The sequence below is a fragment of the Alexandromys fortis genome, unplaced genomic scaffold (assembly GCF_014885135.2).
Source record: "Alexandromys fortis isolate MF-2015 unplaced genomic scaffold, M_Fortis_MF-2015_v1.1 scaffold_51, whole genome shotgun sequence".
Lineage (NCBI taxonomy): Eukaryota > Metazoa > Chordata > Mammalia > Rodentia > Cricetidae > Alexandromys > Alexandromys fortis.
Genome location: NW_026067925.1, coordinates 8,025,632 through 8,097,198, shown reverse-complemented (window position 1 = coordinate 8,097,198; position 71,567 = coordinate 8,025,632). Strand labels below are relative to the sequence as shown.

The window sequence follows — 71,567 nt, the reverse complement described above, 5'->3', positions numbered from 1 at the left end:
AAGCGTCTTTTTTTTTTTTTTTTTTTTTTTTTTTTTTTTTTTTTTTTTTTTTTTTTTTTTTTGCCAGCTTTTCCTAAATTATCCTGACTACCTTTTGCCTCTGGCCTTTTTCCTTTTCTTCCTTCTATATATCTTACTTTTATCTTACTCCGTGGCTGGCTGGGTGGCCCTTAACATCTTCCTCCCCTTGTTCTCTCATTGCTCTTTGTTTATCATTTCTCCTCTTTATACTCTTTCTGCCAGCCCCGCCTATCCTTGCTCTTGCCCCACTATTGGTCATTCAGCTCTTAATTAAAACCATCGGGTGTTTTAGAAGAGTCACAGCTTCACAGATTTAAACAAATGCAGCATAAACAAAAGTCACACACCTTCAAAGAATATTCCCCAACAAAGGTGGTAAAAGAAAGAATAAAAAGACTCTGGGAGATGGACAGGCTGCTGTGGCTATACACTATGATGCAGGAGACTTCCTGAGGGAGAGAGTGCTAACTTGTTACCTAGGGACAATTACAAGACATGTATTTGGACTCCACAAAAGTTCTGCTCTGATCTCTACTTGTATGTCATGGCATGAGTATGCCAATAATATCAATAATAACAATAGTACTAATAATAAATGGTGATGATGATAATAATACTATATGTGTCTGAGTTTTTGCCTGCATGTATGTCTGTGCAACAAGTGTTTTCAGTGTCCACAGAGGACAGAAGGGGGCATCAGATCCTCTGGAATCGGAGTTCAGACAGATGTGAGCAGTCAAATGTGCTGGGAACCAAACTCAAGTCCTCTGGAAAAGTCGATTGTGATTTGACCACCAAAAAAGCTGTCTTCAGACAGGGTTTCTGTGTGTAGCCCTGATTGTCTTGGAATTCACTCTGTAGACCAGGCTGGCCTAGAACTCACAAAAATCTGCCTGCCTCTGCTCCTGAGTGCTGGGACTAAAAGTGTGCACCACTATGGCCAGCCATAATAGTAATTTTTAAAAAAGAGCCACAGCATTCACTAAGGCCAGCAGGAAGGTGATTTGAGAAGGCAGTGTCACATTGCAGCAGTACCTCCCCGAGGTTAAAGAGCGATGGTGGGAGAGGACTAGCAGGCCGGACTCTTTCAGAGAGAAGGGATGGCAGGGGTCCCTGAACGGACTAGAAGCCAAGTAGCATGACAAGACGGGGTATCTTTTTGTTATCTTTGTTTGTTTGTTTGTTTTTGAGACACAGTTTTCCAGTAGCTATGGAATCAGCCCTGGAATTCACTCTGTAGACCAGGCTGGCCTCGAACTCATAGAGATCCGCCTGCCTCTGCCTTCTGAGTGCTGGGATTAAGGGTATGTGCCACCATTATCCTGCTTGTTGTTGATTTTTAAGACAGGGTTTCACTCTGTAGCTCTGGTTGTCCTGAAACTTACTATATAGACCTGGCTGGCCTCAAACTCACAGAGATCTGGCCGTCACTGCCTCCCAAGTGCTGGAATTAAAGGTATGTGCCACTAAGACCAGCTATAGCTTTTGTTTTTTAGTTTTTTTTTTTTTTTAAATAAAAATCATCAGGCTTTTAGGAAAGCCAGTGGAAACTGATCCCCAGAAGCATTTGAAGACAGAAGTGGTTAACAGAATAAGGAAGTCTCTGGGGAGCAAAACAGGAGCAGCCACAAGGCTGTTGTCACATCTGTCATCAAGGGGAGGCAATAGTGGAGGAGCGGCAGGCCGAGAGCAGTCACCCCAATAAAAAGTCATGATCCCTGTCCAGTTCTGGGACCTGAGCCAACTTTTGGATCTGGAATTTACTGAAGAACTAGCCAGGACCCAAGAAGGAAAGACTGTGACATTGGGACAAGTGTACACTGGAATTGTTCCGTGTTATTCCCCAGAGGGACCCACTTGGAGCAAAGGGAAATGTAAGATGTATGAAGAGCTGTTAGACATGGGGCCGGAGTCGACGCTAATAGTCATAAACCTGGAGCCACCACAGGCTCCCATTAGCATTGGGGCAAGAGGGGTGGAGGAGGAAGACAATGAATGGGATCTTGACCAAAGTCTGGTTCACTGTGGGTCTGTTGACATACTTGAGAGTCACTTCCTGATTCCCTAAGGTGGACCTCGGCATTTGGAATAATTTCCTCCAAGGACCTGTGGGTCAGAGCTACCGCAAGAAGGTTAAAGAGCAAATGGAAGTCACTGGAACTTGTACTTTGTCCCCAGAGACATAAATAACAATCAAAAGCTGAGCACGGTGATGCATGCCTGCAATCCCAGGCAGGAGGCTGAGGCAGGAGACCAATGAGTTGGAATTCAACCTGGGATAGATACCAAGACCTTGAACAAGAAAAAAAAATCAAATCATATTCTGGACGGAAGATGAGAGCACTTGGGAGGAAGAATGCCAGACGGTAGTAGCACATACCTTTAATCCCAGCACTCAGGAGGCAGAGGCAGGCAGTTTTCTGTGAGTTGCAGGTCAGCCTGGTCTACAGAGTGAGTTCTATGACAGTCAGGGCTACACAGAGAAATCCTGTCTCGAAAAAAAAATAATAAAATCCGAGAGGACATCTTTTAGATTATTTATTATGTATAGTGTTCTGTCTGCATGTATGCTGGGAACTGAACTCAGGGCCTTTGGAAGAACAGACAGTGCTCTTAACCTCTGAACCATCTCTCTAGCCCCATCTTGTAAGTCTTTAATGGCAGCTCTCATCTTCCGTTGAGAATATGATTTGATTTACACAAGTTTCTTACCACTTGTGAAATTGCACAATCAGTCACACATATTTGCATTGGTTAGTTTTTTTAAAAATGTTTAAAATAGTTTTTATTTGCCGGGTGGTGGTGGCGCCCGCCTTTAATCCCAGCACTCAGGAGGCAGAGGCAGGCGGATCTCTGTGAATTCGAGGCCAGCCTGGTCTACAAAGGGAGTTCCAGGACAGGCTCCAAAGCTACAGAGAAACCCTGTCTCGAAAAACCAAAAAAAAAAAAAAATAATTTTTATTTGTATTTAATGTACATTAGTGCTCTGACATACATACAGTATGTTTGTGTGAGGATATCAGAGCCCCTGGAACAGGAATTAGAGATAGCTATGAGCTCCCTTGTGGGTACTGGGACTTGAACCTGGGCCCTTTAGAAGGACAACCAGTGTTCTTAACCACCGAGCCATCTCTCTAGCCCCATGTTGGTTAGTTTTAACCATCAACTTAATACAGCCTAGAATCTCCTTAAAGAGGTCTCTATAAAAGTGTTTTCTAGATCATGTTGGCCTGTGGACACATCAGGATATTTTATCACTGCAGCAGAGATAAAATTAGAACATTGTTCTGCGGCTCGTGCCTTTAATCCCAGCAGGAAGGTGGAGCTCTGAGTTTGAGGCCAGCCTTGGCTACAGAGCAAGTTCCAGAATAGCCAAGACTACACAGAGAAACATTGTCTTGAAAAAAAATAAAATAAATGTGTGGGGCTCCTTAGGGTCCAGATGGGAATGAGAGTTGGGAAACAGGAAAAGCGCACACGGCAGCCAGGCCCAGGGCATGACGGAGGGGCAGACCAGATTTTAGCCCATGGCTGGACATTATTTTTACAGTGCACAAATGCATTAACTGGACACAGAAGCTGGAAGAATTCAAAAATAGACAAAATTGTGCCTGTCAGGAAGTCATACTCTGAACAAAGGACAAACGAATGACAAAGAAATGCGCAGCTATTTTGGGCTGTTTAAGACCTGTTGTAAGGTTGACAACCACCGGCAAGTTATATCACTAGATTACTGTCCTGGTTGACACAACCTAGCATATCTGGGAAGAGGGAATATTAATAGAGAAAATACCTCTCTCAGATTGGTCTGTAGGCAAGCCTGTAGGGCATTTTCTTGGTTAGCGACTAATGTTAAGGGCCCAGGCAACCATAGGCAGTGCCACCCGTGGGCAGGTGGATCCTGAATGGTGTACAATAAAACAGGCTGGGGACGCCGTGGGGGCAAGGCAGCAAGCAGAGCTCATCCGTAGCCTCTGCCTCAGTTGCTGCCCTGCTTCCTTCAGAGGACTCTGATTCGGGGCATGGAAGGCACATGAACCCTTTCTTCCCCAAGTTGCTTTTGGTTATGGAGTTTTATCACAGAAATAAACCTAATTATGAAAATTACATTTTTACCACTTTTCAGAAAACAAAAAGCAAATAGTTTTATTTTGGTAGATATTTTCTAAGCAAATGAGCAGATTATACACATACACACATATATATAGGCATCCAGTATAGCTATGCTCTGTGAGATTGTTTCTAAACATATATTTTAAGAAGTCATACAGGTTTTGTTTTTTGGCCAGTAAGATGATGACTCATTGGGTAAAGGCTCCTATTGCCTGTCAAGCCCGATGACCTGATTGAGCCCAGAGACCTACTTAATAGAGAGCAATTTCTACATGCTGTGGCACATGAGTGTACACACGTATGCACATACACAAACATAATTCGAGAAAAATTTAAATATACAGTGTATACAGTTCTTTCCTTCCCCCCTTTCCTTCCTTCCCTCCCTCCCTCCCTCCCTCCCTCCCTCCCTCCCTCCCTCCCGTCTGTCCGTCTTTCTTTCTTTCTTGTTTTGTTTTTTGAGGCAGGATTTCTTAGTAGCTATAGAGCCAGTCATGGAACTCTCTCTGCAGACTAGGCTGATCTCAAGAGCCTCCTTCTCTGCCTCCCTAGTGCTGGGATTGAAGGTGTGCGCCACCACCGCCCCGGCATGAATACACAGCTCTTCCTAGGTATCTAAATATCTTTCTTTACCCTCGTCTCACCACAGTGTTAGCCCACACTGTCACAAGTGAGAGCAGAAACACACGGGTGTCTCCTGTGAGACAGACCTAACAGCCATTCCGTGTTTCACTCATGCTCCTCGGTGAAGTTCTGCCAAAGATGATGGCTCCATACTTTGTGGCCCTCCTTTTGCAGTTATTTTATGTCTGCCAAGTGGTTAAGACCCACAAAGGCTGGCTTTAGAGGAATACAGCTGGGCATGTTTCCAGAGGGAAGGAAAAGATGCTGGATTTCAGCAGGGCTGGAAGAGCTTTTCAAGGAAATGGTCCATGGGGATGGGTGAAATTCCTCTAACTCCATGAAGGATATCCCAAGCATTTCCTCAGCCCCAGTGTGTTAGCTTTCTGTCACTATAACAAAATACCTGACAAAAGCTATTTAGGAAGTAAAGAGGAGATTATTTGACTCATAGTTTGGAGGTTCAAATCCAAGATCAGAAGGTCCTATTAGTTTGCATTTCTACTGCCACAACAGGGAAGTATCAGAACACACTGTTTACAACTCAAACCAGAGCAGAAAGGCCAGAGTTCCTACATTCTCTTGGGGCAAGCCTCTCAGTTCGCTAAGAACCTTCCCTGAGGTCCCACTGCTAACTAGTCATCATCCTTTGTAAAAATGTAGTTTATTTTTATTTTATGCACACTGGTGTTTTGCCTACTCGTTTGTCTGTGTGAGGGTGTTGGATCCCCTGGACTTACAGACAGTTGTGAGCTGCCTTGTGAGTGCAGGTAATTGAACCCAGGTCCTCTGGAAGAGCAGTCAGTATGCTTAACTACTGAACCATCTCTTCAGCCCCAGAGTTCCCAATCATTTTTTTTTTTTAAATTTGTGTTTGAAACCAGCCATGGTTTAATCTCAGCACTAGGGAGACAGAAGCAGACATATCTGTGAGTCTGAGGCCAACCTGGTCTACGGAGTGAGTTATATAACAGCCAGGGCATCTACATAGAGAAACCCTGTTTCAGAAAAGCAAACAAACAAACAAAAAACATTGTCTGAGTTTCTTGCCTGCAGTGTGTCTGTGTAGGAGAAGGATCCCCTTAATGGGTCTAGCACTTCCCAATAGCACCACGAGGCAGAACTGTTCTCAAGCATGCTGTGGCCTCTGAGAACCTGGGGAGAGAGGCTGAGGGGGAGCCCTGGTGAACAAGCTGGAGCTTGACAGAGCTGATTGTCAAACGCTTTGAAAGTGTGAGCCAGCAAGCAACAGTTGGCGTTCTGTTTAGTGCTTAGAAGTAGAAACACAGGGGTGGGGGCAAAGAAATGTTCATCTGGGGGCCAAGGATATAACTCAATTCTCTGGGGGGAGGGAGAGTAATTGTCGCACAGACAGGAGCTCAGGCAGAAGATTTTGGATTACGACACCCCAGTTTTCTTTCTGACAGCAGAGTTGGTGTCGTGTGTGGTGAAGATATTCAAGCTGTGTCTATTTAGTCAGTGCTCAGGTTCTGAGCGAAGGACTCCTTAGATTGGCAGAATTTTGTTCGTGTGTGTGTGTGGGGGGGGGCTGCACTTGCAGATGTGTGTGTGTGTGTGCATGTGTGTGTGCGCGCGCGCGCGCGTGTGCCACAGCTCCTGGGTGGCAGTGAGAGGACACCTTTTTTGCTCTCTCCTTCCACTGTGGGTCCAGGGATTGAACTCAGGTCATCAAGCACCTTTACCGTGGAGCCATCTCCCCAGACTGGAAAGGTAGAAAGGCTGTTCCAGATAGGTTGTTGTTGTTGGTGGTGGTGGGTTTGTTTTTGTTTTTTTTTTTTTTTGAGGCTGGGTCTCTATATAGCCCTGTCTGTCTGGGAACTCATGATGTTGACCAGGCTGGCTTCAAACTCTCAGAGAGTCACCTGCCTCTGTCTACCAAGTGCTGGGATTAAGGGCGTGTGCCACCACCTCTCAGCTTGATGGCCTCTTCTGACTTTCACTTGACACGGGGCACATACATGGTGCATACGCACATACACACTACATACACGCAGGCAAAACATATATTCATACACATAAATAAATCTAAATAAAGTAAGGCAAAAGAGAGTGTCCAGGCAGGGTATGACAATGATACACGCCTTTAATCCCAGCAGGGGCAGGTGGAGCTCTGTGAGTGTGAGGCTAGCCTGGTCTACATAGCGGGTTCCAGGACAGCCACAACTACATAGTGAGATCCTGTCTCAAAACAAAACAAAAACACAAATGAGGCTGGAGAGATGGCTCAATGGTTAAGAGCACTAGCTACACTTCCAAAGGACCTAGGTTCAATTCCCATCATCCACATGGCAACTCACAGCTGTATGTAACTCTAGTTCCAGGAGAACAGACACCATGGCAAAACACCAATGCACATTAAAACTAAATAAATAAAATAAATAAAAATAAAAACAAAAACTAGGGACTAGAGACATGGCTCAACACGTAAGAGTACTTACTGCTCTTGCAGAGGTTCTGGATTCAGTTCCCAGCACCTACATGGAGGCTCACAACCACCTGTCACTCCAGTTCTAGCGGCTATGATGCCCTCTTTCTGGTCTCCTTGTGCTCCTGCATGCATGTGAGGCACATGCAGGTTCATACTAAACAAAACAGGCAGGTGGATCGAGTTCAAGGCCAGCCTGGTCTGCACGGTGAGTTCCCCGACAGCCAGGGCTGCTACACAGAGAAAATCCATCTCAAAAAAAAAAAAAAAAAAAAAAAAAANAAAAAAAAAAAAAAAAAAAAAAAAAAAAAAAAAAAAAAAAAAAAAAAACCCAAAACTTAAAAATAAAATAGAGTAAAATAAAAGAGGGGTAAGGGATTTAGTTCAGTGGTAGAAAGCTTGCTTAGTGAGAGCAGGCACTGGGTTTGGCTCGCAGCTCCAGGAAACACACAGCGAGAGGTCAGGTGTGGTGGTGAATGACTTTAATCGAGCATTCAGGAGGTAGGATCAGAAGAGCTGTGTGTGACTGGCGGCCAGCCCAAGCTACACAGAGACAGGGAAATGCATGGAAGGCTTTTGCAGGTGAAATGGTTCCCAATCCAGGGCTCTGCTGGCTCAAAGGAGAGAGGAAAAGAATGTCTTTGCTGGGGCTGGAGAGATGGCTTAGAGGTTAAGAGCTCTGGCTGCTCTTTCAGAACTCTAGAGTTCAATTCTACCAACCACATGGTGGCTCACAACCATCTGTAATGAGATCTGGTGCCCTCTTCTGGCCTGCAGGCACATGGAGGCAGAAGGTTGCATATTTTATATATATAAAAGAACGTCTTTGCTTATCTGACTTCCGAGTGTTCCAAGGACTTGAGGTGAAATACCATGGGGCAAAGGTCTTCTAACCTGGCTTTTTCTATCCCAGAAAGGCTGCCTTCTTGGGCTCTTTGATCCCCTTAGGAAACAGCTGGGGTTGGCAAGCAGCTTCTAGGCTGGGCCAGTGCTGTTCTCCAAGGCATGAGTTTATTGGGTGGTCTGCCAGTTGATCAGTCCTAGGGGTCTCCCTCCTGACACCATCTCGGAACGTGGTGACAGAGCGTGTGGCAGGAAGTCCCCACCTCCACCCCAATCCTGAAATGCAGTGTAGCTATTTTAAGTGTTACAGCTCTGCGGGGAGAGGTTTTCCCTGTGTAAATGTTACAGCTCTGAAGGGAAAGGCTCCTGGCATTCGAGAGCCACGGAATACCACATACCACAAAGTCACACCGCACAACAAACCTCACACAAGAGATTTATTTGGGAAGACACAAGATGGTGGCTTCTCACCCAAGCAAGGTGAGAAGCCACAGGAATTAAGCCAGTGACAGGCCTATATAGAGTTTCTTGAGGGAGGAGTTTTCCAGGGTGGGGATTGATGAGATTTCAAAAAAACCCAGGGATTGGTATTTTGAGCTCAGGGATTGGTTGGTTTGGTAAATTTTCAAACCCAGCAGGGGGTTAGGAACCTTCACCCTACGTGCATCCTGCAGTATCCCGAGAAAGGCCGGAGCTAGACTGACAGGGCCATGCACCAGGCCAAGTAAACAGCATTTAACAACAGATCTGTGCTGTAAGCGAACCATCTTGGGGCGCATGTAAGATGAAAGATTTGGGGCACCACTCTGGATGCTCCCCTGCTCAAGCTGAGCCCTCAGTGTACTGGAGAGGCCTCTGAGTGTGGCCTCTCTTGGTACTACTGCCTCTGGAGGACTGGGCACACACCCTTTTCTCTTTCTTTCTGCTATGAAAAGCAAATAAATAGGTTTTCCTGCTAATTGTCACAGAGAGCAGGCAGCAAAGTCATCGAGTCCGGGCATTCCCGAACCTACAGCAGCCTCTTCAGCCCTCGCACGGTTCCTCCACCTTGATCTTTAATCGGCCGCACCATTCCCTCCGAGGAGTCCAGCTCTGACCACCTCCGACTTCACCCTAGAAAACACAACTTCCCAGTCGGGAATGATACTGTCTTCTGCAAGGGATTCAGGCAGAAAAGTGAGTATCCCTTTGTCTCGACAAAAGACAGAGGGGAACAGAGGGGTCCAGTGAGGGCCCAGCACAGGCTCTGAGCTCTGCCTGCAGGTCCAACTTGTTCTCGCTCAGGGACTGACTGTGTTCTGTCCTCTGGGCCCCTGGCTTCTGACACCTGCTCTCTCCATACTTATTCCAGGAAGAACTCCCTTCAGCTGGCCTCCCAGGGCATCCTGGGCCTAGAACCTAACACTCTCCAGTAACCTTCCAGCTGGTGTCCCAGAGGCTCGGACCTTTTGCTCTTCCTGTTTGTGCCTGCCATTCCCCTGTGGCGCCCCCTAGCCTGTCCAAGTTGTTCCCACATCCAGTCCTCTGTGGTTGCTCAGCCTCTGCTGTCTGGACACTTCATTCTTCTCTTTTCCTTAATTTTTAAAGAATATTTAGCAGTTATGGATGAGCATTTGCCTGCATGTATGTCTGGATCACATGCATTTCTGGTGCCCTGAAGTCAGAAGGGAAATTAGATCCCCTGGAACTGGAGTTACAGACGATTGTTGTGCTGGTGGTTTTCTGTGTCAACTTGACACAAGTTAGTCATCAGGGGAAGGAGCCTCACCCTAGGAAAGGCCTCCTGGGATGCAGCTGTAAGGCATTTTCTCAATTAGCAATCAATGGAGGAGGCCCCAGGCCATGGTGGGTGGTGCTATCCCTGGGCTGCTCCTGGGTTCTGTAAGAAGGTAGGTTGAGTAAGCCAAAGGAAGCAACCCAGTAAGTAGCTCTTCTTCATGGCCTCTGTCTCAGCTCCTGCTTCCGGGATCCTGCCTTGTTTGAGTTTCTGTCCTGACTTCCTTCAGTGAGGAACAGCAATACTGAAGTGTAAGCTTAATAAACCCCTTCCTCCCCAGCTTGCTCTTTGGTCATGGTGTCTCGTCGAAGCCGTAGAGACCCTAAGACAGTTGTGAAATGCCAAGTCAGTGCTGGGAATCAAACCCAGGTCTTCTGGAGAGCAGGCAGTGCTCCTAACCATTAGGCCAGAACTCCTAAAACTGTGAGGCAAAATATTTTCATTTTATGTCACAGGAATTTGTCAGTGATGGAAAGTTTGACAATACTGATGGGAAAAGAGGCTGAGAGATGAAGAAGGAAACTCTCTCTTCAAACAGTGGGAAAGGGTGTGGTCCCCAGTGAGCCAACGGTGGTCCCATCAACTTGAATCTAGCCCGTGAACGGAGAAATGGCAATGCCAAACTAAAGTTAAGAGTACTGAAGACATATCTGTTGGTAGAGTGGTTGCCAAACATGCACAAGGCCCGGGGTTTGGTTCCCAGCACAGCATAAATGGGCCTGTAACCCCATCATTTGGGAGGTAGAGGCAGGAGGATTGGGAGCCTTGGGTAGTTGCATGAGTTTGAGGTCATCCTGGGATACATTAGATCAGCCATTCTCAGCCTGTGGTCCATGACCCCCTCTGGGGTTGCATATCAGATATTTACATTACAGTTCATAACAATATCAAAATTACAGTTATGAAGTGGCAATAATTTTATGGTTGGAGGCGCTACAACATGAACTGTATTAAACTGTAGCAGCATTAGGAAGGTTGAAAATACTGTATTAGACCCTTTCTCAAACCAATCAACCAACCAACCAACCAGCCAAATAAATCCTGCTCATCCCCAACCCAACAGCCATTAAACAGACATGCTCTCTCGAATGAACAATTAAATCATTGAGGAGGTGATACTGGGCTTGAGTTGCATCTTAGAAGGGTTACCATGGGGAACTAAGGGGATGAATTAAGGCCTGTAGTTTCCTTCTAGTGGCAGGACAAAGGTTTATCTACTAATTGTAAAGACTGGTGTGAGACAAAGAAATGGTTTTGATCACTAGATGTATGATTGTTTGATGTGGGAGTCCCCTCTGTATGCTGTGAATACGATTGGTTAATTAATAAAGAACCTGCTTTGGGCCCATAGCAGAGCTATAGGGGAACAAAGCTAGGTGGAAAAAACTAAGCTGATGCTGGGAGAGAGGAGGCGGAGTCAGAGAGAAGCCATGTAGCCGCCAGAGATGGATGCCGGAACTTTACCCGGTAAGCCACAGCCATGTGGCAATACACAGATTAATAGAAATGGGTTAAACTGATATGTAAGAGTTAACCAATAAGAAGCTAGAGCTAATGGACCAAGCAGTATTTTAAAGAATATAGTTTCTGTCTGATTATTTTGGGGCTAAGCGGCCGGGAACTAACTAGTGGCCTCCCTCCTACAAATGTTCAATACAATGCAGACAGGACATGTCAGGTCTCTGTCTCTTTGGTTGAGATATTTTATGTATTTCCATAGTACCATGAATCAGAACTGCCTGGAGATGAAGTGGCACTGGGACAGTGGGAGTTGTCCAAGGACAGTAGTAGGACATAAGAGTCGAAGCTCCAAGGCTGTTGCCTTTGGGGCAATGGCGTCATAGATAATCACTACCAGTTGTGGTGGGTCCTCGGGTCCTGAGTGCCACTGTGGCTGCCCGCCTCAAGAAGCAATGGGCTCACTGCCAGTATCGATGAAGTTCTGTAACTGCTCAGACAGATACTTCATCCCCAGGGAAGCAAAGTTAGAACTGACCTTTGGGCAAAGACACAAATTCACAGCGGAAACACAAGAGGAAGAGGAAGGCAGAAGCTTGGCTGTCCTGCATGCCCACCATGACCTCTGCAGTCACCGAGGCTTGGCCGAGCCTGTGAGATTAGCACTAGGAGCTGCCATTTAAACTATTCTGGGCAACAGCTTCTATTTCTGTGCTGGTTCACATCTTTCTTCACAAAGTCAACTAAGAGTGGAGGAGTGAAGGGAGGCTTAGCAACCATCTGCAGCTGTGGTCATCATGGACACCGAGGGGTGGGATGAGAGCTAAGGATCCCGCAGGAAGAGCTTGCATTCCTCAGCTTCTGCCTTCTCCCAGGGCACAGCACAGACTTTCCACCTCTGGGTTTTTGCTGAGAGAACCACTTCCCCTAATCAGGCTGAAAATGTTAGGCATTCTCTGTAGATGGAGCGCAGCATGTGGTCCCAACCGTAGTCGGGAAGATGAGGGGCGTGTGGGTTAGTGAATAACACGAAGAAGATGCTACCTACCTTGGGATGGTGATGCTGGGAGTCTTGCAACCATGACGGAAAACACAGGGAAGCATCATTAACAAGTCCTGTAATTGATTGACAGGGGGATGCTATGTGTCCTGTTAAAAAAGCAGGTGTTAGCTGGGCTGAGAGCAGCCAGAAAGTAGCTCAGTTAACAGGTTGGTTCTCTGAAGGCCATATAGGCACCTTCTAAGGTTCACATACTCTATTTAGTAAGCCTAAGCTGTCTGGTCTTAGCTTACTGTGCCTTGTCTGGTCCTGAGCTTCTCTTCATTACCAATGTGAAGAAATGCTAGATTCACAAGCTTCCCCTCCACCTGCAGGGTTGTGACAACCTATTGCTGAGGGCCACCAGTCTGCAAGCTGAGTGGGGGCTCCTGGGATGCAGCTTTCATGGGTTGCTACACCCCTCATCTTCCCGACTACGGTTGGGACCACATGCTACACTCCATCTACAGAGAGTGCCTAACATTTTCAGCCCGATTAGGGGAAGTGGCGTCTCAGCAAAAACCCAGAGGTGGAAAGTCTGCCATGCCCTGGGAGAAGGCAGAAGTTGAAGAATGCAAGCTCTTCCCGCAGGATCCTTAGCTATCATCCCGCCCCTCGGTGTCCATGATGACCACAGCTGCAGATGGTTGCTAAATAAGCCTCCCTTAACTGCTCCACTCTTAGGTGACTGTGCATATGGGAGCAGGTTCTTCGGTGATGCAGCCGCCTTTTCTCCTTAGAAATGCCTTACACCACTGTGCCCAACTGGAACTCACTGGACCACTAAGCTAGGCATGGGTGGTACTCTTATCTGGGACAAATAGCTGTTTGTTTATACCCTCCCCAGGAAAACCTACAATCAGAGGTGTGATGGTTAATCTCAATTGTCAACTTGAGATCTAGGCCAGTGGTTTTCAACCTCCCTAATGCAGTGACCCTTTACACAGTTGAAGTGTTGTGGTGACTGCACAGGAAAATTATTTTCATTGCTACTTCATCTAATTTTGTTAGTTATGAGTCATAATGTAAATATCCGTGTTTACCAGGGATCTTAGGTACCCCAATGAAATAGTCATTCAAACCCCAAAGGGGTCGTAAACCACAGGTTGAGAACCACTGATCTAGAATAATCTAGAGGCAGACCTCTGGTTATGTCTGTTGGGGATCATCCCACGTTAACTGAGGTGGGAAGACTACCCTGGGTGGCACCATTCCCCGGGCTAGGATCCTTAGCTGCATAAAAACTGAGCCGAGTACAGACATTCATTGATCTCTACCTGACTGCAGACGTGATCAGCTGCTTCAGGCTCCTGCTGCCTTGACAGACCGGATCTTCAAACCAAGCCCTTCCCTCAACCTGTTGGCATCAGGGTATTTTTGCCACAGTCGAGAGAAAAGTAACAAAGAGGGCTGTGGTGGTTGGAAAGAAAAAGGCCCCCACAGGGAGTGGCACTGTTAGGAGGTGTGGCTTTGCTGGAGGAAGTGTGTCACTGTGAGGGTGGGTTGGGGTCTCCTTTGCTCAGTGTTGCTCACGCCACTTACTGTTGTCTTTGGTCAAGATGTTAAGTCTTGGGATCCTTCTCCAGCACCCTGCCTAGTTTCCCACCATGATAATGAACTAAAACATCGTGGCATGTCTTTAATCCCAGCACCCAAGAAGCAGAGGCAGGTGGATCTCTGTGAGTTCGAGAGAGTTCCAGGTCAGCCAGGACAACAGTTACACAGAACTCACCGTGTCTTGAAAACCAAAAAAAAAAAAAAAAAAAAAAAAAAAAAAAATTCTTCAGCTCTAACCCATTAATGAGTCTAAACTTCTGCATCTGGCAAATCCATGTTAGGAGGCCACAAAATACCACTATGTGAGCTCCAATGTCTTATGGGAATGCAGTCTTTCTGATGCTTCAAGATATGGCTTGTCTAGGAGCTGCCCAGTTCAGGAAGCCAAGAGGGCTGGCTCCTTTTTCATTTTAATCAGGAGAGCAATGACCAGTAGCTGTTACAGCAAAAATAAGAACCCAGAGACAGGGGCTGGAGAGATGGCTCAGTGGTTAAGAGCATTGCCTGCTCTTCCAAAGGTCCTGAGTTCAATTCCCGGCAACCACATGGTGGCTCACAACCATCTGTAAAGAGGTCTAGTGCCCTCTTCTGGCCTGCAGGCATACACAGACAGAATATTGTATACATAATAAATAAAATAAATATAAAAAAGAACCCAGAGACAGATAATGTGGTTTAACTTGAAGATCAGAAAAGCAAAGCAGCCAAGTCACTAGAGCGCTCTTACCTCTAAGAAATCCCAGACTGAGCCGGGCGGTGGGGGCGCATGCCTTTAATCCCAGCACTTGGGAGGCAGAGGCAGGTTGATCCCTGGATGTTTGAGGCCAGCCTGGTCTACAAGAGCTAGTTCCAGAATAGACTCCAAAGCTACAAAGAAACCCTGTCTCGAAAGACCACAACACCCCCCACAAACCCTCAGACTGAAAGATTCTTCACAAATCCTCAAGATGAGACTGCGCTGGAGACCTGTCTCCTCCGTTCTTATATTCCTCTAGAGCTGAGATTAAAGGTGTGTACAACTATGGCCCAGTTTCTTGGCAAACTAGTGTGGCTACTGAGATTAAAGGTGTGTGCCACCACTGCCTGGTCTGTAGGGCTGACCAGTATGGCTGTTCTTCAGACAAGCTTTACTTATTAAAATACAAATATCACTACAAGGTATCCCTGGGATGTTGATGCCACCAGGAAGGCAGCACTGGGTGGTCACCCTTCTCACCATCCAGTAGCACCCTGCTGACTTGACCATCTGTTGGCTTCACAGCTTGAACCCTTGGTTCAGAAGAAACAAAGTCCTTTAAAATGATGTCATTCTTATCAAATGCTAGGCAGGGGGATCACAGCTCAAAGCCACAGTTGCAGGCTGGCTTATTCAAATCTAGCCAGCCCAGCCCAGCCCCTGGGTGAGTAGCAGCACACAGCTAAAATTAGCCTGGCCATCTGCTGAAACGGCAGCTGGGGCTATTCTAAGCCCCAGAGAACCTGCCTGAAGTGGGGCTGAGCCTCTCAGGGAAAGAGCCAGAGGCCTGCTGCTTCGTAGTCAAGGCGGAAGACACTGGACAATGAGCAAAGACTGGAAAGAAAGCCAGGGTCATGGGGTGGGTGTTTCACGGAGACTGGAAATGCACAGAGCTAGATCCAGGTCCTATTTTCTAGTTTCTTTCTTACCTGGAGCTTGCTGTTTGCATTCAGATACTGGTAATATCATGCTCCAAACCTCAGTGCTAACAGTCTAAACTGTTTAGTATTTGTCACAGATGTGAAGCTGAGTATTTCACAGGGACCAGTGTTAAATTCTCAAGATAACTCAGATGATGCCAGATTTGGCTTCACTTAGAAGAGGGCCACATTATGTTGGGGAATCTGGCTTAGATGACCTGTGCCATTGACGGCCTTCTGTGGACTCCCATCTTCTGCCACCAGAATAGTGGTATCCCTCAGAGTTAAGACTGTTCAATTAACAGTCTCCAGTCACTAGAAAGTCTCCTTGGGTACTTTGCTCTTTGACTTGAAACTGCAGTCAAGTCAGGCAGTGCTAGCATTTGCCTTTAATCTAGACACTCAGAAGACAAAGCCATGTGAATTCAAGACCAGCCTGGTCTACAGAGTGAGTTCCAGGACAGCTAGGGGCTGTTACAGAGAAACCTCGTCTCTAAAAACCAAAACCAACCAACCAAAAACAACAAACTGCAGTCAATGCCCCCAAGTCTTTGCCCCAGCCTTACCTCTGTAATTGGCTATAAAGCCAGGGCTGGTGCTTTTGCCTTCTCCTTTCACAGTCCAGCTCAGACTTGGTTTTTATTTTAAAAACAGATTTATTTATTATGTATAACAGTGCTCTGCCTGCATGTGTACCTGCATCCCAGAAGAGGGCACCAGATCTCATTATAGGTAGTTGTGAGCTACCATGTGGTTGCTGGGAATTAAACCCAGGACCCCTGAAGAATAGTCAATGCTCTTAACCGCTGAGCCATCTCTCCAGCCTCCTCAGATGTGATTTTTAAACTTGTTTTCTTTTATTCTAAATGGTTGTAAGAACCAAACCTGGATCCTCTCCAAGAGCAAGTGTGCTTAACCACTGAACGTAGCTTGGGTTCTGCCCCCTAACCATATCCGTCAGAGACGAGCCACACAACACAGGAGTAGAGAGCCATTTGTATTTTAATTGAGAACTATTAGCTCTTTGGGTGGCTATACTGATTACAGATGGTTGAATCTGGAAGACAAAAACTGCTCATGGACTAATCAAGAATCCCAGAGATTAGGTTTCCCCAGTTAAGTGCTCCTGGAAGCCCCTTCTTTTTTGGTTACCCCCTATCACTGAAAACCAAAGCAAAACAAAAGTCCAGAAGGCTAAGAAAGGAACAGTAAGTCCAAGATAAAAGAAAATCTATATAGTATGAAATTAGTTTTTATTTTTACCTTAAAATAAATGCTTAACATTTTGCCAAAATCAACCCCAAAGACAAAGCTTTGGAAAAGGGAGGAAGCACACTTTCCTTCATGTGGAAACCAGTAAGGCAGACATTGTGACTGTGGCGTGGCTTGGGTTTTCCTCAGAACTAGTCTAGGCAAACAAAACAAAAACCTCCCCAACTCTTCCTCTACTGTCAGCTGTGTCTAACAGGGATGCGCCTGGGAGGATGAAACCCCAAACAACCCTCCCACCGAGTGCAACATGGACAAGGGACTTGAATCCAGAGCCCTTTAACCTGTCTCTATAAAACCCTAAGGAGAGTTGGTGAGGGTGCCACCCTTAGGCAGCGGCATGGCTGAGGTTTCTCGGTGTCTGTGGTGTGGAGGCACCTGGGGGGTTGGGTGCTGGGCACAGCACACCCCTCACACTTTACCACAGGGACGTCTTAAAATTGAACTTCAGTTTCAGCAGGTATTTCAGATTCACCTGAGCAATGTCGTAGACAATGTACCTGGAAAGGCAGTGGTCAAGGAGCCAACCATGGAGTCCCGTGGCTTTCCTCACATGAAATCCCCTCAAGGTGGGGGAAGGCGGGTGCCCAGAGAACAGGCTTACCCGTACAATGGGAGTCAAATCTCAAATGCACACAGGAGACCACCCAAGGGAAAAGTTGTTACCATCCCCAATACACACACACAGTTCTGGAACACACGGCACAGGCCATGAAAGGATACTCATTATATAGTAGGCAGGTGTCATTAACACCTGATGGGACCCCTGTCCCCAGTGGAACCTCTACACCCTCCAGGGTGATGCTGGCCGAAGGGTCAGGGGTGGTTTTGCCCAAACCTGTAAGGAAGAAGGATCAAGTGCTAGGCAGGATGGGGGTGAGCAAGGAACTGTGAAAATGTCCTGGGCACGTGACGCGTACTTTATGCAGGATGTGAGTTCACTTAAACACCCTTCAGATGCAAACATGGAAGTCACAAAGGTTCCAAGGCACCAATATAAGCCAATAAAGCCATGAAGGCCCAGATGGAGTAGTATCTGGGGAATGAACACACACAGGCCTTGATCATCACGTGCTACCCACTCGTTCCGGGCACACCAGAGGGTCCTCCTGTCCCACAGAACTCCTACGGCATTATGACACTAGCTGCAGTCACAAGGAATGAGACGGCTTTGTTCTATGAACGCAGCAGCTCCACGAGTCCAGCCTTAGGAGGAAAGTCCCGGCCTCCCCATCTGCCACGCCAGGCTGGAGACAGTACCTTTGACACTGTGCTTGCCCTTGGGTAACTTGCTGATATGTGATGCATGTTTGAGTTCGTACCTATTCAAAAGAGGACAGTCTCAGACTAGCCCCTGGGCACTGGGCTCTCCAGTCACTATTCGTCAGCGTCTTTACTGTCAGGTAAACTCAATGTCCACGGAACTCTGTCCTCCCTTACAGTGGAATCTACCCCTCCAGCTCCTGGACTCTTCAGAACCAAGAGTATTCTCAAATACAGAGCCCGCAACAACCACCACTGCTATGGGGTTATCTCCAGAGGAAGGGCCTGTTTGGAGCTGTGGCCAGCTGCTTGAAGTCTCCTGTCTAGTCTACCCTATGGCCTAGTTCACTGTCATCAGGAAGGAGATTGCGTGAATGAAGCTGGAGGAATTGGATCTTTGAAGTATGGCCTCCTTGCTTCCCTGCAATGCAAAAGGACTCCTGCTGCCAGTTCCTGGCCTCCTGCCTTCCTTCCCCCGGGGGTTTTCATACCATCTCTCAATCTCCCTCCCTTGGTCCCCTGAACCACCCACTACTACTGTATTTACAAACAAGCCTACGAGGATTTCCATGGTTGTCGCCTGGCCAAGGAGACTCTCCTGGTTCACACTATCTACCTGGCCATGAAGCCAGGATACTCACATGTTTCCAAGGGCAACTTCTCCCAACAGCAGTAAACCAATTGGGTCTCCCTGAGATGTGTGGCAGTAGTTCGCACTTTTGGATACCATATCGGCAAAATAGATCCCTTTTCCAAACATGTAGCCTGTCTGGAGAGTTGAAAGAGGGACAGCTGAAAACCTTTCAAGAGTAAGTCAGCAAGGCGGTCTACTGAATACCCACATGAGCCACTGCTCAAAGGTCAGTGCTCACAGAGGAGCTGTGGGAAGGCACTTCACAGCTTAGGATGCCACTTTCTCCTAACAGGAGTCTCATGTGGGTAACGTGAAGATTTAATGAGATTTGATCAATACTTAGAATAGGTCAGACACATGTATACATCCACCAAGCACTGGCTAGCCTTAGTCCCTCTGTTAAGTGAGAGGCTTTGGAACAGTAAATGAGAGGCTGGGATGGCCACATCAGAACTCCTGTCCAGTTGGTCCCTTCTATAACCCGGCAGGTGACATCTATTCCTTGTTTTGTTTATTGGTGGAAATCAGGGAGCTCATGGAGCTGCATGCCTGGGCTCCAAAGCCTGTTCTTTGCATGTCAACAAGTCCAATCAGTCTTCAGAGCATCCTGTCTAGACACTTCCAGAAACTGTCACTACTGACAGGGCTGGCACAGGCTTAGAGGCTCTCCCGAAGCACCCAGAGCTTTCAGGAGATTACTGCAGGAACACATACTTCCACACTTCCCCATACACGAGGTCAGCAACTTACCACAGGGGCTTCAGGTGGGGCTATCCGCAGACCCTGCGACAAGATGCCAGCAAAGTTGGTGGTCCTGGACCCGTGCCACAGCAACCTCCGATTGTGAAGCTGCTTGAAGGGCTTGTAGCGCTGGCTCTCTCCCTCACGCTCTATCTTAAAGATCTGTGCGTTAGCAAAAGCGAGGCAGAAACTGTGACTCAGGGTAAGAGGTGGACACAGCCAACTCTACAATACCACTAATTCTCCAGTTCAACAAACAAGTCACTTCTGCTTACTTAAAAATAAGTAGGGCTGGGCGTGGTGGTGCACATCTTTAATCCCAGCACCCCAGCAGGCAGATCTCTCTAAATTCAAGGCCAGTATGGTTTAAAAGCAAGGTTCAGAAAAGCCAGGCTACAGCCTGTTTCAAAACAGAGCAAAGCAACACAGCCCACTCTTTCTGAGCCAGACCCAGGAAAGTAGGGGACGGGGAGACCTGGCAGGATGGAAAGGGGTAGAAAGATTCTTACATCTATCACTTCCAGGTCATAGGCATTGTGTGTGGTTGCATGAGTGTTCTTCACGTACTTCCTGATGACCTCAGCTTCCTCAGAATCTTTGTCAACCACCTGGAAAAGAGGCATCTGGGATCAGGACAGGGAGACCCCCAGAGAGCCCTGTGAAGAACCATGATATACAAGCCTAGAGGATGCCAGGAGCTGTTCATACTGCCCAACAAATGACACCTGCAGGCCTAGGCCAGGTCCCATGTGCCCAAACACCACTTCCTCATCCACTTGGACTGCTAGGAGGAGCCCAAGAGTTCTTTCGAGGCACTAAGTATGAGTCAAGCTAGAAACACGAGATTCACCATTAGCGAGGTGGAACCAGAAGCCCAGCTCACCGATGGAACACAAAGTGACGCCATACATTTTCAATGTCTCTAACCCAGTCCTAAGGATGGAACCAAAGAGCCCTGCACAGCCCAGCAAGCGCTCTATACCCCAGCCCTGCAATCCACACTAAATATACTGAGCTTATGCAGAAGGCATGGATGTTCTTTTTGTAGTCTTATTCTAAGTTTGGAAAAACCTAGAAATTCTGGTTTTCTTTGCTGCCTCTTAATAACAAGCTTTATAACCGTAGATGCAAACAGAAGCTTCTATAGCTCTCCCGTTAAGAATGTAGTTTGTGAGGCAGGCAAGCATAGGGACTCTACATGGTCTGAAATAAACTTCTGCAGAAAATCTTATGCTAGCTAGTTTTATGTCAACTTGACACATCTAGTCACTGGAGGGAGCCTCATTTAAAAAATGTCTTCATTAGATTGAGCTGTAAGCAAGCTTGTAAGCATTTCCTTAATTGGTGACTGATGTGGAAGGGCCCATTCTATTTTGGGTAGGGCCATCCCTGGGTTGGTAGTCTGGGTTCTGTAAGAAAGCAGGCTGAGTAGGCCATGAGGAGCAAGCCAGTAAGCAACACCCCTCCATGGGCTCTGCATCAGCTCCTGCCTCCAGGTTCCTGCCCTGACTTCCCCTGATGATGAACTCTGACCTGGAAGTGTAAGCCAAGTAAACCCTTTTTTTCTTTCCCAAGTTGCTTCGGTCACGGTGTTTCACCACAGCAATAGTTAAGTAACTCTAACTAGGACAAATCCTCTATCACTGGGCATCCCAAGATTAAAATCAGACGATGCACTATGAGAAGGACATGCATGGGGGTGAATGGCAAACATAATCAAGCCTGTCAATCAGAACAGCCGATCACCCAACCTACACTATTTTTGCAAACCATGAGCCTTTCTATTCTTTGATAGGCCAAGAATTTGGAAACACTCTTGCATACTGTAATCCTGTCACAGGTAAAAAGAATCAGAGGCATGCCAGGCTGGGGGCAGAGACACACAGCCCAGGCAGGGCAATTCCCATATGCCTAAGCCTTCAACACACCCAAGTTCAGTTGACTGCTTGTACCCGAAATAGAAGAAAAGGAACTTTTGGCAGTACCCTCACAATCCAGTCTGAGACACTAGCTCAGAAGACTCTTGCAGGGGGCTCCAAGGACCACCACCATCGGGATATGTGAGAGGGCAGGCTCAAGGCCTGGCTGCACACATAGGTTGGGGACCACTGCTCTTGGGTGAACTACCGAATACTTGGGAAGGGGCAGGCCTCTCACCTTAATGTCAGTTTTGAGCTTCTCGTAGTTGACATCAATGGGGTCCTTACTGCTGTCATCAGACCCACCCCTGAGAAGACTATAGGCCACCTCGATGTCCAGGAGGTTGTCCAACATCTCCACCTTGGCCTGGGAACAAAATTAAGACCTGGGAACTAAGTCCATAGGGAAGGAGACAGAAGTCAGTATGTAGATGACACCCTACAGTGTGTGTGGGGACCTCTTTGTTGGTCAAAGGCTGCCATCACCTCCCACTCAGCAGCTGACACTCACAGGCAATCTCTGACATGCTAGTGAGGCTCTGATGCATGGGGAAGTGAGTGGCAAATGTCAGAAACCTTACACACGAATGATGGGTAGGGAAATAGATGCCACAAACTGACCTCCGCCAGGGACTCATGGGGGGCCTTTACATGGGGACAGAGAAAACGGTCTTCGCTAGTCACAATTTCCTAGACTTAATTGGTCAAAGAAAGGAAAGAAACAGTAGATGCTGTTCTGAGGATACAGTAAGGAGGGCAGCCCAAGGAGTAAGACCAGCCCTGGCCCCAGCGTAGGGGCCTACTACCTGCACACTGTCTGCATTGTTCAGGAGTGGAGGCTTCTTCATTCCGAAGTCATGGGGGATCAGGGTGTAGAAGCGATTAGAGAGATCCAGGATCTGGGAGTCACTGCTGCCCTGGGACACTGCCTGGAAGGGAAGGGGACAGACGGACACAGGACGGACACAGCTGCTGTATGCACAGGCAGGGAAGTGGTCATTAGCGCCCTTCTCATTAGCGCGGTGCAGCTGAGCGGGGCAGGACTGTGGTCCTGTAACACATAGTTTATACACAAAGTGCTGTTGCAAACTCTATGTGGTGGGCTCATGGCTACTGGTGTAAAATTCCTTTGGCTTTTATGTTTGAAAACTATTCACCTGGGCATGGTATGGTGGCACACACCTTTAATCTCAGCACTCAAAGGCCGGTGGATCCGAGTTCCAGGCCAGCGAGGGTTACACAGAGACCTTATCTCAAAGATAAGGAAACTGTTCATAATGTTGGAGAGCACGAGCCAAAAAGAGCTTGAGCCGGGAACCCAAACAATGTCGGTGCAAGTAGGGACAAGGAAGGTCTCCACCAAATTTTTAAGGAGCTTATTACATATCCACTAATTAAAAGCGTTACTATTTGTATATTTTGTTAACAATCTTTGGACAGTGACAATATTTACTGAGCTGAAAAAAAATTATCCAAAAATCCACACAAACCTGGTTCAATACTGTCACTGTTACCCCACAGTGGATGTGGCTACTATTTATCACCAGGAGAGATGCTGGCCTGGCTGGAAACCCTGCGGTGCTTGCTTACCTGCTGGACCTCACCGAGGATGGAGTAGGCGGCCTGGATCTGCCTTCTGCTCAGCTTCCCCAATGGCATCTTCTGAAGGTCAATCTGAGGAGACAGGGGACACAAAGGCTAGGCATTCTGTGCAGTGCTGACAGGACACAGTTCCCTCAGGGATCAGTGACCCACCTGCACAGAAATCACAACCCTTTCCCCTGACCCTGTATTCCATGTACCAGCAACCCAATGCGTACAGCTCAGCACCTCTGAAGGAAGAGGCAAGAGAATTCCTACCAGTCCCACAGGACCAAGGTGAGGGATAAAGCCTCCCACTGCAGGCTGCACAGCCCAGGACACTAGAGTTCAGGAATAAGAGCCTCAATTGTCCAAGTGGTGAATTATTTTTTCAAGAACACACACCTGATCAATACTTCCTGTCAAATCAGCCACCCTTAAGGCTACACATTTGCTCCCAACAACACTACGACTGAGCACACCACGTTAGGCTCTCCTGTTAATCTGGGTCTGGAGCTGAGAAGGCAGAGGAGGTCATTATGTTCTAGTGATGACAGTTCCCCACTCACAAACCAGACTGTTTCAAGGACACCTACCCCCTCCTGTGAGTGAACTGGCCTGTGCTGTTCACTCAGTGCCTGAGGTGTGACACCTGTGTGCTGCAGGAACCTACACCCTTCGGCCTGAGACTCTGGCACGGGCACACCCACCAGAGCCGCTGGATTTGCAGAGCAGCCTGCAGCTTCTGGGCTCATGGCTGGGGAGACTGGAGCGAGGTGAAAGCTCCTGCCATGCAGGCCCAATCAGAAGCAGCGCTGTTTCATCCGCCACTGTCTTGCCTCCAAACTTTCCTTTCTCTTTTTGTGCCTCATGAATGTGAGGCAAGCACTCGACCATGGCTACACCTAATTCCAATGTTTAAGAAAGAGCTGACGGGAGTTTGACTGATTGACTGGAGCACGGGTCAAGATGGTGGTGGTGGTCCCATTTTCTTTGTAGTTTAAAATTTTTAAAAATGATTTTCTATCTATGACTGTTTTGTCAACATGCCTGCATACCACTTGGGTACCTAGTGCCTGTGAAGGAGGAAAGTTGCAGATGCTTGTGAGTTGTCATGCAAATACTAGAAACTGAACTCAGGTCCTCTGGAAGAACAGCGAGAGTGCTCTTATCTACCAAGCAATCGCTCTCCAGCCCAGTTTTCTTTTTCCGACAAGTGAACCAAAGTCTTGGACTTCCAAACTGGCATCAGCTGGCTGGTATGTTTGGGTCCCAAAGAACCAGACCTATGCACCCTCACACACACAGAAACAAAACAGGGAAGGCAGAGGGGTCAGGGCCCAGGGCCAGCCCTGTATTGTACACTGGATGCTCCACAGCACGTGATGCCTGGCAAGCAGGGCTGAGAGAACACGAGAACTCGCCAGGCTCAGCACCTACCTCGTACTCCACCAGGGCTTTCTTCATACTCTCCACGTCGAAGATCATCCCGACGAGCTCCTGCACTGGCTTTGGGAGCTTCGACTTAGTGCCAGGCTTTATCGTTAGCTTCTTTACCGCCTCTTCATCCTTCAGGTCAGCAGAGAACCCAAAGAAGACAAAGGGTGGTGTCATCAGGGCTTAGCTACAGGTAACTAAGATGCAGGATAGGCTACAGCCAGCAAAAAAGGCCAAATGTTCACTAAAACTCTCCGGACCACAGTGGCCAGGAGGGTTTCTGCACAGACAAAATAATTTTTATGCATTCCCAAGCCGCGCCCTCCCCTTCAGCTGTTCTGACAATGCCTGTCTCTCTCTGGGTACGTTGGTGCCTGCAGAAGAAGCTGCCCATGCCCGCCCATGGCCACCTTAGAAGGGCTAGCTATGAAAATGAAGTTCAGACCAGCAGGCAGGGACCTGTTAGTACCTGCTCACCCAGGGCAAGCTGCAGGACCCGTCTCTATCCCCTTCCCTACAGTACCTATCCCCACGCGCCATCTCGTTCTGCCAGCCAGCCTGACAGAGATGCAGCACCTCTCAGCAACTGTCATCCCTCTTTGACCTTCTCCGAGTCGCTATTGCTAATGAACGAGTAGCACTTGAGACTTCACTCCTGCCTCCTGGAGAACTGGGCTAAGCTAACATCAACTTGTTGTGAATGCCTCCTCTAGTTTTCACACCTAAGCCCGACAAGGCGGGCGGTGGACCTGGGTTTTCCTGGTGCTGCTGTCATTTCCCAGTGGACCTACTGTGCACACGGAGCTTTAGAGGCACTGGCGGGCAAACTGTCTACGAGCACATTATTTATGACATAGTGACTCCACCTCTGAAGGCACACAAGCATCCATATGCCTACCTGTATCACCACAGCAGGTCCCTGCAAAGAATCTAAATGTCTGACCAGGGGGAGGGGCTGCTTTGTTTTGAGCATCTGTGATTTCTGGCTCACCCCAAGATGGAGTTCCAAGCAATCTGAAGAAATGATGCTTTAACTGTGTGAGGTGGTATACATCTTTAATCCTAGCACTAGAGGCAGGATCTCTGAGTTTAAGGCTAGCCTGCTCTACATAGTGAATTTCAGGTCAGCAGGACCCTGTCAAAAACTAAAATTAAACAAACAAACAAAAAAACCCCTCAAAGCCTCATGACCTCAACAAATATCTAATCAAACCAACCTAAAAACAAATACATACCCCAAACACAACCCAACATTCCAAAAGGAAACAGTATCTTTGGGCAGGCGTTAGTTTCCTATGGAAGCTGCTGGCCAAGGGATCGACCACTGAGGTTTTTAAATACACCACTCTAAATCAAGCCAAGTGCTATGCAAGCACCACCCCAGGTGCCATAGTACAAAGTGGAAATGCTCAACAGTTCTGCTGCTACCAACTACGTTATAGTGAGGCCATTTTGCACAAGGCTGGGTTAAATTACTAAGGTTAGTGTCATGGTTTCCGCTTTTAAAACACCTAACTACCTATCTGTCTTACACTGAGCTCCTATGCAAAGCGTTGTCTTTGGAGAAAGTGTGTGGTGGTCCTGGGTCACAAGGGTAGAGATGGGCACGTACCACACAGTACGTAAGGCAGGGTTCAAATATCGTGGCAGGAAAATGACACCAAAGGTGAAACTAGCCAGATGCAGACACACGCCACGACTTCACTGTGGTTGATCCTGGGTAGTTTTAGTGTCCGTGCCTTTCTCAAAAATTTTCTGAAAGAAATACTAAAGATATTTAATTCAGTGGAGGGTACTAAGTCAGACCAAGCCAGTTCACCTCCAAGTCCAAGGTCTCAAGGCTTCAGCCTACGCATTATGTAAGAGCTAAATTCTACTTAAAAAACAAAAACAAGGGCTGGAGAGATGCCTCAGAGATTAAGAGCACTGGCTGATCTTCTGGAGGTCCTGAGTTCAATTCCCAGCAACCACGTGGTGGCTCACAACCATCTGTAATGAGATCTTGTGCCCTCTTCTGACCTGTAGGCATACAAGGAGGCTGAACACTGTGTACACAATAAAGTCTTTAAAAAAAAAAACAAAACCAACCAACCAACCAAACAAACAAAAAAAACAAAACCAGAGTCTCACTACGTAAGCATGGCTGCCCTGGAGCATGTTAGCATGAAGACCAGAGTGACCTCCAGCTAATAGAGATATGCCTGCCTCTGTTCTCCGGAATTAAAGGTGACACCACACTGCCCTCTGAATTCTATAATAATTTACTTTTATTTTATGTGCACTGGTGTGTTGCTTTTATGCATATCTGTGTGAGGGTATCAGGTCACGTAGAATTGGAGTTACAGACAGCTGTGAGCTGTCATGTGGATGCTGGGAATTGAAGCTGGGTCCTCTGGAAGAGCAGCCAGTGCTCTTAACCACTAAGCCATCTCTCCAGCCACCTTTAAATTCTATTTTTAACGCAGAGCTCACAACACTCTACAAGAGAATTTCTCCTTTGAGGCATGCTGGATCCCAAAGGCATGGAATTAAAATTTGCACCCATTTATAAATCTCAGCGATTTTACAAAACCAACATGTACAACCTTCCAGAAGGTAAGCATTACAGTGAAGAGGCCCAGAGCAAATGCAGAAATCTCTTACTTCATGTCTCAGAATCACTGCTGTGGGTGCAGCAACACTTGTAACTGCACATACCTGTAATCCCAGCACCCAGAAGGCTAAGTGGGAGGGTGTGAGCTCAAATCCAGCTGGAGCTCCCTCCCACCCTGTTCCTATCTAAGTTTCATTTGATGTTTTATGGCATAGGTCTAAAAATAATTTTCTTTTAGCTATGGAGATGATCCTGTGACTTCTGCCCTCATTCACAGGCAGTATTGAAATGTCAACCACCTCCAATTCGGGGTTTATATTGCACTTGAACTTGGTGTATACAGACTCACATACTGCTTGATTTGTTAGTTGAGGATTCTGCATTACAGAGATGGTATTAACAGCTTTTTCCTAATGTTCTTGGGTAACACTGGCTTATGTTCTGTTTTGGGGAGATTTGTCACACTGCTAGCATTAACTCTTATCTAAATGTGTCACTGTTCACCACCACCACCCGAGCCACACTGCGGAGTAAGGAACAGATGCTGGAAAAGCTCTACCCTGATTACCTGGCCGTAGTCGATCTCCAGAGGGTAGAACTTTTGGGGATACTTTGTGAAGGTTTTTGAGTGCCAGGCATTTCCAGTCTTCTCTTCTTATAATTTCATGAAGTTTTCAATAGCATCCTCTTTAGATGGCATCTGTTCAAGTTTGTTACTGCCGATAACCGTGCCCACTCGGCCCCAGGATCGGAAGATCCAGTACCTGTGAGAGGATACGAAAGAGGCAGACAGAGGATGAGCTTTTGTTCTGTTTCATCTTCAGTAAGGGACAGTCTTCCCTCCTCTCCTCTCTGTGTAGCCCTGGCTATCCTGGAACTTGTTCTGAAGACCAGGCTGTCCTCGAATCCAGAGAACCATATGCTTTGTGCACCACCACTGCCCACCCAAGGGATGCTTTTACAAGTGTGCGCTCTTGCTCTCTCTCGTTGACTGGTGCTACAGGTGGAACCAGGGCCTTGAACACACTAGGTAAGCACACTACAACTGAGAGAGCCTATATACTCCAAAACAATCACCTTCATTCTAGTAACCACCAAGTATGGAATGGCACTAAAGAATAAATTTAAAGCCTGGTGGTGGTGGTGCACACCTTTAATCCCAGCACTTGGGAGGCAGAGGCAGGTGGATCTCAAGAATTTGAGGCCAGTTTGGTTTAAAAAGCAAGTCCCAGGATAGCCAGGGCTACAAAGAGAAACTGATTCAAAAAACAAACAAAATAAACTTTAATTTTAATACATGCACAACAATAAATCATGAATCTTCTTTGTTTTTAATGCCTAAGAGAATAACCCAGCGGTAGATGTGAAACCACAGCCTGTGATGGTTGAGCCAAGCACAGCAACACAACAACTGATTGTCAGTGCTGCTATTTGTAACGGGGAGTTCTGCTCCAGGCCCTGTGGCAGCCTGACTTTTCAAGGTGGGCAGCACATTCTAAGCCTGGAGGGAATCTGTTCCCAGCTCACCTGCTCTCCTTGTCATCCTCCAGAAGTTGCAGCTTGTAATAGGAGTTGGTCCCTTTCACAATGTCCACCAGGCCAAGTGTGGCACTGAACACCTTCCCGCCTTTCTCCAGGACGTGGGCAGAGTGTTCCAGACCTGCCCCAGAAGCAAAGCTCCTGTAGTTTTTTCCCTTGAAGGGTTAGGGTGCAGGAGAGGGGTCTGTGGGCCTAGGAGTCCCCAGTCAATTGTGTGTTACACCACGTTTAGAGGTTCTCCCACCGGCACCCATGATTCCAGGACTGGCTGGCAATCAAAGGCTGCCTGCTCCCCTCTGGCTCCTCTCTGAACCACCACTGAGGGGCATGGGTGGCCCCTCATCACTCACCAGAGTCAGGGTCAACAGCTGCTCCTCCCTTCAGAGTTAACTTCATCCTCTTCTCAGACTTGTTGACATCTCAGGAAGGGACAGAGGAACATAAAGAGCCAAACTAAGGTAACAAAGGTAGAGCAGCTTCCAGAGGCATGCAGCATGGGTGCTATTTGTGCCCACTCAACCCAGCACGGAGGACACAGCTCTCCAGAGCAGCACACAGAAGCAAGGTCACAGGCAGGGCAGCGGGGTCTCACCTTCCTCCTTGACAGGGCCCTTGCTCTTCTTGGAGGGTGCAGCTGACTTGCCCTTGGGGACGGGCACTTCAACAGGTTCTACCTTCACCTCAGCCCCCCACGAGGACAAGCTATGGGCTGAGAGCAGCTCTTGGAAGGTCTTAGTGGAGGCAGACACATCCTGGAGGAAGTCCTCACACACAACTTGAACGTTGGCTGCTTTCACTTCCTCCATCTTCTTACTCATCTTTTCCACCTCCTCTGTTTAAATCCAGAAAGGAGGGAAAAAGCCAAACAAACCATAAGCAAAAAAGCCGGACTTGCAGTTACTGCAGCCCCAGAATACTAATGTCCTCATGATCAACACTTCCTCCATCCTCTCCATCCGACAGTCATGTTCCAATGGCACTGGCTGTCCCTCGGGTATGGAATACCAAGGAAGCCATCTTCTCCCAACCCCAGCGTGGTGTCAGAGGTACTCAACAGAAATTGACTCTTAGGCCCAGACCCACAACATTCACCAGTCCAGCCTAAAAATATGGGCCTCATCACCAGACTGAAGCAGTAACCTTCACCCTAACTACAAAGGAGCCAGTTCCTCTCTATTTTCATACCTTTTGTTCTGACACCGAACTGGGGACATCCCATGGACACCGCACAGTGACACTTACTATGGCCCGCGGCTGGGAATGCTGAGCCACTGTGAGCACACACAAGGACTGCACAGTACAATACCAGTTTACATTCAAGCAATGACAGGCTGAACCCCAGCTGTGCCACACACACACACCCTTCTTACACTTGCAAGAGACATGAGCCCGTTAAACTCACTTTTAGTGCTGATACACAGGGAGGCCTTGTTGGCCGAGCCCGTCAACTTGCCCCCGAGTTTCTCAATCATGGCTTTTGCTTCGTCTTTGTTCTGGGAGAGTTTACCAAGAGTCAGGATCTTCATGTTGGCCAGCGGCTTATCTGGGACAGGAAAGTAGATGTGTCAGGCTAGGCCCACTCAACTATGCTCCCAGGAAAACACAAAGTGAAGCAAGACTAACTGCAGGCTCCCCGGGAGAAAACCCCAGAAGCCAGGGTGTGGCCAGCCTTGGGAAATCTTGGGAAGACCAAAGCCCACAGCCAGTGGGAGAGCAAAGGGCAAAACAGCAAACTTCCACTTGAGGACCCGAGTTCTGCAACAGAGAAAACTGGGTAGGAACAAACCATGAACTGGCAACCCGGGACTGCTCAGGGGGCAGACAGGAGATGCTGCATCTGGAGGTGGGAAGAGAATGCTCAAGAGGGGAGGTGGCGAGCCCTAACTCCTGAGTAACTTCTTGGTGACAAAGGCCTCCATCAGTGTGATCACACTGAGTTGAGCTGTTCCAGGAAAGGCAGAGCAAGCTGCACCAATACCTAGCACTGACTGTAAGGCTGGCATGGATGGGGCCCTCTGGGAAAGGAAGGCAAGAACGCATCGCTGGTTACAGCCAGGCCACAGCTTGTATCTCTCAACAGGGGAGGTCTAGCCTGTCCTCTCTAGAGGGTGGACATTGATGACATCACGCGAATCTTATTAATGTCTCGGTAGAGAACAAAATCACGAATTTGGGTGTGAATGGCAATTGAGGAGACAGCAGAGGAAGGACCTGTCAAAGGGGGACCGGAGAGCAGATATTGACTGACCACCGTGTGCTCATGTAGACCCCAGGTTTCAAGCAGCAGAGAGGACTTGGAGCAACCACCGCTCAGCACCAGGGGTGGAACAGGTGCAGCTGGGCTGGTGTCCAGAAGCAGAGCCTTGGCCTCCACCTTTACAGTTCAAGAGTGTCCACACGCCTGAAGGGGTGGGTAACATTTCTCCTTGCCAACAAAACATAGCTCTATTTGCTTCTGACGGCCTAGGGCATGACAATTCACAACTGGGATCTCCCCAGGGTCCTGATGGCAGGGAGGACAATGGGCCTGGAGAGTGAGGATGTGCTTTGTAGCACACCGTGTAGTATATTCTGACCATCCCCAAGGAACGCTGACCACATGGCAAACAGACCACAGGATACCCTCGTCATTTCTCTATGTCTTTGCATAGCACGGCTCCTAGGTCAAACCCAGCACATAATCCTTCCCGGAGTCATACCTGCTGGGACAGTGGAGTTCACAGCTTTGGGTGCTGAGGTAACGGAGGGCGGAGGTGCCAGTGGCGCTGGGGCACTGGTCTCTGGAGGGAATATCCGGTCCTGTTTTTTGACCTTTAATTTCCTGAGGTAGGATATTTCTCGGAATTCCTAAACAACATTAAGTTTCAGTTTTAAAGGCATCGGATGTCTCTTGAAATAAACCTGGAATAGACTAAGTGGGACATGTCCTGTGCAAATTAAATAATCCTTTTTAAAATCTCTACAATAAACAGGAGAATGCTGAAGTTCTAAGAAGAAAGCTTGTTACTGTTACCATTTATAGGACTCACTTCCTTTATCTATGACAGATCAGTTACTGCAAGGGCCTGAGAGAAAAAAATCGTACCCTTCAGAAAAACAAAACAAGGGCCAATGAGGCGGATTAGTGCAGACTGCAGAGCCAGGGATCTGAGTTTAACCCTCAGAACCCACATTGTGGAAGAACTCCCACAAACTGTCCTCTGCCCTCTACATGTGCACCATGGTACACGAGCCCCGCCTCCCCCCCATAAAAGTCATATCTTAATACAAAATAAAAAAGCCAGGGGACAGCTTAGTGAGAGAAGCGTCACCAGACCTAGGTTGCACGCTGGGACCTCCTTGTCCTTGACCTCTAGGGTCCACAGGTGCTTCCCTCAGGGCTGAAGACTCACACACCTAGGCCAAAGGGTAGAGTGGTGGTGCAGGTCTTTAATCCCAGCACTCGGGGAGGCTGTGAGTTCAAGGCCAGCCTGATCTAAACACAGTGAGTTCTAGGAACAGCCAGGGCTGTATAGAGACAATGAACCGTTATCCAGTATTAAAATCCAATCAACTATCCAGTTACAGGGAAACCCTGCGTGCACATTCCCAAGTGAAGGAAGCTAACATAACTGGTCCCTAATGTAATAACTAGACTTTGGGTGGCGGGGCCTCAGGCTCACTGGTTTTAAGGGATCAAAAACAAAAACACCTCAAACACCCAGTGAGAGATTTAGAAGTTTCCCGAAGGAGACCCAGGTTAAGTTCCCTTGCTTGCTAGGGAGGAATACACATAGCAAGCCCTCTTGTGGTCACCAGAAATGGCTCTACTGGCGCAGTTCTTTCTGTTTCCCAAACGACTTACAGTAGTAGGCCTTGCACTAGGGAGGGAGGTGGTCACTTAATGTCACAGAGCACAGTCTCTGCTCCCAAGTCTCCCTCTTGAGAAAGGAACTTCCTAGTTGTGCCCATGTTCAGTGAATGGCAAGTGAGGTGCCAGACACCTTCAGGTTCACACTGATCAATGGCACATGGCACAAAAGGTTAGACAGAGGGCCTTTACCCTCAGGAAGCAGTTCTGTCTGGACAGAGTACAGCACACAGATGCCAGGAGGGGAGATATGCAGGAATACGTGCAGGCGGTACCTGGACAAGTCTGCCAAGAGTCAAAACAGCAGAGTTGCCTGGACACAGGTACCTCATAAAACACAGTAGCCAGTGGGAACCCTGGCAAGTAGAATCAGTCAGGAAGGGTCACAAGGGTTCTGGAGGACATTAAGGAGCTGACTTTTGGTCTGAGATAAGCACCTGGGGGAACAACAGTCATGAACTCCACAATGCTTGGACAGCAAGCATCACCAGACTGAGCACATTTTGCACCCTCCCCCAAAGGAGGTTAAGTACACACTGTGCCATCTAATGGCGGATTCTGCTCATTGTCATTTTACAACTGTCTCAACCAAAGGCAGGAAAAGGCACAAAAATGCTATATAAGGGATTGTAGAATCTGCGTATCAGAAAGCTGGGCAAGGTGAGTCATCCGCCCCCACCCCCAGGGTTTCTTTGTAGCTTTGTAGCCTGTCCTGGAACTAGCTCTTGTAGACCAGGCTGGTCTCGAACTCAGAGATCTGCCCGCCTCTCCCTCCTGAGTGCTGGGATTAAAGGCAGTGCCACCACCATCTTGGCTGGCAAGCTGAGATTCTAAGGGTGAGGAAATGATCAAGTCAGGTGGGCTATCGAGTAGCTTACTCAGGCCAAGGAAGGCAGAGCCAGCCCAGGGAGGGGAGGGGGGGGTGATCACAGCAGTAAACGAGGAACAGAGAGCACTGGTTATGAGGAAGGGTGAGGAACGTGGACTGTCATCTTAAGACCTGACGTATGCTCAAGTCCAGTCACGCTTTCCTGCCAGCAGATTCTAGATGCCCCAACACTTACCTTTGGAGTTACCCATTCCTTTCGGCTAGGAGTCTGTGTCTTGACCATGCACTTGGTCCAGGCGGTGACATCCCCAGTACAATAGTAAGCATCACTCTTAAAGACCAGCTGGCCTGAGCACTCCTCGCAGGGCAGGAGGGCCCCGAACGCCATGCCATCAGCAATATGGTCCAAGATCTGAAGAAACATGTCAGAGACCAGAGGCTCAGGACACGACAGCTACTAATGGAGACGGAAGAGCTCTCAAACAGACCCTATTCCCTAGAAAGAGGTTGTCTCTGGGCTCTACCACAGCTCAGCTGCCAGCTTACAATAGAGGCCAGGCTTTACACTTGGGGGTCTTGCAGCAACCCCACCTCAGGAAATTAGAAAGCCAAGGGAGGCCTACAGCATACATTCTACTACACAAGGAGTGGCCCAAGCAGGGGCAGGGTGGGTTTAGCCCCGGAACACATGGCAGCAGACAGCAGAGGTCCTTGGGTCAGTGCTATATGTATAGGAACACACAAGGTACTGTGTACCAAGTAAAAGTACCTGCTCACCTTGGGACTTCACCAAGTTCTAAATCAGAACAAACATGAGGCAATGTATGGTATAGCTGGGAAAGCCTCCCAACTGAAGGAGATGGTGAGCCGTGATTTCTTTAAGTGCCTTCTTTGTGTTCCCCCCAACACAAAGGCAGCTCACCGCAGACTCTCCAGATGGTACTTGCTGCTGGTTGAAGATAAGTAACTCCTTCAGGTCACCGATGGAACACGCTTTCTTCAGTTCATCTTTGATATTCCAGATCAGGTCGTTCTGGGCCTGAGGATGAGACCCCGCAATGGAGATCAAAGTTAAACACACACACACACACGCAAAAACCCTTTTCTTACCATACTAAAAATTGCATTTATTAACGTGCATACACTGACATGTTCCATAGTGCACATATGTAGGTCAGAGAATAGCGTGTGGGATTTGGTTCTCTCCTTTCATATTTTAAGCTTTTTTTTTTTTTTTTTTTTTGACAAAGGGTCTATTATGTAGCCCTCGCTGTCTAGGAACTTGCTATGTATATTAGGCTAGCCTTGAACTCACAGAAAGCCACCTGTCTCTGCCTTCCAAGTGTTAGAATTAAGGTGCGTTATCACATCTAGACCCCATAATGTAGTTTTTGGAGATGAAACTCAGAGGACTAGGACAAGTCAGGGGCTGATGAACGCTGCGTTAGTCTTGGGGCTGGCCACAAGTCTGGTGGTATGGTTGTTGCTACTGAGGCAGAGGGTATGGGTCTTCTTTGGGGGGCAATAAAAGCCTGGGCTGTATACTTCAAAAGTTTAAGTGGTAACCTTTAGGGAGAGACTAGGGTAAAACAGGATCTCACTCAGGAACCCAGGCTGCCTTCAAACTCATGGCAATTCTCCTGTCTCAGTCTTTGCTGAACTAATGAGTTAATCAAGAGCTACCTTGATTAACAAAATGGCTCATGGGAAAAGTCTCTTGCTACTAGCCTGATGACCTGACTTTGACCCGTGGGGCCCACTTTGTAGAAGTAGAGAACTAAATCCGGCAAGTTGTCCCGACTTCCATATGAACACCATGTACACATGCAAAACAATTAATATAAAAATAAGAAAAATTAGACTGGAGAGATGGTTTAGAGATGCAACCACATGGTAGCTCAAAACCACCTCCTTGGGCACCAGGCAAGCATGCAGTACACAACATATATGCAGTGTCCTTATTGGCTGAGCTCTATCACCGGAGTGGCAGTCCCCATCACTGAGCCTTCCACTGCAAACCCTTGATGGAGCTGGGCTCTTCCTCCAAAGCCAGCCTGGCCAACTCCACCCACCGCCAGGGTTTAACCCTCAGGCAAATCCACGTGCATATCAAAATAAGCCCAGGCAATGTTCTTAGAAAATACTCTGCAAAGTATAGAGTAGACCACACATAAGACTGAATCCGTGCTGGGCGGTGTGATGCACACTTTTAATCCCAGCACTGAGGCAGAGGCAAGAGGATCTCTGATTTCAAGGCCAGCCTGGTCTACAAAGTGAGTTCCAGGACAGCCAGAGCTACAAAGAGAAACCCTGTCTCAAAAAACCAAAAGACTGAATTCTCTATTGCACAGGGCCCTGGTGTCAACCCCCATGAAGGCTGTTTTAAAAGACACAGAGAAGCAACTACAAGTTCTGGGTAGGGCTTATGGCCCCAACACCCAGTTAGATTCCTTAGTCTCCTAGACACTCAAGCAGGAATCTATGTGATCTCTTCTGGAATTGGGACTTTAAATCTCAATTTCAGTGTCTACTGAGTGCCCACGCTTTGCTGTTGCTTTAAGTCCCACCTCATTTATTCTCACAACTACTGGCCAAGGAGGCCGGCCAAGTGAGCCTCCACCTTCCCTGGGGCAGCAGGCAAGGTGGGCATCACATATCAGGCTGCACCTCCTAAGCTGGAAAGGAGAATGCTGGTCCTACTGTACTACACAGGCTGCCATTAATGCCAGGGCAAGACACTGACCCCACTAATTGAGGCCATTACCTACACGCACTCCCTGCTTCCCAGTTCCAGTGCGGGGCCCTCAGTACCATCCTTTTCACTCTTCCCTGCAGCAGAAACACACTGGGACACCAGGAGCAACAGTCTATGAACACAGGTTTCACAGAAATGGCAGAATATTTCTTTTACAGCTGAGGGAGAAGGAGCTGAGAGGGTAATTCAAACTTCATCATTGGCCACACCGGGGAGAAAGTATCAGCACACCCACTCAAGGGAATGTGCTGTGGATTATACCCATTGTTAATAAAAAATGGATTGGCCAATAACAGGGCCAAGAAGAGATTGGGCGAGACAGCCTTACAGAGAAAATGATGGGAGGAAGGGAGGAGTCAGGAGAGTTGGGAGAGATGTCAGTCAGCTGCCGAATAAGCAAGACACGTAGAAAATGAGGTACCAAGTCATGAGCCATGTGGCAAGGCACAGATAGAAATGAGTTAACAAGCCTGAGCTATCGGCTGAGCATTTGCAATTAATGTATGCCTCTGTGTGTTTATTTGGGACCAGGTGGTCAGGACAGAAAGCTTCCATTTATAGGAACGCAAAGATGAATAAAAATCAAATGTGAGACTGGCTAGAGATGACTCAACTAGAGGACCTGGGTTCAATTTCCAGCATCCACATGGCGACTCACAACCTTCTCTAGTTCTAGTTCCAAACAACCCTGTACCCTCTTCTGGCCTCCGTAGGGAGCAGACACACAGGCAGCCAAAACACCCGTTGCATATTACACTCACTCAAGCAGAGTCTCCATCAGTCAAAATCAGAAACTCAAACAGAAGGCCCCTGAAAAATCATGTTCCCAAGAAGAGACCCACTGCTCTCTGCCAGAACATTCTCAGAGTAATAACTGTTTCTCCGCCCCAGCACAGCACAGCAAGAGTAATGAGCCCCTCTGGTCGAGGACCATTGATTTAGTGGGGGAAATTCCTTTTTGTTGTTGTTGCTTTGTTTTTTGTTTATTATTTTATTTGTTTATTTATATGCTGTTCTGCAGGCCAGAAGAGGACACCAGATCTCATTCTAGGTGGTTGTGAGCCACCATGTGATTACTGGGAACTGAATTCAGAATCTCTGGAAGAGCAGCCAGTGTTCTTAACCAGAGCCACTGCTTCAACCCATTTTGTTTCTTTTCAAGACAGGGTTTGTCTGTCTGTGTAGCCTTGGCTGTCCTGGAACTGGCTCTGTATACCAGGCTGTTCTCAAACTCAGAGATTCGCCTGTCTTTGCCTCTTGAGTGCTTGGATGGGGAGATTCCCTTTTTATTGCATACTTTCCAGTCCCTTTGTTAAAAAAAGACCTTCATTTTAAAAACTGGGAAAACTTTCTCCTTAGGCCTCCAAGGTATCTATGCTAAGAACCTCTGGTATCTGGGGACTTAGTCCTTAATACTCAGGAGCAAGCCTGCAGCTAAGATAGTAATATCTGGGTTGAGACTGAGGCATTACTTTGTGTCACCCAGCGAGTCTGGGGAGACGTGGCACATTCTACAGCGCCTGGTCCGTGCTGCAGGCCTGGCATCTGAGTCTAATGTGTCCCATCACCCAAATAAAAATGACTTCTGCGAAGGGGAGGGAACAAGCTGGGAGAAAAGCCTCGTGGCCCAACAACAGTCACATTTGCGAGAATTTACACTGGTCTTGCTAAGTAAGGACAGCCAGATGTCCTCCTGCCCAGGACTCACCTTGAGGGCCTTTTCCAGCTTACTGTCCTTGTCCTTTCCTTTTTTAGATTTCTTTTTGGCCACCTCATCTGCTCCATCCACCTCGTCACCTTTTCTCTTTCTGAAAGATACAGGACTTATTTAAGAACCACAGCCTCCAGTCCAACAGGACACCCAGTGTGAACCCCATTAGCCCCTCTTCCACCTGCCTTCTCACTCTGCTCTCAGGGAGCAGCTATGACTTTCCAACATCTTTGGCCAATGAGGGGCCTGGAGCTCACCTTAGTGTCTAGAACAACCAGGACACACCAAGGGCTCAGGTCACACCTGATGCTAAACCCCACGTCTCTTACACACAAAGTGACGGGGACTGTGGAAAAGCCAAACACAGCTACTAGAACTGAGCCTAACTAGGTGGTGGCAGTAAGCACTTGTAATTCCAGCACTCGGGAGGCAGAGACAGGCAGAGCCCTGTGAGTTTGGGGCCAGCCTGGTCTACAGAATGTGTTCCAGGACAGCCAAGGATACACAGAAAACCCTGCAGCCTGAGTTCACCCTGTACTCCGCAAAGCCACGTGCTAGGGGAGGAGGACTATGGTGCTAACAAGATGAAACAGCTCACTCGGGCACAGGACTGAGAGGAGGGTCTGGCACACCAACCATGCTCAACACACCCCAGCTCTCCAGGCATAATGGTAGCCAGAGAATCTCAATCCCCTGTGCTCTAAGAGTACAAAACATCCTCACCACTGGCCTGACTTGCTAGCTTCACACTCCAGAGGCACCGGTGCTGCTCCAAGAGCTCGTGTTAGGATTTGGAATGGTGCAAGCTTCTTGGTGACAGTGGTACAGATACGTCTCATGAACACAGTACACTGCTCTATGCCGCAGCATGCTCGTTCCAAGTCACCCTAGACGCTAACTCCATGTGTGGGCCCACCTATCCACCACTGTCCATCCACTTATGTTCAGCCACGGTTCACCAGAGACCCAGACAAAGAAACACACATGTGGACTTTCTCAGGGTGGTAAACGATGGTCATTAACATGTAAGGGAACTACTTGACTGGTCTAAGAGCATCTGAAGGCTGTATGTATAAAAAAGCGGCACAGAGGGCTAGAGAGATGGCTCAGTGGTTAAGAGCACTGCCTGCTCTTCCAAAGGTCCTGAGTTCAATTCCCGGCAACCACAAGGTGGCTCACAACCATCTATCTGTAATGAGGTCTGGTGCCCTCTTCTGGCCTGCAGACATACACACAGACAGAATATTGTATACATAATAAATAAATAAAAGAACAACAACAACAACAAAAAAAAGCGGCACAGTCTGCTGTACCAGCCCTGAGGGCAGAAGTTCAGAGTGCCTGGAGGTAGATCTCACAACTAGTGAGCTGCCGGAGGTGGGGGGCGGGGGAAGAGGTGCTGGAATAGCAGATGCCCCAGTCTCTCTGCTGTCCTGATACCACAGGCCCACAGCTCCTGGCTTTCCGATCATCAGCAGAGGAATGGAGTCCACAGGCCTCCTCAGGACTCCACATTTTAATCACAGCCAACCTACCCCTCACTCTTGACTCCTGGGAGCTGCTTCTTTAGGGCTTCTTTGTCCTCCGCAGAGAGGAGGCTAAAGCCCTTGAGTTGGCTGGCACTATACTCAGGCCGGAAGCCCAGCTCCTCCCGGTTCTTGACAAAGCAAGTTGGATGGTACCAGCGGTCAATCATACCCAGCTGAGGTTTCTCCGGGTCCAGCATTTTCTTGGACAGGCGCACCTGGCCCTGTAGGGACAATGTGGCACATAAGGAATGACAAGGCCGGACAGGGGAACAGGTAGCCTAAAGCCCTGAGTTCCAATCAAAGCACAGGTAGCAACTCAGAAAATTTTGGCTCTTATGCCACCAAGGATCGTGGGTACCCTTAGGTCCCTGCACTAACATTCTATGAGACTGACACGCTGCCTACTGCATTAGTAAGACACCTTGCACTGTGGATGACTATCTACCCACCCACCTGCTTAGACAAGTAACAAATTACTAACAGGTCCCCCGGGAAGGGTTCAAATGCTGCCATGCTGTGCTGGTCAGCAGCGGCACTGCACCATTCTATAAAGGATTCAGGTGGCAACTTATCCCAACAGGGCCTTTTCACCTATCCTCACCCTCCCGTGGACTCTGTGGTTGCTATACCTAAGGGTCCGGCTAAGTTGCAGATAAGCAAGAGCTGGGTTCTGCCAGCCTGCCAGGTGTACAATTCCTACAAGTGACATTTCTATAAGTTTCCCACCTGTGAGGCAGTGGACAAGAACCCAGTGAACAAGGTTCCTGATAATGCAGAAATCTCCATCCAGGGTCGAGTGATACTCGAGCACAGAGCAGGCTGTGCTCCCCTGGAAGCATGGGCACCATAATTTTTACCTCCAATTTTTAATGGTGGAAGGCAAGGACAGTTAGCGATTACATTTTCCTCTGTCTTGTGCCTATTACATTTGGCTCTTGAACTATTCCCAAAGGCCTTTATACCATCAGACTGTGATGCTCTTGGGAGTTGGTAGAAAGCCTACTAGAAAGAAGGTTAGAGCTTTGGGTTTCCCTTGATATTAAGATGTTGGTCTTTCTGTTTTGCATTCCACAAGACGAAAAGGACTGCTGTGCCAGCCTCCTGGCATGTGTGATGCCACCCAAACAACAGGGCCAAGGAACCATGACTGAAACACCTAAAACCGAGAGCCAACACAAAGCTCCCTCTTCAGGTAGACGATCTCTGGCATTGTTAACATACAGAATGTTGACTCATGTACCTCACAATACTCCAAGGGAGAGAAACCCTTCACTAGTGCTAAGTGAATCATGGCAGCAGAGAAGAAAATGCTGGCAAGCATAGGCACACCTTCTACCCTGTTCTCAGTAGCATATCTAGCCAGCCAGCCACCCCACCCGACTGGCTGCCATCCTTCAGGGGCAAGAACTAGTGGCAGGGTAGGCTGGTCTGTGAAGTTACTCCGACAAACCAGGATTGCTGAAGGCCCTCACAGCCCTCCTAACCTTAAACCAACTACACAAGAACTCCCCCGAACCTGTTTGACTTTGGGGACCTATGCTGGTGCTTTCCAAGATCTTTCTTCCAGGGCCCCTGCCCATGAAGGCAGCTGCACAAGAGCACAGGACTCAGTCTGCCCAGAACTGTCACTCCCCTCTCTAAGGCTCTCCACTGTATTTCTGACCATGGGTGCGGAGCCAAAATGGAGAGGCTGTTTGCTCTTTTCTCCTGAGATAGCCAACGCCCCCCACCTAAGGTGAGATCCCACAAGTGCAGACACTGGCTCCCCGGCACTACCTTTTCTATCTTCTCCATACAGCCCTTGCATGTACTCCTGTTGGATTTGGCGTATTCCGCTGTGAAGTCACCCAGTGTCTTCTCCGCCTTGCCGCCACTTCCACCTTGGCCTTTGCCTGAAGAACCAAACATACATCACTGCTCAACTCTGCAGCCTCACACTGCAGTCCCCAAATGTCCCCATCTTCTGTCTTCCTCCTCCCAGGATCCTCCCACAAAGACATTGTGATTTGGGTGAGCACAATCAGTTTAGTCATCTCTACTGGCCACAACCATGGTTACTTTTTAATTTCCAACTCAGACTTCTCAAAGCTATTGTGCTTTTATGATTCAAAGTTAAGTGTTGAATTGAAAGGAATATTTAAATACAGATCAACCACAAGCCTATATAAGAACTGAACATATGGTGAAGGGCTTAAGAGGGAGACAAAAAGCTAGATTTAAAAAGTTTATTTACTTTATGTGTATGGGGATTTTGCTTGCATGTCTGTGTACCAGTTGTATACATGGTGCCTGTGGGGTACAGAAGAGGGTGCTGGATCCTCTGGAAGTAGAGCTATGGACACTGTGAGCTGCCATGTAAGTGCTGGAAATTAAATCCAGGTTTTCTAGAAGAGCTTCCAGTGCCCTTAAGGGCTGAGTGATCTCTAAAGCCCCTAGACTCATGCTGGATGTGGTGGCATATGCCTTTAATCCTAGCTCCTAGGAGGCAGGGGACAGCCTGGTCTATATAGGGAGTTCCAGGAAGACCCCATCTAAAAAGTAAATATGATTGAGCGATCGCTTGAGGGCAAAACGTCTGACAACTTTAATTGTGTAGCCAGCCATGACTCATGATGGAAGGGCAAAGTTTGACTGTCACCAATTATCTTCTGGCCCACATATGCATAAGTCAGAACACAGCAATACTCAGAGGAGAGCTTCAGGAATCCACAGAAAAGCTACTAGTAAGTATACTCTGCAAATTTATAGAAAACCAGGCCAATATGCAAATATGAAAGCCATTTCCACATTAGAAATAAAAACCAGAAAAAAACAATTAAAGCACATAGCTATTTGAATACATAAAATACTTCAGAGCGTATAATTTAAATACATAAAATATTTCACAGAGCCCATTCCTGTCATGATGGAATCTTAGTCCGAATAAAATCTTTCCTCTCTGAGTTGCTTTGGTCACGCTGTCCTATCACAGCAGCAGAAGTCATGAATACAGAGTCTTTCGACAAAGGCCGCTATAACAACAGGAAAGCCTCACCGTCACCCTATAGCTAACACAAGCTAACTTCAGCCCAAGTGTTGTGGGATATTGTACTGAGTGAAGGAGTACTGCTGGGATTGATGTAATAAAAGGCTGAATGGCCAATAGCTAGGCAGGAGAGGACAGGCAAGATTTCCGGGGAAAGACAGGAAGAGGAGGAATCCAGACAGGTGGGATATGCCAAGAGACATGGAGAGGAAATGGGAGGTGCAAGATGGAAGAGAGGTAATGCCACGTGATAGACATAGATTAATATAAATGGGTTAATATAAGTTTTAGGAGCTAGTTACGAACAAGCCTAAACTATAGGCCAAACTTTCATAATAAGAAATATCCATGTCATTATTTGTGATCTGGTGGCCCAAAGGAAAGTCTGACTATACCCGAGTTCTATCCTTGGGACACAATCGGTGTTAAGAAAGAATAGCCATGTATGTATGCAATGACCCCCAAAATAAATAAATGTAATAAAACTTATAGTTAAAGTGAAAGGTGAGCCACAGACTGGGAGACAGTATAGTCACAATACTTGTGTTTGGCCAGTAACCTGCACTAGGATTAAGCACTCGTAGTACAGGGATAAAGTACACACTGAAATCATGACTAGTGGGTGGGGGAGATGGCTCAGAGTATTTGTTGTTCTTGTGGAGGATCCAGGCTCAATTCCTAGGACCCATCCATGGTGGTTCACAACTGTCCATAACTCTAGCTCCAGGGGACCCAAAGTTCTTTTCTGACCTCCCTGGGAACCAAGCACAAACATGCAGACAAAACCCTCATACACATTTAAAAAGAAAAGAAAGGGGGGGGGGGGAATCACGACAAGCTACAGGCTGAGTATCCCCATCCAAAATGCTTGGCATCTGTTCTGGAGTTCAGATTTTTTGTTTTGACTTTTGGAATAATTGCAGATACACAAAACATCCTGGAGTCAGGAGGGACTGCAGGTCCGCACATGAAATCCATCTGTTTCAGACACATTACACACACAGCCCAAAGGTAAGTGCACACGGTATTTCCAGCCTGTCTACAGTTGACTCCAACTGTCATGAAGTCAGGTGCGGAGCCTTCCACCTGTGGTGCACTGCTGATCAGTTTCAAGTTTTTGATGAAGGACACTCGAACTTTATCAACACTACAAAGTCTGCGGAATAAATAATCACCAACCCACAGTCACCAACAGAGACCTGGACAAGCAAAGGAACACAGCTCAGCTACAGAAAAGACCAAGGACACGTCATGCCAAATGAAAACGGGCAGAAGAAAGTACACACCTTTATTTCCTTTTCTCCCCACAACTACACCCAGGCGGGTAGAAATCAGAACAGAAGCCAAGGCGGGAGTGCACACCTATAATCCCGCACTCAGGAAGCCAAGGCTGTGGCTGACTGTGGGGTTGGTTTTTTGTTTTTCTTTCGAGACAGGGCTTCTCTGTGTAGCACTGGTACTCACTCTATAGACCAGGCTAATCAACTCTCAGAGAACCACCTGCCTCTGCCATAGCTGGGAATAAAGGTGTGCAGGTGTGTGCCAACACTGTCCTCCTTGAGGTCTGTTTATATTTTGCTTTGAGACAGGATCTCCATACACACCACTGGGTATCCTTGAACTCACAGAGATCCACCTGACTCTGCCTGAGGTCTGTTTTTTTCTTTTTCCTTTCTTTCATTTTTTTTTTTAAAGAAAAGAATTAACAGGTTTCCCAAGTATGAGAAGGAAGAAAAGGTACAGAAGTCTTTTATTGGGGTAACCTCTGTACATAGGACCTGAAAGGCAGTGACCCCGCCTCACAGCGAGAAGTTATCCATCCATTCAAGCCCACAGAATGCACAACAGCAAGATCACGATGTGTCAATCAAGTTTCATCAAGTGCTGTAAATGCGCTGCTGTGGCGTGAGGGGCCCATGGGAGCACCGCACTCTTGTATCTCTTGGGTTTCCTAAAACTGCTCTAAAAATCAAAGTCCGGCTGGTGAGATGGCTCGGCTGTGAAAGTCTATGCTGTGCAAGCCTGGCAGCCCGAGTTCAATTCCAGGAGCAAATAAGGAGAGACCCAACTTAGTAAAGCTGTCTTCCACATGCAGACTGTAGCATACGTGCACATACACGCACAACAGACAACTACTACTAATAAAAAAAATCAAAACTTATTAAAAATGAGAACCATGCAAATTTAAAGGCTACATTTTCAGTGTCTGGAAATACAAAACATCAGCCCTTGTGCAATAGACCATGTGGCCGGATGAGGAGATGCTCTCATTCTACCGGTGCAAGACAGAGACAGGGCTGTATTCCTGCCCCCCCCCCCCCTTTACACACCTGCCACGCCCCCAGCCTCTGCTGTCTTCTTGACCTTCTGCTGGTCGTTCCATCGCAGCTCAGAGAACCCATCCACCTCAACATCAGGCTGCCGGATGGAGTGGCCCACCTTCCAGAAGCAGGAGAAGTGGTACCAGTGTGGGACCTTTCCGTCGAACATGGGAGACTAGAAGTCATAAAGCAGGGGTGAGAGAGATGTTAATCTGTGTAGTCCCCAAGCCCAGGCAGCAACAGGAGCCCCCTTCCCTTTCCTGCGGCCTGTCTGGGATTCTCTCATGCCACACAATGACTGGCAAATAGACAAGACACAGCTTCCAGCGTTTCACCTTAACTATTTTCCTAAAAGCTAAAAATTATAGCTGCTCCACTCCCACAATCCACTGTCTCAGGACAAGAAGCTGGCCCCAGGTTTCTTTTAGGGAACGTGCTGCCTTTTAACTTGCTGCACCGCCTAGTGAGAAACGCAGCACATCTCAGGGTCCCGGCGACCCCCGTGCCCATTACAAAGCTCGACAGCAGCACTTGAGTCAAGGCGGCCCAAAAGTGGCTCTTATGTGCCCCTGCAGTTAAAAATAATGAGGAACAGGACCCCGATGAGCCAGGCAGAGAAAATGTGTCAGGTGCAGCAAGGTTTGCACATGTGACTACAAGGAACAGCTTCTGTGAGGGGAGGGGTGAAGAGCCCCAGGGGAAGGAAGACCTCTAGGCCTGGAGCTAGGCTGACCCCTGGCAGCAGGGAGGTACCCTATACGTGAGCTCGTTTTCTTTCTCTGTGATGCTCTGGGCCCAGCCCTGCCTGTTTTAGAGATGAGGGAGGCACAGGCGCTAACCCAGTTTCCTGTGCTCTTCCTTCACAAACCATGCCTCTGTGAAGCAGCAACCCTGTCTCACAGAAGGCAGCAACAACAATGGAGCCGGATGGGACAAGAATTTGACACCAAGGTTTTCCCACCATCCTGATGGCAGAAGAGCTACCAAAAAACTGCCTTCTGATAAGATGGTCCACGATGACTGCTTTCAAGGAAGAGAGAGGTGAAAGCCAATTTGATAAAAATATTAAAGCAGCGCTGAACATAAGCACCACATTGGGGTTATGGAGACAAGTGATATTTTGAAGAAGCATGGCAAGTCAGGTACTCCAATAATCACTCCCACTCCACGAGTGGTTCCTTTTCAGATGCATTAAAATGTAAGGCTGAGGGCTGAGGGCTCTGATTAAGCTGTTCTGTCAGAGGGCCTGGGTTTGATTCCTAGCACCCCCATGGTGATTCACAACCAGCTGTCACCCAGTTCCAGGGGATCAACATCTTCTTCTGGTCTCCTTGGGCACCAAAAGTACATGGTACAAACACACATGCAGGCAAAACACTCACAGACAAAAATAAAAAAAATCTAACATCAAGTCCTGCCTAGGTGACCCAACAGTGACTGTTCTAGGGCCTGCAACTGAAAGCTCTTCAAGACTTCCTCAGGTGCCTCAAGGCCCCACCCACCGCTTCCCTCAAGGATGTACAACCCAGGTGAATCTACTCCAATTCCATTGCTGGTGCTGGCACAACGCTTATTCAGTTTCAAACCTGCAGAGGAGAGATGGGGGAACAGCAGAAAAAACAGCCTCTAAACCAGACAACAAATGGCATTTCTGAGCGGACCCAACATGAATGACAACAGACAACAGGTTCAGATCCCTGAGCTTGTGGGCTCTATTACAAGTGGGCCTTCACCGAGGTGCTCGGCAAGGTTTGAGAACAACTGGCTCAAGGTCCAGGTTCTACCTAGGAGCTATGAAATAAGTAGGACTTGGGCCTGGATTGTAAAGGTAGGCCAAGAACTTTGCCTGTAGGAGGGAGATGGCCTTGCTAAGGGCATAGAAGGCTCAAATCCTTGTAGGATTACCCTCTTCCTCCCAGGCAAGTGGCCTGAGGGTGCAACTTCTCCCTTCCTGGCCAGCTTTGAAAAAAATCAGGTTTTTAGTTGCTCAAAGAACAATCCTCCCATACAAATGTAAAAAGAAGGCATTTAAATTCAGGCACCAGAAGAAAGGTTTCTTGCAGGCCAGCTCATAGGACCAACTTTAAATTCAGAACTAAGCAGGGGTGGGGAGGATGAGGGCACGCACTAGGGAGGCAGAGACTGGCAGATCTCTGGGAGTTTGAGGCCAGCCTGGTCTACAGAACAAGTTCCAGGACAAACACCAAAGCTACAGAGAAAACTGGGTCTTGGGGGGGGGAGGGGAGGAGAAAGAAAGAAAAAGAAAAATCAGTCCCAATTACAACTGAGGAAGAGAATCCCTGACTTTGAATAACAGTTTCTTTCACAATCAATTAAATCCGGAGGAGGGCCTTGAATGCTGAATTAATTATCAAAGGCAGTCCCAGACTCCCCATCTTACTTCTTCTCCTGGACAATGGGAAACAGGGCCACACTCTCACCTAAGGACTATTCTCTGGCTAACACAGGAAACCCAAAAATGCTTAAAATGTGTGATGTGGAAAGGAAGCTGATTATCTGAAAGGCTGGGCGTGGTGGCGCACACCTTTAATCTCAGTCACAGGCGGAGGCAGGTGGACCTCTTGTGAGTTCAAGGCCAGCAAGACAGTTGACACTGGGAGCCCAAGTCTCAAATCAAAACAAAAAAAACCCAAACAAACATTGGAAAGATTGGGTGTAGTGGCGGCCAGCACTTCGAAGAGGGAGGCCAGAGAATCTCGAAGATCAGCCGTGAAACCCTGTCTCAAAACCACCCGTCCTGCTTCTGGGAAAGTACCATTACTTCAAATTTTACTAATAACCCCCCCCCCCCATAGCTGCTGTAATTAGGACGAGGAATCTCCAATCACAAAGTGATATGAAAATGTAAGCTCCAACACCTTTGCTGGGAAGGATGTGCCAGGTTAGGAGCCAGTTTGCTCTTAACCTGGAGAGCCCCGAGTTCTATTTACTACCTCCGAGGGTAAAGACCTTAGTTGGAAACAGAGCTCTGAACTGTTCTTCCAATTTTAGGCCCTTCCCTCTGAGCTATCTCCATCTTCCTGCCCTACTTTTGTGAATAAAGTCTCTTAATCAAGTTCCCACACTTGACCGGGACATCTTGGGCACCTCCTCTTTTCTTGGGCACCTTCTCTTCTAGCGCCCAGCGCCATCAGCTGCAAGGCTCTCCACACTCCCTTCACCACGCGGAAAGCGCCCAGGGTGGGTTCCCTGCCCAATCCTGATGGCAAGCAACAAAAATGTGCCTCCCAGTACTTGTGATTTTTGTCAACAAAGGCAATTATAGAGACACTGTCGCAGAGCCTGGGACCTAGCTGGTACTTAATAAATGTATGCGAAATGAATGAGAACTGCGTGCCCGGCTTGCTGACTGAGCTAGGCGGTCTAGCCCTTCCCAGGGCGCTAAGATGTCAATTTTAGTTCTTGCCATAATGTGAAATATCAAAAGCAAAGTGGGCCCTCGTACCCACTGGTGAACGTCTTACCCCTACCCCCAGTAAGTAGCGAACCCCGTTGAGGGTTCTCAGGCCTTTATCCTGAAACATATTCCAGCAGCAGAACAGAAAGGGAAATCAATTACCTTGACCATTAGCAGTGAGCTTGGGTAACTTGAGTATGGGGGGAGGTAGGGATGGGGAGGAAGGAACAGAGCAGGTGAGAACCGCACTTGCAAAGGCAGGCATCAGAAAACCAGAAGACTCTTTAACCCACCCCCTCACAGCGCGTCCCAACTCTTGAACCTTCACGGGAAGCGTCCGTGAACACACCAGAAAGCGCCGAGAAGTCAGTGACCCCGGGAAGTTTGGAGAAAATGTTATTTCCAACTAGAAATCAGGCCCAAAGCGAACATACTGTAAAGAAACAGTAGGGCTTTGCATAATTAAAATAGAAATACCGAGAGAACGGATGTCGAAGGGATAACCAAAAATAGGCTTAAGGGGGGGGGGGGGAAATCCCAAAACTCCAAATGCTCGTCCTCTTTATTCACGTTGGACAAAAAAATCTTCCAGGACAAGGTAGGCCCAAATCAGAGCAGCTTCAAAAACAGCGCGCACATCCTCCACCCCCACCCCCAGAGAAGGCAGTGAAATAAACAAGAACTCTGCGACCACCCAGACCCAGCCGAGAGGCCTGTCGTTTTTACAAAGCCAGAGGCTCGCTCTTCCCGGGCTTTTCTGGCAGGGTTAGCTCAATCCCCCGGAAGGGGTCGGCCCAGTGGGCCTCAAGGACGGCGGCAGCAGCGCCGCGGGCCTTTCCCGCCCTTCTCTCCCTGTTACCGTGAGCCGCAGGGGGAGCGCGGCGGCCCCGAACCCAAACAGCCGCCGCGGCTGCGCCGCCCTGCACCCCCGGCCCGGCCCCGCCGCACCTGCACCATGATGGCCATGCGGAGCGAGTCCTTGGGGATACTCTCGCTGCATTTCTTGCAAGAGGCGCGCCCGCTCTTAGCGTACTCCACCCGGTAAAGCCTCTCCGAGGCCTCCGCCATCGTTCCGCTCGTGCCGCAGCGTTTGCCGCCTGTGTGCTTCCCTAACGGGTCGGTTCCCCGCAAGCGTGCGGCGCCGCCTCTGCTCGCGATAGATAGATTGCTGATGCCTGGCGGCGGGACCGCCCCCAAGCCCGCGCACGGGGGCGGGGCTTCGACACGCGCCGGGCCGGGGGAGGGGGGGTTGTGTGCCAGTGCGTCTGCGCCTGTGTGCGCTGGTCTCTCAGCCTCTGGGGCGGGGGCCCGGGGAAACCGATAGGCGCCACCCCTTTTGTCGGTTTGTCCAGGAAGGCTTCCTTGCTCTCCCAACTTCTTCCACCTCGCCCCACTCCCGTTTTTTTCTAGGTCTGTCTGAGAGCAAGCCCTGCTGACCCTAAGTAGGGCTTTATGGTCTGCAGCCTCCATACTGCTGGCACAGAAAACCAACCAAAGCCTAACTTTTCATTCTTAGTAAACTGAAATGTATAACTACAAATTCCAGGAGAATCCGCAGTACCTGCGACTGTTGGCAGTAATTGCAACAGATGTTTTCAAATCATACACTTGGGGAGGCCTCAAGATATTTAAGGTTGTCACCGATTGAAGCTATGGCAATTGTTAAACTTGCTGCTGTTAGAGCTTGTTATTTAATGCAGCACGGCGATTTTCACATAAGTGGTCTTTGAAAAATGGTATGTGTGTGGCACAGGGTCTCATTATATAACCCTGGCTGATCTGGGACTTGCCAGGAAGATGAACTTCAAGTTCACAAATATCCCCTTACCTCTGCACCCTAGTCCAGGTGGTACTTCTTTCCCTTTCCTTGTACCCAGTCCTATGTTTATCCATCCCAACAAATGCCTCTCTTTGCTGCTCTGCAGTGGCTCTAAACTGGGCAGGCTAGGCCACCCCAGACTTAAATAACAGAAAGTCTCACAGACCAAATTACAGTGTGTGAATTGGACGCATTGGGGATGTTTTGCCTGTATGAATATTTATGTCTCATGCGTGTGCAGAAGTTTTCGTCTCCCCTGGAACTGGAGTTAGTGATGGTTGTGAGCTGCCACGCAGGTACTGGGAACTGAACCCAGGTCTTTGGAAAGAATAGCCAGTGCTCTTAACCACTGAGTCATCCCTTGTAATACGTTTTTAAAAACCTGCAAACAGTTGCATTGACTGGAAGTATTCCGAATGTCTACAAAACAGCTGCAACTTTCCCATCACAAAGAAATACTCAGTGAACAGCACAAATATTTAATTTGTTCATTTGTTATGGGTGATGGTGGTGGTTTATTAATCTTCAGCTCTGTCTGCAGAAATATTCGATGTGACAGCTGCTTCAGGCCACTGCTGCCTTGACTTCCCCACCATGGTGGACTAGCAGTGAGTAAAATAAACCCTTTCCCCATAATGCACCTTTGTGACGTCATCATTTTATAGCCGTGAGGAAGGAAACCAAGACAATTTCTTTAAGTTTTTTCTAAATTGTACATAAATTACACATATACACACATGTATTTAGGGGATAGAGCCTCATGCAGTCCAGCCTTACCTCAACCTTGCTGTGCAGTCAGGACTGGCCTTGAATTCCTGATCCTCCTGCCCCTACCTCCCAAGTACTGGGATTATAGTTGTACGTCACTCTGCTTAGCTATTAATATTATTAAGAAAAATTCCAAGGTTTTTGTAGGTTTATTTTTATTTATTTATGTGTATGTGTGCGTGTGATTGTGTGGCTCTATACCACATATGTGCAGCTGCCCTCAGAGGCTACAGGAGGCTGTCAGAGCCTCTGGAATTGCGGCTATAGGTGATTGTGAGCTGCCCAGCGTGGGTCCTAGGACCCGAGCTTCCGTCCTCTGCATGAGCGATACTGCTTTGCTCTTTCCTGCTATGCCGTCTCCATCACCTGTTTTCATTTTTTTTTTTTGTTTTTTGTTTTTTTTGTTTTTTGTTTTTTGAGACAGGGTTTCTCTGTAGCTTTGGTGCCCGTCCCGGAACTAGCTCTTGTAGACCAGGCTGGCCTTGAACTCACAGAGATCCGCCTGCCTCTGCCTCCCGAGTGCTGGGATTAAAGGCGTGCGCCACCACCGCCCGGCCTGCCTGTTTTCATTTTTAAACATACTTTGGGATCACCAATAAGATTGAAATATATTCTCTCTCTCTATTTCTCTCTCTCTATTTCTCTCTCTCTATTTCTCTCTCTCTCTCTCTCTCTCTCTCTCTCTCTCTCTCTCTCTCTTCCCCCCCCCCCAATGGCTTTTCACTGTGCCGCCCAGGCCAGTAGAATGTTTCTCTTGTCTCACCATGGGAGTAGCTGGGAACAGGCAGACCACTCCATCCAGCAACACTGAAAATCTTGGATACATCACCGTTTTTATCAACTTCCTCTGTGGATTTCCTGTAGTACTTTTTTTTTTTAAAGATTTATTTATTTATTAAGTATACAGTGTTTTGCCTGCATATCTGCCTGCAGGCCAGAAGAGGGCACCAAATCTCATTACAGATGGTTTTGAGCCACCATATGGGTGCTGGGAATTGAACTCAGGACCTTTGGAAAAGCAGTCAGTGCGTTTAACCACTCAGCCATCTCTCCAGCCCCAGTACTTCTTGCCATTAAAAAAATCCCCCATGCTATTATGTTAAATTTAACAGTTTTAAAAAGACTTATTTATTTTATGTTTTGCTTGCATCTATATATGTATGTACACCATGTGCATGCCCATAGAGGGCATTAAGTCCCCTGAAACTGGAGTTACAGATAGTGTGAGCCTCTGGATGGGTTCAGGGAACTGAGTCTGGGTTCTCCGGGCAAGGCAGCAAGAGCCCTTAACCTCTGAGTCCTATCTCCAGCTTCCAGTTTTGTGGGTTTTAAAAATAATGTTTATGGTCTTTGTATTCCCCTTGTTTGCTCTTAACTTCTGAATGCTCTTTACCATGGTTCATGTTGTCTGCTTTCTTAAGAGGATGAGACTAGAGACAGAAAGCTCTGTGATGGAGGAAGAGCATGAGCACAGGCACCGGGGCTGGTGGATTGGAGCAGCCCTACGGCACGGGAGGCCGCGTGCTGCGGCACAGGAGGCCACCCTGTGCTGTTTCCCTGGCGGCCTCCACCACACATTGCCTTCTCTTCTCCTCTTTTTCTCCCCGATGTGAGACAAGAAGTGTTTGTTGTTGTTTTCTTGCTGGGGATGGAGTCCAGAGCTTCATGTCTGCTAGACAAACTTTACTGCCGAGCTATATCCCTGATCCAACGGCCTTATTGTCTTTTTTTGAATTATCCAATTATTTATTTGTTCTTATTATTTGTGTGTGTGTATACATGTCATGGCGTGTGTATAGGAATTAGAAGACAGTTTATGGGAGTTGGTTCACTCCTTCTATCTTATGAGTCCTGGGATTGAACTCAGATCATCAGGCTTGACATAAGTGCCTTAACTTGCTAAGCCATCTCATTAGCTAGTCATATAGCTATATTTTAATATATGAATTATCTTGTATTCTTAGCCCTTAGCCTAGAACCTGGCATATGATAATCAATGAAAATTTACTGAATGAACAAATGATGCATATATAAATATGTATAAAGAAGGTATGCTGACGAGTGGGGACCACTATGTGGTGCTATTGTTAGCTGGTTAATTCCGTTATCCCAGGCAGGCAGAGCCCAGCCCTGTTCCAAGGGCTCCATCCACATGGACCACATTTCTCACAGAGCAAATAAGCCCAGTTATTTTAAAACACGAGGCCAGCATCACAAAACTCACAATTGCCTCTGAAAATTATGTTCCCTTCCAAGCCTACGCGTTGTCCTTGCTGCCGATTTCCCGTCAAGAGAGGAGCTTGGCTGTGTGGGCATAGCCACCCTAGGAAGAAATAACTGGTGCCCACAGCCCATCTGAAGGTTGACTGGAGGGCACCTGCCTGGTCACAGTGAGTTCTCTTTGTCCCTCCAGTCCCTCTGGTGACAGCAGAGCTAGGGAGGTGCACATCCTCCTGGCTGGTGTGAGAACCTTCGCCCTCGTTTGCTCAGTGCTGGCATGGGTCTGATAAAAATCAGATCCTCTGTTTTCTTGACAGCCACACATCCAGGAGGGTGGGAGAGAAAAGGCAGATAGTGCCCAAAGCTGGGAACCTGTGTGTTTATGAAGCCAAGTTCCTCTGTTAATGGTTACATAAGTTTAATCAGGGTGTAGATTTCTTAACGGTATTCACACACAGGCACTTTTCTATCGCTGTGATTTATTTTTCAATAACACTTCATTTTTAAAAAAAATAGCTTCAAAATTCTGTCATTCTCCTCTCTCTATAATTTCCAAGGGTAGAAAATTTCAACTAGAGCTCTGTAAACACATGTAATTTCACATTTGAAGATTTGATTTTTTTGAATTACAGTTGAACGTTATTGCAGCATGATTTATTTGACATATTGAGAAATAATTGAGTCAGATCTTGTTCCTTGAAAGACAATTACACGCAGCAAAATCTCCAGGACTTTAAAAGAGAGAGGGATTGAGGAGGTAATAGTGGGGGCTGGGGTGGGGGCGCACAGCTAGTGCAGCCCGGGATGAACGCAGAGGGCCTGCGCCATCCGCAGTGACTTTGTGAGGACATGATTCGTTCATGAGCTGCGGTCAGTGTTCTGAAAGGTACATTCTACAGCCCTTAGGTGAGGAGGTAGACCGGGGTGTAAGCTGATATATGTAGTGGTCAGCAAGCCCTGGAATTTCTCATGCATGGAAAGCTGGGTCAACTCAAGACAGGCTTGGTCATCTTGACGATTCCATAGATGGTGCCCGGAGCACCAGGCCCCTCTCCAGGGTCAGGAGGGGATAATATTTGGGGGTTTTGACCTATGAGGACCCATGCACAAACCTGACTGGCCAGTTATAGTTAGGAACCCACGGCAGGAGTTTGACACCTGCCACAGCCCAGTCTGAACTGCGTGGGTTTTCTTCCACCATGTGTTAGGTCCTGTTTTATAATAATCTCCTCATGTATCTGTCTTTTTCATTTATCTAAGTCTGTTCAGGCTGCTATAACAAAATCCCACAGACTGGCTGACTTATAGACAACAGCCTATGAGCTGGGAGCCAAGACCAGGGTACCCATACCAAGACCAGGGTACCAGGACCAAGACCAGGGTACCGGGAAGGAAGCATCTGCTTCCTCACAAAGGATTTATTTATTTATTTTTTTAATGGTAACTTCTCATGGCAGAAGGGATGAGGAAATCTCTGGGGCCGTGTGTGTGTGTATGTGTGTGTGTGCATATACATGGTATGTATGCACATCAAGTGTCCTACTCTATCACTTACCACCTTGTTCCTTTGAGACACACTTTCTTATTGAGCCTGGCGCTAGGTAGGCAGCCTGGAATCCCCATCCCCCTTTTCTGCTCTCCACAGTGAAGGGGCTACAGGCTCATATGACATGGGGATTTGAACTCAGGTCCTCATTCTTGCATACCAAACACTCTTATCAACTGAGCCATTGTTGAGTCCCTGGGGCCTCTTTTATTAGGTCACCAATTACCTCTCAGAGGCCTCATAAAGTGGAGCTGAAGAGATGGCTCTGCGGTCAAGAGCTCCTGCTGCTCTTCCAGATGTCCCAAGTTCAGTCCCTAGTGACACAACTAGGTGGCTCATAACAAGTCTGTAACTCCAGTCCCAGAGGATCCAATACCTTTTGTTATCTGTGTATCCACATGCACACATGCACATGTACACATATACATGCACAATAATAAAGAATTAAACACATGCATTGGGAGGAAGTATGAACATTTAACCCACTGAACCATCTAACGTGAAATCTTTGAGGACAAAGGCCTTGTCTTACCCTCCAGCATTAGTACTCAGCATAATGTTTGCATAGAAAGAATTCCGTAAAGGTTTGCAACATCCATGAGCAATGACAGTGGCCCCATATGGGGTCAACTCCAGAGTGGCACAGCGTGGTCAGTCATCGCCTAATAAATTTAAACTTGATTGTCCCCTTTGATGGATGATTACGTTTGTAGGTATACTCTAGGAAGGCTTGTGACTGAGCATGAGCAAGGGGAAGACTAGAAGATTACAAAGATGTCTGTAGAAGATTTTTCATAATAGCACCCAGTGGAACTAATACAAATAGCCACGAAAAAATAAATACATACATTACAGTGTAGTCACCTAATAGAGTTCCTACATGGCAGTGTAAAGAATGAATTACAGCTCACGTATCCATACACGTGGTTCTCAAAAACAGTGCCAAGTGAAAAAACTGAGTCAGAGCTCCTAAACTCATCTAGCTGGGTAGGTCCATTTGTACAAAGCTCAAAGCCAAAAGAAAAAAAGTCATACCATTTAAGTTGCTTACATATGCTGCATTCCTTAAAGAAATACAACAGGTATAGTGATGTAATGTTCTGAAAATATCTTATATTCTAAGAGACTGGAACTTTGGCTGGACCCTACAGTCAGAGTTAACAAATAATATATTCAGAAATCTCTTAATACTTGAACAAATGATGAATAAATGTATATGTGTGTGTGTGTACTTTTTTGACAGAAAAAAAATTCAGATCCCCAAAGGCATACTGAAGAGTGGGGGCCACTGTGGGGCCATTGTTAGCTAGTTAATTCTGTTCATCCTACTGTGTACTCAGCCTGTTTGTTTAAGTTGCCTTTAAGCCAACAATGTAATAACCAATCTTACTTGCCTTGGGTTTCCCCCCAAGTAATCAGCTTTTACAACCTAAGCTAAGCTGTAGTCATAGTTATATACTCTTCCATGCCCTGACCCGTATAATATATGTGTATCACCTGCCGAAAGCAGCAAACACAGAGGCTGAAAGTCACCATTTATGGATATTGGTTGATAAGCAATGATGTCCGGAGGACTGTTTATTGTCTGGGTCAGTTGGAACCAGTTGGAGCCAGTGACTTAGTCCCTTATAAAATTCTGTTTGTAAAGTATTCCATTTCTTCATCATGTGATGCCTTTATGTGTTCAATAAATACAGAGTGAAACCCTTTGTTAGAGAGACACACACACAGTCACCAGCAGACCCACACAGAGACACACACAGTCACAGAAACAGACAGACACAGAGGGGCACACAGAAAAAGACAACAGACAGAGAACAGAAGACACAGGGAACATGAAGGAGAGAATTAGAAATCTGGACACACTCTTGGTTAGACAATTCCAAGGGAAAGAGTGCTTTTCTTTCTTTACTGTGATATTACCTATGCATTATTGGGGACTTAGGGTTAAACAGTAAGGTGTATAATAAGTGTAAAACTGTTGACATTTCAAGTAGTGGTTCTTTTAGGGGGATAGTTGAAATAAAATGGAGACAGAAAACTCAAGGAGCTCCAAAGTCATTTTTTCTCTAGTTAGCAGATGAACGTATGACTATTTTATTTCGGTTCTTTTGAAATGTTATACATAATGTACATGTTCCTATATTTTCACAACAAAAATTTTCATATATCATTGACAGCTTGGAGCCCAGGTGATGCCCTGAGCACTTCTGATGGGAGTTTGGCCTTGGTGGTGGAAAGCAGCCCTGGAAGAGCCCTAGGCTGACTACAAGGAATGAGAAGGTCTGATGGGCATTTTTGACAGTGGCCCATCTCACTATGCCAATCTGTGAAGTACTGTCCTGGCTGAAGAAGTCTGCCTGCAGGGCAAACAAGGGCCAGCCAAGGGTGGTATCCCTTGGCTCCTGATAGGCCCATTCTTCCTAAGCATCATTAAAGGGAGAATTGTTGAAAATCTTCCTTCCACCCCCAAACTGTGGCTCACTGACGGAGTGAGCCAGTGAGCACAATATGCCTGTTAGTGGATGGGTCCCACAGGTCCTTGTTGAACACCAAGGACAACACCCTTGCCTCTGGGGAATACAGGGCTGGCTCCTTAGCAAGTCTAGAATATAGTTTTCTTGAGAGGGACCCCTGAGACGAGCCAGCAGGTAAAGTGCTTGCTGTACAAACCTGACCACCTGAGTTCAGGTCCCTGGAGCCCCCAATAAAAGGCCAGATGTGGCCACATCTGTAATCCTAACACTACTGCTGTGAGTGAGATGGGAGGAGAGACAGAATCACTGGGAAGCTCAGTAAGGCAGGTAGCCTGGAGAACACACAAAAGCAAGAGAGGTCCCGACTCACCAAGGTGCAAGGAAAGAACTGACGCCCAAAAGCTGTTCTCTCACCCCTCACACATGTGTGCTGAGGTGTGCATGCGCCTGCTCTCACAATACACGCTGTACCGCCAACAATAATAGCAGTAATAGATGCATTAAAGAAAAGAAAGCAAAGGAGAAGAAAGAAAAAATGGCCTGGCCTCTTACAGATAGTTGTCTATGTTCCTTTTCTAGAGCCATGCAAAACTCCATCATTAAATCACCAGTTTGGGGGCTGGAGATGGCTCAGTGATTAAGAGTGCTTGTTGCTCTTGCAGAAGATCCAGGTCTGGAACTCCAAGTTCAGGGAATCCAGTGACCTCTTCTGGCCTCCATGGGCACCAGTCTCTCTCTCTCTCTCTCTCTCTCTCTCTCTCTCTCTCTCTCTCTCTCTCTCTCTCACACACACACACACACACACACCCACACACCCACACACCCATGCATTCACATAAAATAAGTAAATCTGAAAATAAAAACCAACCTTATTTCAATCACCTAGGTTGTGAAGTCCCAGAAAAGCTTGAATTTGCCCTTTGGAAGGTTTATGTTCTGAGCAAGGCAGTTGGCTTCCTAAGAGTCATCTGTTGATGGGAGTAAAGGTTTCTTACAAGGTCGCTGTGAGACTTAGAAAGATGTTGCATTCGTCTTTCCCATTGAAGGAGGTCGGTCAATTTTTGTTGGATGAATGCTCACTGTCCAAAGCTTGCTAGTCTTCTTTACAGGCTCTGGATTTGATTGTGGTGGTGACAAGGGCCATTCCACAGGGAGACCAATTGGCTGGTGTTGGGAAAAAATGTACCAGGCGACCTCACTTTGATGAGCTCACTGTGTTCCAGACTCTGGTTCTTGGTTTAGTCTTATAATTCATCTTTGACCACACAGTCAGAGAGAGCCAGTTGGGAACTGATTGGGACATTGATATGAAAATCATGACATGAGTTTCTTAATTTGCTATGGGAAATAGCAATGCTTGGTAGACCTGAATTTACAATCTATGGGCCCCGTGGTATTGTCCCTTTAGGAAAGTGACGGAAGTCAGTCGAGACTCTGAAGGGACAGAGAGTCAGGTATTATAGCTTGGACTCAGAATAACCCCAGGCTGTTGAAGGGTCGGGTTCCAACTCGATGCTACTGGGAAGTTGTATGACAAACCATTTTCTGGGCAGATGCAACGCATGGTTTACTTACCCCAGATAGGGGCCCCACAACAAACCAAAGTACCGGTACCACCAAAGTCCAGCTGGGTGCATCAATACGTTTTTATTTGGATTATTTACAGAAATAGGGACAGTTATTTATAGAAATGTGGATGGTTACTTATGGGAGCAGAAATGACTCACAGACATCTGCATCATCAAAGTCCACCCCAGCATTGACAGCCCACAAAAGCTAGGAAACCTGGACCACACCACAGGAAGCTCAACCAACATGTTGGAGCAGGTCCTTTCCAAGCAACCCTCTTCCAGGCGGCTCTGCTAATTTCTGTGTCTTCCAGGTAGAGTTTCAATGTCTTCTTTGCCGAGTTAATCTGATAAGAACACTTGGCTTTCACTGCTTACCCCAGCAGGGAGGGTCCTAGTGGGTCTAGTCTATTTCAGGGACTTCCTGAAGCTAATATGAGCTGCTTACCTTGCTGTTTAACAAGCTTCCCTGCAGGATGGAATATTTCAATCTCCAAGGAAACTGTTGTGCAACAGAGGTGGTGAGACCTTCAAGAAGCAGGGCCTAGCAGGAGGTCCTGGGTCACATGGACATACCCTTGGAGGTATAGCAGGACCCCAGACCCTTCCTCTTCCTCCCTTTCACTTCCTGGTGGTGATCTGGATGGTTCTGCTCTGCCATGTGATCTCTACCATGAAGTTATCATCTCACCACGGGCCTGGAAGTAGCAGGGCCAACTGACAGTGGATTGAACTCCCCCCCCCCCCCCCCCCCCATCAGAAAACCCCTTCTGTTCTCTATAAGTTGATTATCTCAAGTTTTTATCACAGTACTCGAAAGCTGACTAGCAACCAGGAACCAACATCTGGGCACAGATGAAAGGCTGTTGGAGATAAAGCAGCTCCCACTAGCATATTATCTGCCCTTCCCCCCACATGTGGCTTCTGAAGCAAAATGTACGTGACCTTTGACACACTGATCTTGTAAAGAAGTCAAGTCAAAATGCTCCTAAAATATGGCTTGTTTGTAAACCTTTGAAATCAGGAAGACTGACTTAGAGTCTTCGGCTTTCCGTCCACAGCTTGGAAATAAATTGCCCTGCTGTCCACTAGATGGTGTCCAATATATACCCACAGTCCTGCCTCACGCCACCGGGAAGGCGCAGGAGAGCCCAGCTGTGAAATTGGTGGAGGAAACCAGGATGGCGTGACCCACTTGGTTTGAATGTTTGCATGCTAAGTTTTGTTTTCTGGTAGTTGGCAGGGGAGTGCCGTCCAGGCTGGAGAAGAAAGGAGAACTCCTGGACGGCGGGCAGAGAAATTCAGGGACAGGTGGAGGCGTCCTAGGGAGGGGTGATGGATCTGGGCTTGGGCCAGGACCGGACAGTGGATTTAGGGGTCAGAGGGACAGGTCCTGAGGGGCAGGCTGGTCAGAGCACTCTTTGAATTTGGTTGTTTCAATCTTTCCGTTTTGTCTTCCTTTTCCTTTACAGGTTGTAAGCTATGTGAGTGCAGGGAGGTGGTTATCCATGCAGATGCTTTTCAGGACCACACAGAATAGATTGGTGATATATTTACAATGATAATGAATAACATAGTTCAATGGTTAATGTCCATCAATTTGTCTGGGTTTGGAGTCTCCTGGAAAACACGGCCTGGGTGTTTCCCTGAGGGCTTTTCCACAGAGGTTTAGTTGCAGAGGAAAGACCTACTCTGAATGTGGCCCGCATTGTCCCACGAGCTGGGTTCCCAGACTGAATAAAACAGAGAAGGTGAGCTGTTACCACACTAATCTTCCTCCACTCTGTGACTGTAGGTGCTGTGTGACCAGCCACCCCACACTCCTACCACCATGCTGTCATGAACTGTGTCCCCTCAAATCGTGGGTCAGAGCAAACCCCTCCTACCTAAAGCTGCTTTTGTCAGATACATTTTGTCACTAAACCGAGAAAGGTGACAAACACAAACTCTCCTGTACCGAGTGCTTCTGTGAGACTTCTAAAAACGCTTGGGTTTGCTTCTGTCGATTTCTCTAGTGACTCCCACATACTTAATTTGTGGTTTTGTCTTGGTCAATATGACTGGGACAGATGTATTTCAGCCAGGGTTCTTTGAAAATTCCTCCAGGCAATCCTGGAGATTTGAGGTGCAGAGTTGAGATCAGGAAGTACCTGCCTCTAAGCCACCCCAAACTGTGTAAAATAGTGCCTTTTACAGGCCTAGCCTTACTCCAAGAGCCTCCATTATACAAGCAGTATTGACTCCATCCAGAGGGGTATCTGGGTGGACACACGGATGGCTCCACCTGTTCTGTATCATCCACGTGGCTCAGAGAGTAACTCACTTATAAAAGAAGGAAGGTTACCACCTTCTACATCAACATAAACTGGGGCTATAGAACATGTGGTCTTATTAAAGCCATATCAGGAAGTCCAGGCCTGAAACTTACTGGAGGCAGCAGACTGAGGCAAGGGGACAACTCCCTCACCTGGATCCCATGAAGACAAAGACACCTAACTCCTTGGTGGTGATAGTCTCTATTGACCTGTCATCTGACTGACCATTGCATGTGTCAAGGGACCAGCAGGTAGAGAACTCCCAGCTGTCTAGGGGCTTCACTGGGCTCAGTCCCCACTATTGATGAGGCCTACTTGAATTGTCTGCCATCCGTCCGTCCGTCCATCCTTCCATCCATCCATCCATCCATCCATCCATCCATCCATCCATCCATCCATCCATCTACCCATCCTTCCTTCCAACTTTTCATCCCATCCATCCATCTGCCCATTCATTCCTTTGTTTGTCTGGATCTGGTCCAGCCCTTCACCTCTACAGCCTCTAGCTAGGCCTAAGCCTTGGCACGACAGAGGCGTCTCTAGCAGAACTCCGATGTAGTTAGCAGATACCTGACCTATGGAAAGTCCTTTCACACCCCTGCCAGTTTCCCGTTTCTGCCTCTCGGTCTGGCCTCTTTGAGACTCCTTTAACTCAGCGTAGCCATTCTTTAACCTAAACACTCTATCCGTCTGTCTGTCTGTCTGTCTGTCTGTCTATTGATTGTATGTTGTGTAATATGTGATCTGAGAGTTAATACTAGCGGCTAAGATTGGAACTAAAGAACCTGGACTTTCCAAGACTAGATAGCAAGGAAGTAAGGGCTACTTGACAAACTGCTGCCAATAACACTGCCACAGCATATGAGTTTATCATGACATTGTGGGAAGACATCCATGTACGCATCTATGTTCCTGACATAGTGAAATCATGACATACGGCTTTAGGATTGAAGTGTGTTTCTCATCCTCTCCTTTGCAGAATATCTCCAGCGTTGATTATTCACCTGCTGCATCCTTCCTATCTCCAGGGATGTCCCTCTATGGTGCTGGTCCCTCATGCGCAGAATCCTGTCCATTATCTGTCTTCCAGGGTGTGCTAGGTGTTCCGGTTCCAAGCGCTCCTCACAAGGTTGATGCCTCAATTTTGTCTCACCTCACACAGAATCCTGGACTCGTGTCTGTGCAACCCTCTCAATAATCAGTCATTTCCATCAGGACACATAGTGTGTGACCTCTCAGTTCCCTGAGTTCTGTCTACCAGTGCCCAGGAGTGCATGCAAGACATAGAGCCCAGGCCACAGTGGGAGGTGCAGGGCCCTGGGCATGGCTTTGGCGTCTTCTGTTTCTTCCCCCAACAAAAGCACAAAATATCATTGTCTTTTATTCCATTCGACAACTACTTATAGGGGAATCTATGCTTATAGGTCTTTGCCCTAGGCCCTGGCTTGTCACGAGCGATAAGATAGCCTTTCAGAAGGAGAACCTCACTGCCATTTGCAGCGATCTCCAGTCCCCTGCAGAGAGAAGCCGAGGTATGCTCAGGGACACTGAGGAGATGAAGGGAGGCTGAGAGAGTCTGAGAGCTCCGGGGAGCCTCAGCTCAGAGGCCACCTGCTTCAGGACAGTCTCGGAGCTTCATTAGGTAGACCCCAGGATGATTAACAGCGCAGTCACTTGGCTTTGAGCTACTGCCCTCTGTTGCTTAACACACTATATAAAGAAGACAACTGCAGGTTCACCCTCTGTGAGCAGTGAGGGGTGGCACCCTGGAGGGCTTCATCTCCCATCCTGAGAGAACACAGTAGGCTCTCCGCTTTTGCTGTGGAATGAGTAGGAGTTGTCACTCACGCAGGGTCTTTGTGATCAGGGAGGGCTCAGGATCATGGCAGTGACACCAGGAAAGCAGGTGGTGAGGGCACCATCCCGTGGAGGTGTCCCACTCTCTAGGTACTTTCTGGGGTTTGGAGCAGCAGCCCTTCGAATCCGAGGTCTGCATGACATCTCTCCTCCTTTAGAACCAAGTGCCCTCACCCAGGGCTTACACGACAGTCATTCTCTGGCACTGGATACTTGCATGGCCTTGAAGGAGACATGTGGTCACCTCAGTCCTTTGCCCAGGACTACCTGTCCTTTCTCCCCACCATAGCTCTGCAGCTGAGTCTGTTTATGGTCCTGAGTGACCTCTAGAGTCGCCAGGGGAGCTGTTTAGAAATACCAGGCTTTATGTAATTGGCCCGAATGCAGGGGTTGGGGGCAGCCTCATTTCTCCAGCTTCTCTGATGAGAGCTGCAGCCCGGTCTGGAACAGGGCTTCCTGCCCCCGCAGCCAGCAGTTGGCTGGCTTTGATCTGCTCCAAGCAGCAGCAGCCCTGGCCCTTTTCTCTCCCGCAGCGTCCCTGAGTTCCTCGCTCTTTGGTGTTCCGCGCATCTCTGAGCCCTCTCAGTCCTGATTTTACATATGTCCCAGCAGACTGTTGCCGTGCGAATTACAGAGAGCAGAGTCGTTAAGAGAGCTCCCGGGAAATAAATGAAAAACAATCATTCATCCAAGACAGTGAACAGAGGTAGAGACTCTTAGCCCCCAGAGAGAGGGGCCAGGGAGGGAGCTGAGAGAGGAAAGAAAGGCTGGATCCCGAGATGATGTTTATGTAAAAGCTGCTGATACTGAGGGGATGAAGGAAGCAGGCTAGCAGACACCGGCCAAAAGGGTCCCAATAATGATTAATGTTGACTGTCAGCCTGACAGGATCTAGAATCACCCTGGAGACAAATCTCTGGCCATGTTTATGAGGGAGTTCCTAGATTAGGTTAATTAAGTTAGCCGCCAGACTGAACGAAAGAAGAAATCAGGCCAAGTTAACAGCATTTAGCCTTCTCTGCTTTCTGACGGTGGACATAGTGTGACAGCTGCTTCTGCACCTGCTCCAAACCTCCCCTGCTAGGACGGACTTCATCCCTTGAAATTGAGCCAAAGTAAACTCTGTCTCTGTCTCTCTCTACAGCAGTGATTCTTAACCTGTGGGTTGTGACCCATTGTGGGGAGGGGAGGTCAAACGGCTCTTTCACAGGGGTCACCTAAGGCCATCAGAAAACACAGATGTTTACATTACAATTCACAACAGTAGCAAAATTACAGTTATGCAGTAGTAGCAAAATTAATTTTATGGTTGGAGACCACTGCAACATGAGGAACTATATTGAGGAAGGGGTCACAGCATTAAGAAGGTTGGGAACCACTAGGCTAAAGTCTTTTGAAATCTCAAAGCCAGCCCCCAGTGACATACTTCCTCCAGCATTGCCATACTTCTTAGTTGTTCCCAAACAGCCACCAAAACTAGAGACTAAGAGTTCAAACATATGGGCCATTCTCATCCAAGCTACCACACTTGGCTCGGCAGAATCAGAGCCCCCTGACTTGATATGAGGCCCATGCTGCAGTTTGAGAGGGCTGGGAATATAGTGGGAGCTGTTCCTCCTACTGAGACATCTTTAGTATACCCGGGAATTTATCCGGGAGCTACCACTGGGAAAGCCTGCTGCTGGCCATAGACCCATTCCACGTGGAGCTCTGTCTGTGGAGTTTTTTGATCATATGGTGGGAGAGTGTTGTGGAATATTACTGTGGTTGATATAATAAAAGAACCGAATGGCCAACAGCTAAACAGATTTCTACAGAGAGAAAGAAGAGGAAGAATCTAGGCATGGAAGAGATTCCAGGAGACCTGAAGCAGAAAAAGGAGGTGCAAGACAAAAGAGAGATAAAGCCCCACGGTAGAATGTAGATTAATAAAAACATGGATTAATTTAAGTTATAAGAGCTAGTTAGGAACAAACCTAAGCTATAGGCTGAGCTTTCACAGTTAATAAGTCTCCATGTCATTATTAGGGAGCTGGCTGGTGGGACAGAGAATATAATGTATACTCATTATACATGGTATCTGACATGGGGGCACATATTTCCTTATAGAACCTGAGAAGGTTTTTTAAAAAGGTTCCAAATACACAAATATGGAACCAAACACAGCTTCCTAATCCTGCAATTTTTCAGACAGACCACAGCATACAGAGTTGCAGCTTCTGGCCACTGCCTGCAGCTTTGAGACAGCCAGTGTCATGTGCAGAGCCCTGTGCATTAAGGCTTGACTCATGCAGTCAGTGAAGGCTGCAGCCCTCAGTAAAGTGGTCCAAAAAAAAAAAAAAACCTTAAAAAGATCCAGTAGAAAGTAGGTATAGACAGTCATAGAAAAAATAGTTTTAAAATAAACAGTAAAGTCTTTAAAGGGAGAGTAAAGTAATATAAAAGAAAAAAGTCACATAAAGATGGGAAATAGCCAGGGTATCTGGATCCTGTATGGTGCTTTGTTGTCTGAATTTTTTGAATGCTGATGATCAAATGGCCGCTGCTGAGAGACATTGGATTATGAAAGGGACTACTGAATTAAACCAGCCTATATACTTTAGAGATGTCTTAGCTTCAGAATGAAAGTCAGGAAATGTGTTGCATCGGGGGAGTGGTTATGCCTTTGTTTCTACAGGAAACAAAAGTTATGGTTTTCTTCAAAATTAATAAAGATCAGATTTGATTGGGGGAGACTTCTTGAAAATATTGGCTATAGACTTAAAGAAAGAAACCAAGGAAGACTACAGGACAGGAGATGTATATGCTGATCTCTCTACTGTGGGAATGGTTCTGAGACTGGATGAGATATAATAAATTTTGTTGGCTACAGAGTCCTCATGATTTCATATGGCATGGATAGAGATTTGGTTATACAGTCCAAATGAACTCAAAAAAAAGTTGACAAATGCTTTTTACCTTCTCAAACATAAAACAGAAAATCATCTTTAGCTGAACTTGTACACATTACACATTCCATACTTGTGTTAATGTGGACAGATATGCTACTTTTAAAAGTTTGCGTGTTTTCAGAACAAAAGAACCAGACACCAATGAAGACAAGTAGTCGAGGTTATCCAGCCTCTCAGAATGCCTCTGTTGCAGTTTCCTCAAAATTCTGCAACCAGAACAACTTCAAAGCTGCTGAGATGGTCCAGGCTCAGTGACTACTCTATCCAGGACTTCAGATAAGCTTTGCCCTCTCCCATTACACAGAGAATGGACAATGGATATTACAGCTAGTTTTCCCAGAACTTGATCATTATCTCAATTTTCTCAGGGTGCCCTAAAGATGCTGCCGCCCCCCCCCCCGCCCCGACAGCAGGAAGAAATTTTAAGAACATGATATCCACATTCCCAAGAGGTGGGGGAGATAGTTTTGGTCATTCAGTGGGTTATAGATGTTTGCCATCATTTAAGGGGGTTGGTTGCAAATTGTTACTGGTCATGGTAAGGGAGGAAACTAAGCAAGGGAAGTTGGAGTCAAGGATCTCTTTCTGAAAAGAAAAAGGGGGTGCTGTGGGACAATGATCTTGTACCCTCTAAAGATTTATCAGTTATATTGCTTTAATAAAATACTGTTTGGCCAGTAGCCAGGCAGGAAGTATAGGTGGAGTGACCAAACAGGATGAAGAGGTGAGGCAACAAGAACAGGAGAATTCTGGGAAGAGGAAAGACTCAGTCTGCAGTTGTAACCCAGACACAGAGGAAGCAAGATGAGAATGCCTTGCTGATAAAAAGGTACCCAGCCATGTGGCTGACACAGACAAGAATTATGGGTTAATGTAGGATGTAAGAGTTAATAAGAAGCCTGATCTAATCAGTCAATCAGTTTATGATTAACGTAGATCTCTGTGTATGTCTTTGGGATGGAATAGCTGCGGGACCGGGCGGGACTGGGCAGGACAGAAACCTCTGTTAATAACAGGGGGATGTGGGAATGATAGGATAAAAGAGTACTACTCTTTCAGACTAAAAACAACTACTAGTCTCAAATACTTTATGTTGGTATGTATATTGATACAAATTTTAGGTTATTTTTGTTACAACATGCTGGATATGTTTCTACTCTTGTTTAAGGTATTGTACCTATTCAGATCATTTAAAAAACATAAAGTTCTAGTCTTTGAAAGTTATTATTATAATCCATTTAGGATAATTAAGAAGCACAGGTTAATAGTCATCTATAACAATCAAATTTATATTAGCTATATCTTCAAGGTCATATAGAAACATATTTTAAATAGATAGATGGTCTCCAAACACTTCAGAGGCCTACAGAATATGACATTTAAGATGTTTTTAATAACATAAGGCTTTTCATGACAGTGAGACTTATCTGCTCCTGGCAGCACCAATTTACTTCAAAAACTGATGATGGGCATTAAAAATCCTTCATACAGAGTTTGCTTTTATTGTGGTAAGGTTATCCACTGGGCAAGAAACTGCCCTTCCCTTGATTGCTGAAGGCATCTGTCTAAATTGGACAAGCAGGACAAAAAAGAAGGCAATTGCTGAACTTTGTCAAGACAAGGTAGGGTAGTCCTTCAAAATTCCTGATTCACAGAAAAGTCTGTCAGATACTTTAGGCCTATAGGCCAAAGATGGATGCCTCAATGTTGCAGAGTAACCTTGGGTGACTGTCATTTATATAGTTTTGGAAGTTGCTTGCTTTGTACTTCCTGTTTACTCAGGTAATATATTCTTTTCAGGTCTTTGATGGGGTTGAAGACTAGATAGTTATAGTTATAGTTTTCCTTGTTTCCAGATTCAGAAAAGAAACTCACAAAAGAGATGAAAAGTATATAAGGTTGGGAACATAAAAACTTAAACTGTTTATCTAAGAAAATATTTTGAGGTCTAAAAGGATAGTTTTGGGTTGGTAATGCAAGTTAGGATAGAAAGTGAATTAGGTACAGAACTTTGGACTTACCAATATATGATGGATAATGGAATATTTTTTCTGAATTCTCTAATACAAATAAACTGTACATTGTAAATATAATTCTTACCTGACAATTGTTCTTATTGTATATGTTACTATGTTAGAGTTAAAAACCTCTCATTTTTTATTTAGACAAAGGGGGGAAATGTTGTGGGATATTTGTACACCATGAAGAGGCTTGTTGTGATAGATATAATAAAAAGCTGAACAGCCAATAGGAGAGATAGGCGGGACTTCAGGCAGGGAGAGGATGAGGATAATTGAGGCCTGCAGGGGACACCATTGAGATGCAGAATGAGTCAGACAGGCATTATGGGAGAGTGGTAAGAGCCCTGTGGTAGAATGTAGAGTAATAAAAATATGGTTAATTTAGTATGTAAGAGCTAGTGGAAAAAAACGTTAGCTAAGGCTTAATAGATCTGTAAGTTATTATTTGGGTATTGGTGATCTAAAGATAGTCTAGCAAGGAAGCTTGCTACAGGAGAGAGCTGGTTAGGGGTGGGGAAGAAAGCAAGGCCTTGGGAGTGGTGCTGCGCTGGAGTTTGACTTGTTCCTTGACCATGGATTGTGGGTCGGTCAGCAGGTACCCTTGGTCTTTCCCACTGACTAGCCCAATGGTTCTCAATGTTCCTAATGCAGTGACCCCTTAATACAGTTCCTCATGTTGTGGTGACCCCCAAACATAGAATTATTTTTGTTGCTTCATCATAACTCTGGTTTTGCTACTGTCATGAATCATGATGTAAACAATTTTTTTGGAGATAGAAGTTTAGATTTGTGCCGCTGTGCCCAGCTTTCATAGGGGTACCGGGGATTTGAACTGAGGTCCTTATGCTTGCTCAGCAGCTACTCTACTGACTGAGTCACAACTCCAGCCTCCTGGTTAAGAACTTAGTGTTGGGCTGACACGATGGCTCAGTGAGTAAAGGTTCTTGCCACTAAGACTGATGACTTGAGTTTGATCTCTGGGATCCACGTGGTGGAAGGAGAGAAGTGACTCCCACAAGCTGTCCTCTGACCTCTGTGTAAGTGTATGACACCCCCCCCCATTAAATAAAATGTTAAAAATAAAAATGTTCCTCTTAACTTTCCAGACTTTCTCGTAGTGGCCCATAGGCTGATTGTGGGATTGCCCTCTGTTGTGTTGAATGCCTCCTACAGGGTGGGGGCTTGGTTGCTGACTGATAGGTTTTGGGGAAGCGATTAAATAGTGAAGATTCTGACCTAATCAATCAATCCCTTGACGGAGTTATAATATGGAGGCTTAATTCGGAGATGTTAGAAAGTAGGAGGAGGGAACTAGTTGAAGGAAATGGGTCACTGAGGTCGCCTTAGAAATACATATCTTTTACCTTTTTTGGTCTCTTTCTGCTTCTTCTCTGCCATGAGCTAAGCTGCTCTCTGCTCCATTACAAATCCTTCTGCCAGGATGTTCTGCCTCACTCAGTACCCAGAAACCAGACTCTGGTGACCCTGGACTAAACCCTGAAACCGTGAGCCGCAAAGGCTTTTCTTCTTTTTAAGCCAATTCTCAGGTATCTGTCGTAGCAACAGAATGCTTGACTCCCCCTTTGGCTAATCAAGGCCAACCTGTGTGGGATCTGCAGCCCAGAGTCTACGGGCAGAAACCTGTCTCCCCTCAGGCAGAGACTGTCAATTTCCAATTAGCTGGAGCTTGGCAGGCAGCTCCGGGCTCCAGACTACACATATTAATGAAGGCACAGTCCCTGCTGGAGACAGCTTTGAACGAGAAGAGAAGTCAAATTAGGTTCTTCTCATAGAGGGACATTAGTCGTTGGTTGGCAGCCATTGGTTTATGTCTGGTGGGCATGGGTATTCCTTCTGGAGTATTTCAACATCCTCCTCTGAGCTGTGGTGCTGGGAAGGAGAGTTTTACCCTTGGAAATGAGTCTTAAGATTTTGGTGTTTCCTTCTAACGGAGGCTAGCAGGAGTTATGGCAGAGATGGGGGCTTGGTTATACCTTGGACTTGGGGCAGGAAGCAGGGTTCCACAGGGTCATGAGTAGACAAAGTAAGAGGACTGGGGATGGCTTGCCCTTTGGAATGATAAGTATGACCCAGACTTTGCAATGAGGGAACTGATCAAGCCTCAGACGGAACTGAGCCCTGAGCCTGTTTGCAGTAACAGGAGGAAGGGGTAACCGGAAACATCCAGTTCTCCATTTAGAAAGCAGAACAGTGATGATATGCCCTAGAGAGTTCCCCAGTAAGTCCCCAAGGAGCATCCTTCGCACGCGCGTCAAAGGCAAAGCCCCAGGGAGTGACAGCTTCCCTTGGTCAACCCGAGCCTGACAGCAGCAGACAGGTTTTTATAAAACCCAAGGAAACATCAGTTGAGAAAAATGGAAGCAGCTCCCTGGGGAGCCACGCACCTGGTCTTTCACCTTCTCCTTGGGCTGCTTCCAGGCTCGGAGGCACCTGCAGTCAGTCCAGGCTGGGAGCCCTTCAGGGAAATACCCTGGAGGGAGCCATCTTGAAGGGAACCTCAGATGGACCTTCTTTTTTAAAAGCCAGACATTCTAACAAAGCACAATCCCAAAATACACTAAATTGGTCCTTGATATTTCCCATGATGGATTGTGTGTCCCAGAAGGAACCCTTTCCTCCCTGAGTTTGCTTTTGTCAGGGTGTTCTGTCACAGTAACAGGAATGCAATGAGCAGTACTGCTGGGCCTTCAGGCTGTTTCCAGAATTTTGCTGTGTCGCAACGGCAAAACTTGTACATAAATTAGGTTGCATGTGAACACGATTCCTGCTGCATAGATTCCAGAAATGTAATTGTTAAGTCAGAGGAATGCATAGTTTCAAATTTGATTGATTAGGAAATTGTCCTCTATAACTGCTGTGCTTATTTGTAATGCCAACCAAAAACTGAATGCTGCCTCCCATGCTTTACCAAGAGGCTGCACGACCAAGTGTTTAGAATTCTGTCATTGTGATAGATAAAGGGTATTTCAATGTAGCTCAAAGTTTTCCTTATATAATGAGCATGTATGTGTGCTTCTGTTTGTATTCTGTATGCAGACGTACGCATCATGTCAAGACAAAAGGATGGCATGAGGTGTCTTGCCCTATTGTTTGCTGCCTTACCCTTGAGACAGGGTCTCTCCCTGAACCTGAGGCTCTTTGTTCTGTCTAGGCTGGCTGGCCGGTGAGAGTCTCAAATCTGCCTATCTCTGCCCTCAACACTGCATTATATACATTTATAATTGTGCTTGAACATTTTGAGATTTATTTTTATTTAATTATGTATATTTATGTGTGTTTGTATGGATATATGTCATGCGTGTGGGTGCCTGCAGAGGTCAAAAGAGGGCATTGGAGCCCTTGGATCTAGAATTACATTATTATGGCCCAGCTGACATGGATACTGGGGACCAAGGTTGAGCCCTCTGGAAGAGGTCTACAGAGCCACCTCTGTAGTCTGCCACATCCAGCTTTCTAAAAACACGGTGTCCTATTTAGCTTTAGCTACCAACCTGACACATCTGGAAAGAGGGATTCTCAGTTAGTTGAGGATTTGCCTCCATCGGATTGGCCTATGGACATCTCTGAAGGCATTTTTTTGTTTGTTTGTTTTGTTTTTTATTTTTTGAGACAGCGTTTCTCTGTAGTTTTGGAGCCTGTCTTGGAACTAGCTCTTGTAGACCAGGCTGGCCTCGAACTCACAGAGATCCACCTGCCTTTGCCTCCCAAGTGGTGGGATTAAAGGCGTGCGCCACCACCGCCTGGCTTGAAGGGGCATTTTCTTAATTGCTAAGTGATATAGGAGAGCCCAGTCCATTGTGGGCACTTGTACCTCTGGGCAGGTGGTCCTGAGCTGTAAAAGGAAAGGAATCTGGGAAAGCCAGGAAGCAGCACTCCTCCATGGTATCTGCTTTAGTTGCTGCTTCCAGGTTCTAGTCTGGTCCTACCCAGGCTTTCCTCAATGGTGGATCATGATGTGAAAGGGTAAGTCAAATAAATAAACGTCTTCTTCCTCTAATCCTTATATTAAAGCAATAGAAAACAAATTAGGATACTAGTTTTTGGGATTTGAACTCAGGT

General features: G+C 47.1%; 1 protein-coding gene across 1 annotated transcript; it reads right to left on the bottom strand.

Annotated features, from left to right (window-relative positions):
* Positions 1-16,765: 16,765 nt before the first annotated feature.
* Positions 16,766-49,122, bottom strand: Parp1 (poly(ADP-ribose) polymerase 1). The gene is given in 23 exon segments (XM_050142961.1): positions 16,766-17,300; positions 17,524-17,638; positions 18,061-18,122; positions 18,705-18,832; positions 19,448-19,600; positions 19,948-20,046; positions 21,596-21,724; positions 22,164-22,286; positions 22,948-23,031; positions 24,379-24,507; positions 27,537-27,732; positions 28,496-28,628; positions 28,858-28,926; positions 29,100-29,339; positions 29,910-30,050; positions 31,207-31,354; positions 33,422-33,598; positions 34,109-34,225; positions 37,650-37,749; positions 39,188-39,402; positions 40,958-41,073; positions 44,537-44,702; positions 48,894-49,122. Coding segments are annotated over 23 exon segments (3,042 nt in total). The 5' UTR covers positions 49,014-49,122; the 3' UTR covers positions 16,766-17,218.
* Positions 49,123-71,567: the final 22,445 nt, after the last annotated feature.